Source organism: Ochlerotatus camptorhynchus, unplaced genomic scaffold (genome assembly GCF_037179485.1).
Source record: "Ochlerotatus camptorhynchus isolate MF236.1 unplaced genomic scaffold, CSIRO-AGI_Acam_v1.1 ptg000077l, whole genome shotgun sequence".
Classification (NCBI taxonomy): domain Eukaryota; kingdom Metazoa; phylum Arthropoda; class Insecta; order Diptera; family Culicidae; genus Ochlerotatus; species Ochlerotatus camptorhynchus.
In genome coordinates, this window is record NW_027040567.1 from 8,158,466 (window position 1) to 8,230,554 (window position 72,089).

At 39.3% G+C, this 72,089-nt stretch overlaps 1 protein-coding gene across 4 annotated transcripts; it reads right to left on the bottom strand.

Moving 5' to 3' along the window:
- Nucleotides 1–20,347: 20,347 nt before the first annotated feature.
- On the bottom strand, nt 20,348–55,208 carry LOC135697767 (keratin-associated protein 19-2-like). 4 transcript variants are annotated; one of them, XM_065217581.1, is made up of 5 exons: nt 54,952–55,208; nt 42,562–42,811; nt 42,341–42,492; nt 42,159–42,270; nt 20,348–20,422 (listed from the first exon to the last, which is right to left on the bottom strand). In XM_065217581.1, exons 1-5 carry the CDS (start codon nt 54,973–54,975, stop codon nt 20,409–20,411), a joined length of 552 nt encoding a protein of 183 aa, XP_065073653.1. In that variant the 5' UTR covers nt 54,976–55,208; the 3' UTR covers nt 20,348–20,408. The 4 variants fall into 4 exon arrangements, with proteins under 4 accessions (XP_065073653.1, XP_065073652.1, XP_065073651.1 ...); XM_065217580.1 differs by having other exon boundaries at nt 20,352–20,422; nt 42,129–42,270; XM_065217579.1 differs by lacking the exon at nt 20,348–20,422 and having other exon boundaries at nt 41,816–42,267; nt 54,952–55,194.
- Between the last annotated feature and the right edge of the window lie 16,881 nt (nt 55,209–72,089).

The following is a 72,089-nucleotide window of genomic DNA, read 5'->3' on the forward strand; positions in this document are numbered from 1 at the left end:
TAAGCGATTTGAAATAACCTTTACTCAACCTCTATACAAGCAAATCTGGCGAATGGCTGTTGGAACGGTTCTGGTAAGCTCTTATTGCATATCCATTTACGCTTCTATACAGCTGTTATTCTGCTGTTTAGTTGTGTGTGAGCTTAAACGGCGCTTATTTAAACTTTTCCCGATTATCCAATAGTCACTACACAGCTTGATCTTGAAGCCGGGTTTAATATTGTTTACTTTTTTGATGGAAGAATTTATTGAATTTATATAGCTGCAATTCAAATTACTCGAAATTACCTATAACCACACCACCAAATTATTACCCTTCACCGTTAGAACCTGGCATCATATATAAGTTGAAAAAGGAGAATTTCGAGTTGGAAAAAACAAATCATACGCCTGATTTCGTATTGAAAATTCTTGTTTAATTCAACTTTCAACTTACATTTTAACACTCTCAGTATTTGGTATGACCACCCTTTGCTTTCAACACTGCTTCCAACCGTCTTGGCATACTTTCGACGAGGGTTTGTAGATATATTGAATCAATAATCTCCCCCGCTGCTTCAAGTGCTTGAAAATAAACGTTTTTGTTGGAAACCGATGCTTTATCCACTTTATTGTCCTAGTAAGACCATAAATTCTCAATCGGGTTGAGATCGGGAGATTGGGGAGTCCATTCCAGCGTTTTGAGCCGATTTGATTTGAAAAATGCCGTTGTTTGCTTCGCTGTGTGCTTTGGGTCATTATCTTGTTGGAAAGTGTAATTGGATTCCAGGCCAGTTTTTAGTAGCGAAACTTCCAGATTTTCACTTAACAAGTCAATGTACACATCTGCAGTCATTATTCCCTTTATATGAGCCAAGCTTCCAACACCAGACCACGCAAATGCTCCCCATACCATGATATTTCCGCCTCCGTGTTTAACCGTCTTTTGAATGTATGGTTCCTTAAGAGCGTCACCGGAACCTCGCCAAACCCTTGATCGCCTTTTCTGTCCAAATAACTCAAATTTGCTCTCATCCGTCCACAGAACTCGTTTCCAGAAGTCCACAGTTATTCCGGCGTACTTTTTAGCAAATTCCAGTCGCTTCCGTTGGTTCCGCTTGTTGATAAAAGGACGCTTCTGTGCGGTATTGAGTATCCCCCGCATAGAGATGCTAGCCGCTCCCTACCTACTACCAACATAACCCAGCGCACACTACAGCAGACGTGACGGGAGACGACGAGAGCAAACAGCGATCGTCTCTCTTCCTCTTCCTCATCGAACCGTCATCGCGTGTGGACGCTTGCGTAAGTGGCTGGCAAAACCAGCAACCGGATTCCTCACTGAAAGGCCGAACTTTACATTGGCGATCCTGCCAGGTCATTCCTGCGACTATTACTAACGGTTTCACATTTTCATCCAGTTCGTCCGAAAACTAAAAAAAAAGAAAACAATTGAAATTTTGGTTGTGGTTAGGAACGCCACAAGGTGTGTCTGGAAGACCACCGGAGCTTTGATTGAAAGAATTGAGAATTCTGGAATGAAGCATTGTGCAGATTTTTTGGTTTGTGGTTAGGAACGCCACACGGTGTGTCTGGAAGACTACTGGAGCTTTGGTTGAAAGCATTTCGTATTAATTGTACAAATTTCTGGTTTGTGACTGAGAACGCAGCAAGGTGCGTCTGGAAGACCACCGGTGCATTGATTGAAATCGTTTTGTTGTCTGGCATGACACATTGCGCATCTGGAAGACCACTGAAGCATGTGCAGTATTATTGTTGATGTATGTGTCTCGAAAAGTATCGGAAATCGACATAACAAAAACAAAATGCAGGTGCGTCGGAAAGGCCATCTGAAAATTGATCGAACATGGTTAAATAATCCCCTCGGGCGGGTTGCAGGCATCACTTGACGTTACTGTTTGACCAGACTCCAATGTAGTTGTGAATTGCAGTACTACCATAGAGGTAACTCTAAGACTAGAAGGTCCCGAAGAAACGTGCTCAACTTTTTGGCTCAGCTCTGGTACTATCTTCGGTCCCAAGCTAATCGATGCACCCCTCGAAACATAGGAAAATTCACGAACCCCTCATTTTATCTGTCAAACTTTCATAGGGAATCAAAACAAACATTGTGTAGTACTAGAATTTTGACTAGAACGGGGTACGTTAATCGATTTGCTTGGGACCAATAGGCTAGTCAAGTAGTGAGCCAATTTAAAATCGTTAGTTTCGTATTGATTGTTGGTACTACTTTGTAAACAAATAAGGTCACGAAACCTAAGAGGAAGAGGTGACAATTGGCTTCTTCCTCGTTTATTTCTATCTCTATCTCTATCTTTATGTATCTCTATCTCTATCTTACGCACATGAAATCAACCAATCAGGTGCTGGTTCACGTTTGACAGAAAAGTGGTTCATTTTCGCCCCCGTGTTGTCAACTCTTCTCTTAGCACGAAACCACAAAAAAAAATTATTACTTTTGACAGATGCTTTCTGTGTACACGCTAAAAACAGTATACCCAGCTATGAGTAATGATTTAATTTCGAATAAATCCAGAATATGAGTAAATAGTATGTATTTGAAGCTCAACGAATCGCTGAACAAGAAGACGTCTAATTTTATGAAACTTATTTACATAAAGTTCAGTCAAATTCATTGGCGATATAATAACCAAGTGGTATGTCTGACAAAGTGGGATTAATTAAGCCCTTTAAAAAACCGTACAGAAGCAAATTTAAAATACGGGTTGAGCGGACAAGGAGGCTAGGTATCGTAAGCTGGACGCAAACAAAGTAAATAATCTAATTGACAAACATACCAGTGAAGAAAGATGATGGCATAACATCTGTGATTGGTTGGTCCCCGGTTCATGAGTTGATGGGTCGATAGGTAGGGTCCAGGTGTGGGATGTAGGAGCTGCCTCTCTGGTGTCGGTAGCATTGGTACTCAGTACGGAAAACAAGATCGACGTAAAACAAAGCAAAGAAAAACAAAAAGGAAAGCGATCATCCCAAGTAACCGATAAGCATTAAAACGTAGCCCTAATTCTACTTTAAATCCGAATATGAAGCAGCCATTTAATGCATATGAAGTGTTGTATGCTAATATTGAACTGATATAATGCTAAAGAGGCGAAATAGCGGGCCTTTATAATGCTAGTATGGTAGCCCGTTACTAGCACTGCTAATGCTTACTTAGGGCTGATGTGAGAAACGTCAAAAATTTGAGTAAACAAATACCACTCACCGCCCCGATGCCAAAAATAAGAAGGCTCGTAAACGGAACAAAAAATGATAACTAATGATTTCTTTATGTTCCGATACCTTTTGGATCAAGTAGCATCATTTGTGTTTCATATTTATGATTATGATATGGATATAGATGCTATGAAACTTACCTCTAATGAGACTCGAACCTGGACATTCTGGAACAACAATCATGTGCCTGTACTCCCTAAGCTATAGATCATGATGGTTATTGCTTTTTAAATTGGCTTCTTTAAGCACACGATTGGTAGAGGTCATCCATTTCGCGTTTTCATGGTCTCACATCTCAACATCAAGAAGCTGTGAAGATCTCATAAATTAATTCTATGCACACTTTCCTGATGCAAACACTGAGTTTTATTTTCAAATGCATACATTACGTAGATCTAGAGATTTAAGGATGAGGACATACGAAGTGGTTAAACAAATCGCGTGTGGACGCTTGGGATGGTCAGTCTCCATCCCGATAATGTGGAGCAGTCACTCCGATATATTTCTATCTCGTGGTTAAATGGCCAACCGGGCAGCATCGGGAATGGCCCATATGTCTAACAAAACAAAAACTTCAAGTGGAATCTTCCGCTTAAGGAGCTCTTCAAGATGGCTTGTACGTTAATTAAAGACTAATCCGTCAGAGCAATACATCTGAGGAACATAGATAATTTGGAGATGGTTGCATTGACTCAACTGATAGACCATTGGAGCCAAGTAAGACACTCCAGTTGGATATGTTTGATATTATTGACATTGATGGCACCGTCGAGAAATCGTCTCTTCTAGCAAATATTGACAGTTTCCTATGGGAATTTTCAGTGGAGTGAAAGGATAGTACCAACAATCAATACGAAACTAACGATTTTAAATTGGCTCACTACTTGACTAGCCTATTGGTCCCAAGTAAACGATTAACGTATCCCATTCTAGTCGAAATTCTGCTACTACACAATGTTTGTTTTGATTCGCTATGAAAGTTTGACAGCTAGAATGAGGGGCTCGTGGATTTTCCTATGTTTCGATGGGTGAATCGATTAGCTTGGGACCGAAGATAGTACCAGAGCTGAGACAAAAAGTTGTGCACATTTCTTCGGGACCTTCTTGTCTTAGAGTTACCTCTATGATAGTACCATGGCCGCTATGTTTTACGCACAGTCTGACGTTTACGTATGGATTTTACCATAGGAATAAAGAGCTACAGAGTCGCCGTCAACGCCCATTGGAAAGGATAAAGTGGTTGAGAAGGGAAAGGAGAAACTGGTAGAGATAAAGAGATTCGAAAATGAGAAGAACAGTGTAGATCCAGAGACGCCAGCAACTGCAAGTGCAAGTTTCTAACAATTATTTGAACGTGCTGAAGTCAATGGAAATGCAGCGAATGAGCAGCATTCCGGATTTAAAGTGAACCAGCCAATTTCAAAGAGAACAGTCAAGTGGATAGCGATGACGAGTCGGTAAAGTATGTTGTTGTGAAACGATGTGCGGTAAAAGAGGTGAGGAGAAAGGAAACTAGTGGACTCTTTCGTTCTCGCGTCTTCTTATGCAGCAACAGACGTGACGTCACGTCTGCTGTTGCATAAGAACACCGTCAGAATGAAAGAGTCCACTAGTTTCCTTTCTCCTCACCTCTTATACCCCACATCGGTTGTGAAACTGTTCAAGCTGGAAAGACGATGGTTACAACGTGCGACAACGTGCGTCTTTTCCGTGTGACTCATAGAGGGGAGATTTTGTTAATATATATAAATATAAAATAAAAAAGTATGACGTGGTGCAGCAAAGAAGAAAAAGAAATTACAACTAAAAAATGCTTATTCAGCTTCTAATCAGCTCAAATTGTTAGTTGGGAGCCTCTCCCAGGGCTACGGCAAACCGATATTGTTTTCTACATGACCCATTCAGGAAAGATTCGTCATACACATTTTCTGTGGTACTATTGGCGAATCAAAGCAAAGCCAAAATTGGTCATGCAACACCTAGATTTAAGATTCGCAATTACAAAAATGATGATGTGCTAAAAAATTGCAAAACTGCAATTTTACAGATATTATAGCGTCATTACCATTTTTATCGACTTGCCATCTGTGAGTCAATCGTCACTTTGATTCTTAAGACGACGTTTCACAGTTCAGATCAAGACATCAGATGGATCATTAATCCCCTAAGGGTGTGCGATCGATGTGTGCTATTCAAATGATCTAGTGAAAGAGTGAAGGTAACGAAAAAAAAGTTTTTCTTTCCTAGTTTTCCCGAGAAGCCATTCTTTTCAAGATCCTAATAACGTTTTCTTTTACTGTAGTGATGTTTTTTTTAATGGAGGAGGGGGATGTGCGGTATTGAGTACCACCCGCATAGAGATGCTAGCCGCTCCCTACCTACTACCAACATAACCCTGCGCACACCACAGCAGACGTGACGGGAGACGACGAGAGCACACAGCGATCGTCTCTCTTCCTCTTCCTCATCGAACCGTCATCGCATGTGGACGCTTGGGTAAGTGGCTGGCAAAACTGGCAACTGGATTCCTCAGTGAACGGCCGAACTTTACAGCTTCAATGCCAAACAGCTTTGCAAACCGCTCTCATTAGGTCGCCGGCGAACAGTACGTCGACTTACATTGAGATCCATCGATTCCACAATATGCCTCGACGAATACTTCGGATTCTGCTGAGCCATTCGAATAATTCTGATGTCATCACGATTACTTGTCGCACGATGACGTCCTTGTCCGGATAAATTCCTCACATTTCCTCGTGTTTCGTACTTTTTCCATTTGTGTTGAACAGCTCTAACTGAGATCGAGTACTTTTCGGCAATTTTCCGAAAAGAAATTCCGTTTTCACGATCGCGAATCACCAAATTTCTAACATCGAGCGAAATCTGCTTTCCCGACAATTTTCACTTTTCAAATGACGCAAACAAAACACAATGGTGTTACGCTTCCCGGAACAAGAACTGTTTAATATTACGCCGTGATGCCAAATCTTCAGATTTTGTTTTTATTCGATGGCTAAAAAATAAAATCTTAGGAGTGTATGATTTATTTTGCCCAAGCACAAAAGTGAGCATATATTTATTTAAATTTGTAACGACAATAGCAGAATATTAAACAATTTTCATTCAGCTAATAGAATGCATCATGAGAAATACATGAACTTTTCTGAATATACTGCTGAAATTGCGTGCAAAATAGCAAAAATATGATGTAATGTACTTTTTTGGGTTTGGCGTATGATTTATTTTGTCCAGTACTGTAGTTCAGCTCTGAAAAAAGCGGAGTAAAAGCTGTAAAACTATACCATTCTAAAAATAAACCAAGATGAAATTAAAAATGCTTCCAAAGTAGCGCTAACACTGTTTATTAACTGAGTACACGTTGTTTAGCAGTTGAAAAGGCACTTTTGATGTTTATGTTAAACAGCGCCGGTGGTGTAGTGGTAAGCGTGATTACCTCTCACCCCAGCAGGCCTGGGTTCAATCCCAGTCGGCGCCGCCGGGATGTTCTGAGACATAACATCTCTGATCACGCCTTCGGATGGGAAGTAAAGCCGTTGGTCCCCGGTTCATGAGTTGATGGGTCGATAGGTAGGGTCCAGGTGTGGGAGCTGCCTTCCTGGCACGTCGGTAGCATTGGTGCTCAGCACGGAAAACAAGATCGACGGAAAAAAACAAAACCAAAAGGATGGTTATGTTATTTAGCAAGAGTGGCTGGTTGTGTAGAAGCCATCAAATGAGTAATATATTCACTTTAGTAGCTTTGTTTTGCAGCAAAAAGTTGAAAGTTGATGACTATTTGCATAGAAGTGCAGATCAATGCAGCAACTTTATACTGATAACATCAGTAATGGTTTCGTGAATGTCAAAAAAATTGTAGGAACTTCAAGAAAATACCCGAGCCAGAGGTTCAGGGAAGTTAAAAGAACTACTGGAAGATAAGAGAACTTCAAGGCAGAACTTTACAAAAAATTAAGGAACTACAGCAATGACCCAATTTTGCATCTAGCTTTTATCTTTCAAAAATTTCACATAACCGTAAATCCAAATCTTTCTTATTCATCTCCAAAATGGATGTTTAAGGTATACTTTGGTGCAATAAGACCACTGAAAAGGCATATGGCCTGCGAAGAACATTAGAAAAGATTTTCAAAAAGAGGGATGGCAAAATCGGGTCATTACTGTATAATGAAGTTCCAAAAATGAAAGGAAATCTTAGCTTCAGGAAAACTGCTGCATCTTTAAAAAGTTCTGAGAACTTCAGTGATATTTGGAGAACCAGGAAGTCAAGAAAACATCAGAGACGTCCAGAGAACTTGAGGAAAATTGTAAAAACTTTAAAGAAGTTCCGGAAACCTCAGGGAAGCTAGGTTTAGAAATCTTCAGGGAAGCTCAGATCTTTTAAGAGCAGTTCCAATAACTTCAGGAATGTTCCTAGAACTTTATCCAACCCATTATTGGTAAGGTTCACTTCCAAAGAACCAAAATACATAATGTTAAAACTTTATCACACAAACGTTCATGTAAAGTTTCATAACCATTTCAGTTAAAGTTTAGTAGGGATTATAAACAATGTTTAACCATTTTCGGTAAGGTCAAGTTGAAGTTTGCGTTTATGCGAGCCGTGAAGTATGCAATATAGAAGATAATTTATTAAACATGCTGGATGGTATGGTATTGGATAACTTCATTGACATCGCTACGGAGGCTCCCACACCTGAACCCTCCAATCAGCCCATCAACTCATGGACCGGGGACCAACGGCTTTACTTCCCTACAGTGATCAGAGATTTGATGCCTCAGAAAATCCCGGTGGTGTCAACTGGGATTGAACCCAGGCCCTTTGGGCTGAGAGGAAATCACGCTTACCACTACACCACCGGCGCCGCTACAAACATAAATTTATCAATACTTCCGAAAACTTCAGGGAGGTTCAGAGATGGTTAAGGGTGATACTCTAAGTTAGCATCAAACTTTCGTATAATCCAGGAAAATCAGAGAACTTCAGAGATATACGTATGTCCTTATCCTATGTCCAACGCAATTTCAGATATTTTTCAGAAGTTCAGAGAGCTTCAGGATCCATTAACATAGGAAAATTGAGAAAACTTAAGAGAGGCTCAGGGATGTTTAGGCTTGCAGATTTAAAGGAAGTTTCGTGAGCATCAATCGTCCTCAAGTGAGCATCGGGGTCGTCCTCAAGAGGCTATCTATAAAATACGAAACCAGTCTAAGGAGGGGGAGGGTTGTTCATCGAGTGATTTTGCGGAGGAGGAAGGTCTAAAATATTACCAAAACTATCTCCGTAGTTTATGAATATAAAAGGATTCTGAGATTCTCTCAATATCATTTTTTATTTTTTATTTTGTGTTTACAGAACCAGTCTATTCCAGTCACCAATCATGAAAATCTACACCCAAAATTGGTGATGTTTTTTCTAGAACACTACATTCTATTGCATTGCTCCAGTGATTGATCGTTCTTCTCCGTCGAATGGATAGTTCTCCCGTTCTCCTTCACAGAAATTGATGTTCTGTGGCGTCAACTTGACCGGAACACAGGTAAAATGGAAACATCCAATCAAATTTCCTTGACAAAATCAAGTTAAATGTTCCAAAATAGCACATCGCCCATTTTGGGTGCAGTCTCTTTGGTTCATTACCAAGGCCCTCCCACAAATGTAAAGCCGTTCTGGCCGAATGAAAAACTAGCTTACATAAACAGCCAGTATGTTATCGTGTACGTTTATCAATTATTAATATGAGAACGGGTGGCGTGACTTGCATGAGTGCTACCAATACCCGAGTTGGGGTGAATAGCAAAACCAGAGCTAAATTAAATCGAATTTTACCATCAATATCATATAATTTTATTGGTAAGTTGGTAAGTCTGCTATCAAAGCAAGACTATTGTTATGATGTTGTGGTACATTTCATGAATTCAAGAGCTAATTTTCAACTGATAGCATAATAAGCTTAACATTTAAATTTATTAATTTAAACAACAACCAATTGCTTTGTGAGATATTATAATGAAATATAATATTAATATACTATGATTTTTGATATTCTTTAGATATGACAACAACTCATTTTGCTATTACTCAGTTATGGTCTATAGGTTTTGTGATATTATGTTTAATATTTTACCTCTCATATCAATCAAACTAATGTGATGTTCTCTTCCGCTCATGGCAAGCCCGTTCCATAGTTTGATTCGCTCCATTGCTTCTTATGTGATGATAGTTCTGCTGCTTCTCGAAAATTTCCTGAAACAAAGTTGTTGAGTTCATCCAGCATCCGAAAATAAGGGTGATGAGCTACCATTTCCATTGAAAATCTCAGTTTTGACAGACGTCTTGCGATGAGCGGCAGTTCTATTTCCCAGTAGTAAAATTTGATATTCTAATCTACTCGGGTAGTGCTGCTTTGTGGTGAAGAAGAGAGCACAAGAAGGGCTAATGTATTTCAAACTAATCAAACGCAAATTATATGGTTCTAATAAGGAACTGCACTGTGGTGAGGGGGAAAGAAATCGATACTCAATCGATATGAGGCCGTTGACTATAATAGGAGGATGATGGTGGAATCATTTTTCACACGGGAAAAAATCCTATCTCCGAAATGAGAAAAATGACTCATGATTTCATGAACAAAGCGTATTTTCATGTTATGAAAATACACCATGAATAATATTCATGATATCATGAACAACTTTTGCGTAACGCAGCAAACATTCCCAAAATCATGAATCATCCGAGTTGAAATCATGAGCTAAATTCATGGGTTTAACTTTTAATCAAAAAATGTAAAAAGAATAAAATAAAGCATGAAACTGGATTCGAACCAAGAACCTTGAGATTACTAAACTCATAATTTGACCACTTGACTATCAGTACTTCTATAAGATGGAAGGCAAAAGACGTATAATAGATACCTATGTAGTGCGGTTTATGAACACGGTTTGCAAAGTACGTGTAGTAACGCTTTTAGCGGTCTTGATTCCTCTGCATTATGAAATCATGATTTTCCATCCCGAAATCATGAATCATTGCTACGATTTCATGGGATGGCAAGTTTTTTCATTTCATGATTTTTTATTCATGAAAATGAAGTCGGATTTGTTACCGTGCATGAGATTGCCACGATTTCTCTACGATTTTCTATTGTCTATTGGGAAGTTCTTGAGAATCCGCAAGCGTTTTTTTTTATGCTTGCAGCACATGGCAAATGTGAAACAAATATAAAAGAGCCAGTATGACTGTGAGGTATGCAAAGAGAAAGAAGATTCAGCGAATTATCGAGCCAGCTTGGATACCAAGAATTCAAACAACGATTATGGAAAATAAGTTTGAATGATGAACAGTTGACTTCTCGGACCAAACGCTTCGAGTCAATTTCATAATTAATTAGATGCATATGATAGCAAATTTTAATTAGTTGCATATGATTTCAGTTGTCAGTTGTCAGTTGTGGAAGACCCTCGCAGTGAAAATCAAGAAAAAAGCATTTGTTGCGTATTTTTTCAAACAAAATGAAGTAATTCTGAGTGTTCCGTTAAAATACATTAAAAAAAATTTCCTTTGAGAGATCCCTAAAACTCGGTCCAGCGGTTCAGAAGTTATGATTTTAAGAAAAAAGGCCTTCATGAAAAAAAAATAAATAGATTTTTTGGACCAGCCTACCACGGAAATTGTCACCCTAATGGCGGAATAAAAAAATACGAGTGTAATCTGTTTTGATAAAGCTAAACTATACCAATTTTCATGAAAGTCTGAGGCTCACTGTAGCTTGCTTCTATGGAATTGCTGAAAAAGCAAAAAAAAAATTCGAATAGTTCTCATACTTCACATTTATCTGTCCATACAATTGATGTATTATTTGTGACCAACGTCAGTATTCTTTACGTGTTTCTTGTTAAGGGTGACATAGAGGAAATGGCTCTTATGTTGGCCTATGAATCTAAGATTGGGCCCATCGCTAAAAATCTGCTATTTTTCAATTTTATCTAGATGAACGCATCATTGGGACGGTACTAATGGATATTTTTTGTCGCTATTGAAAATTTAGTCGATTGCTGAATTTAAGTATGGGTCCAAATTAGGGGCATTTGGGCCAACATTTCATTCATTTCCGCTACTTGTTTTTAGTATGGTATTTTATTATTATTTTACAGACATTACAGACGATAGAGGTGGCTTCAAACACCTGTAAATTTTACGTTGAAGGCCTGGAAAAAACCTGGAAAACTCAGGGAATTATGCTTAGAATAATGAACCAGGGCCTCGTGGTAGCAATGCACACTGGGCCAGGAACCGAAATTAGCAAGACAAAACCTCTAGCGCATTGGGTTTGCATTATATTGAAATGGTGTCTTTGGCAAAGTTTCTCGGTTTAACATGCGCCTTCATCTGGTAAGGGGAATTAGTTCCAATTTTATCCGCATAGATGGTGCTGCGATACTAACTTTCTTATTTCGCATGCTAGAGGTTTTTTGTCTTCGGCAAAGTTGTAGAACATTAAAAAATATAAAAAATGGCGTAGAACTCAAAGTTCTAGGTCTTTAAACAACAAAGATATAGTGAATATTGTAAAATTTAACTGAAATTTACGTTTTCCATACAAACGACAAATCCTTCATTTTTTACGCCGTGTATCTTTTAAGTCGGATAATTTGCAAGTTTTAAGGAAGAGTTCCCAATGTTTTGGGTCGAAACAAGCGAAATATTACCCAAAATAGTGAACATTACCATGATTTTCTTAATCCGGTTTCTTGAAAAGTAGCAAGTTTAAGCAAAGAAGTCATTTACTTTTTGAAATGTACCATTTATCGTCAATCAAAGGTGAAAGCTTGCCGGACATATAATTTTATATATGTGAGATATCTGAATTCATAGACTACAATGTTTATTCAAGCAGCGTTCACCAACGCACGGCTTGCTGGCTGCATGCGATAGAAACGATGGAATATGTCTCTTATGCTTCGCTAGCTGCACGTTGGCGAACGCTGTACTAATGTATGCACAAAGTTTCTTCATGTTCATGTTCATTCTAGAACATGTGTGCGTGTGACAAAAGTCGATGATGATAGTTGATAGAGCAGTGCACGGTCCCTAACCTCGCTTCTTAGTTCCAAAAATTTTGTCTCTGAGTAAAAGAGATGGCAACGAATGGAAGCCAAAACTGTCAACATTTACGGATGAGAAAAAAGTGCAGCAAATCTTCGTGCCCTGATCTAATGTTGAAATGAGAATACACATGTACTACTTACTGATTGACTAACTGAAAATGTAAGTACGAAGACGGAAGCTCTGTTATTTCGAAGTAATGTTGACTCTTCCGGTGGATTATAATTTGTGTTATTTTGAAGTGTATAACTGATAATTATGGTAGAAGATAGGTTATTTTTAATTGTTCAGAAGGTATTTATTTCATTATTGAAAATAAAAGTATGCAGCGTGAGTGTTCGGGAAATCGTGACATTATTTTTCGAAAAAATATCGCTCGTTGATCTGGCATCGCATGTGAAAAAGAAAATTATTTGTCCCGAAAGTGAAGCCTTTGAACAGTCCTTTCACAAATCGCTTAAGTTTTTAAAAAGCAAACCTTGATCACGTTATGCCAAGCCCTGCCGCAACAAGCGTTTGTTTTTCCAAAAATATACAAACGGACTGGATTCCCACTTCAAAGTTCAGGACGATAGCCCAAAGAAAAATGTAGTTGGAAGACCAAAAAAATCTTTTTGTGAAGATAGCCAAAGAACAATCAAGTTCCAAACCAGAGATTGAACGATTTACTACTGACGATGCTTTGCGATTTTTTGTGCGAAATTGATCTTACAATAAAAGAAAAGTTCAAGAAAATAGGACTGAGAATAAGTGAACCGTTACCATCTGGAGGTAATTCCATTTTATCGTCTTGTTACCTTACATTACGAATACATTTTCATTTCATCAGGTAATAGTAATGATGGCAACTCCGCCAGAAGATTATTTCAGAATCCAAAAACAACGGCAAGAATTACAGGAATTGAGAAGGATATCCTTCGTTGATTTGTTACAATTCTGTGTGCGCTATCTAGCAAGCTTGAAATCGAAGTAAAGGCATTCGCAACCTACGCAGAAGAGACTAGAAGGTTGTTTGTCCATTATTATAGTTTTCACACTTTGTCACCTACGCACAGTGGTCCAAACGGCGAAAAACGTGGTCGTGTGAGATTACGCAAAATCCTTTGACTTTAGGTATATAGTGTCTTCAGAGAATTTTTAAGGCATAATTGCCGCCATCTTTTGACGGTAGCCATTTTGTGGTCAATCCCCCTAAAAGTGGGATCAAACATTCATTTTTTTAAGTTGAGATAGAAGGTTTGTATAATGAACAAAGTTGTAGATTATGTCAATACAAACAACTTTTCTCAAGACATGAACCTTCTATCTTTTTGCTCAATTGATCTATAAAGCGTTTTTTTGTGGACGTGCCTCTTAAATCATATTTTTACCATAACTTTTTCTATGTAATTTTTACAGGTTTGCAATGTTTTCAATGTTCTTCTTTGTATTGTTAAAATACATGTTATTGTAGAACATTGTTTCTCGCTATTTCCTATATACTTGGAGATATTTGGGATTTTTCAATAAAATTGGCCTATTTTTGAACTCAGATATTTCATAAGGTGGCAAATGGTGACAGATCAAACAACTTACATTTGAAATAACAACAAAAATGCTGCAAAATCATGCCAGAGTTGTCTACATCGGACTACATCCGAAAAAGTTACAGCTGTTTTAAGAAGGGATCAAAATCAAATGTCTTCTATTAAATATTTGATCTCATTCAAAAGGCGACAATCGAGATACTGTGACTATCTGTCTGGTATGTTTATAAAGATCCTAATTCTTCGTTAGATCATTTTCCAAAGCTTTATGAACCTTCTTGTATTAATATGTTGCGTTAATGACACTCTCTTTTGAAATAAAATAAAAAATAAAACCCACTTTTTATGTTGCTTTATTCGCTATCAGTATCGTCAGAATCAGACCCAGTACTTGAGTCGTCCATATCTAGTAGGAATCGAGCATCATTAGAAAATAACATATTTGGCTTGCACGTACTAATCCTATTCATTGTAATGAATGAATCAGACAACTCAAGCAATCGATGCAGCAGATCGGTATTCGTTGCCACCTGAGAAATTTTCCTTGAATGGAACGCTCGTGTCTGTCGGATGACTTTATTCATCGATTCATCGAGTCAGATAATGGAACTATTTCCGGAACTTTCGATGCTTTCCAGGATTTTAAAATTGTTGTCGCACGAGTTGGGGAAGTTTGTGTGGCTTCTTTGACAATAGAAGCAGCATTATTTTTCCCAGTTGAACGCAATGACATTTGTGCAGCATAGGTCAACTCATCAGCATTATGAGCTGAGCGAAGCACCGCTGTTCTTTTCACACAGTCGGAGGTTTCGACAAACGCTTTAATTATTTTGTGTGTAACATTGGACGTTGATGGAATGTTTTTAAGGATATGTTGCGGTAAACAAAATGGTTTGTCAAAATAAGCAACGTTATTTTCCAGAACTCTAGCCATTGTGCGGTTAAGCCTCTGCCACAGCTGGCTGAAATATTTGCAAATGTTATCCAAGTAATTTTCAATCTCTGACATAACATCAACAAGTTCTGCATCTATTTCAAGACATCTTTAACCAAAAAACCTTTCCGTCACCTTCCGCATTTTTCCAAAGCAGAAACACCTGACGATAATCCATTTCTTCTGCAGATACTGATAATCGTCAAATGGTTGCAATAGTAGGGCTTTAACCAAAATGATTCATTTGCTGCAATGTTGTTGCCTTGGTGGTTGAATTCAGCTGAAGTCACTTCAGATGGTGGTGATAGCACCGACAAACCGACATGAATGACCAATAAGAATCGCATTCTCCTTTCGCATGCACACTGCGTCGACAAGTACAAGGTTCAAACAGTGCGCATAGCAGTGAACAAACAGTATATTGCTCTTGATCAATCCAATCTTGATCAGTGGTGTTGAGTACTTGGCACTGATAAAGTCTGCCAATAGTAGACGAAATACGCGTATCTGTCAAAAGAAAATAATCCAACACACTCAAAGCTCTTCATAAAAGTATATTGCTGTTTTCGTCCTTGCACTTGGCTTGTACTCCAGCAGTGCTGCCAGCCTTTGGGTGGCACCGTCAAAATATACTGCCTACACCTGCTCCCAAGAAATCTGCATCTCTGTCAGGACCTCAGCAATAGTATTGAAGATGGTCGTCGCGTCTGTTTTCAACACCCGTCTCACACCCACGAATGTTTCCATCGGTCGATCATTATCAATATACCTGATGTATCAATGGCATCAATGCGTTAGGCTGAGTTTAGAATCCGTAGGCTGAGTTTCGGGGTCAATAAGCAGTGTTAGACTTTTGACAATATCTCAACGATTGGCTTCTCTTTATCAAATCTTACCGTACCGTGCGGAAAGGTAAATAAATTTGGAGGCCATTAGTAAAAATAACATTCCGTTTGGTGCTAAACTGCGCTAGATTAAGAAAGACTAAATGCGAAATTAGAATTCCTTGAAGAACCTCGAAATGTTTAGAACTCTATGAGTTTTTTTGAAAGTCTTCTCAGAAGTCCTCTGGAATTATTTTTAGAACTCTTCTTGACTTCTACTCAGAACACCTTGGAACTCAAATTCCCTTGGAGTTTCAGAAGAATTTCTTCAGTATTATCCAGAAGTTATTCTCGGAATGAGCTAGAAATTGGCGGTACTCTCTTGAAATTTTCCTCAAAATCCCTTCAGAATTTCCCTCAAAATTTAACTTTCTCGCTATTCTTTTCGGAATTATGTTGGAACTATCTGCAGAATTCACTAGAAATTATTCGCAGAGTTTTCTTGGAATACTCCCCAGAAATGCTTTGGAACTGTCCTTAGAATTCAATATCCTTGAGGTTCTTTGCGGATTTTTTTAGAACTCTCCCTTGAGCTCTTTTGATATTCTTCTCAGAAGTCACTGAAATTATGCTTAGAACTCTTCATGATTTTTTCATAAAACACCTTGGAACTCAAATTCCTTTAGAGTTTCACAATTTTTTCCCGGAATGAACTAGAAATTATCCTCGGAATTCGCTTTAAATTTTGTTTAAAATCCCTTTGGAATTTCACTCAAAATCTGATTTTCTCGGTATTCTTTTCGAAATTATCTTGGAACTATCTGCAGGATGCACTTGAAATTATCCGTAGAATTTTATTGGAAGTCTCCCCAGAAATATTTTGGAACAGTGCTAAGAATTCAATAAATTTTCCTGACATCCCTTTGGAATTTCATTCAAAATTTGATTCTCTCGGTATTCTTTTCGAAATTATTTTGGAACTATCTGCAGGATTTACTAGAAATTATTCGCAGTATTTTCATGAAATCATACCCAGCAATCTTTTCTTTTGGAACTGTCCTTAGAATTCAATACCCTTGAGGTTCTTCTCGGAAATCAAGTTCAATTTGTCCGTCCATTCACCAAAACGTTGTAGTTTTTCTACCAGAAATGTTCAATAAAGCTTGCCATTAACCAGAACTGTGCAATTTTTAGATCAGGAATTTTCAATTCAGCTTGCCCCTCCATGCAGCAGATTGTTGCAAATCATACACCAGAAATTTTCAATACAAACTTGCCCCCAGAAAATTTAACACCAGAAAATTTGAATTGACCAGAACGATGCAAATTTTCCACCGTTAACCTTTAATTAAAATTGCTTCTCCAATCTTCTGATTGGTGCCGATTTCCTTTTTCCATTTCCCACCCGACTTTTTTCAAATAAAGCTTGTCCCTATTTTCATATTTTTCATCATACATTTTCAGTAAAGCAGCTTCCCTACAATCATCAGAATGGTGCAAATTTTACACCAAAAATTATTATTAAAATTTGTTTCTCTATTCAGCAAATTTAAGACCTAAAATTTTCCGAAAGTTTGCCCATCCGTTCACCAGAACGGTGCAGATTTTCCACCAGAAATTTTAAATTTAGCTTAATTTTAAATAAATCTTGCGCCTTCATTTACCAGACTAGTGCAAGTGTTCCACCAGAAATTTTCTGTTCATTTCATTTATCAATGCGATGCAAACTTCGCACCAGAAATTTTCAATAGAGCATGCTCCTCCATTCACCAGAATGGTGCACCAAAAATTGTGAGTGAAGTTTGTTTCACCATGCACCTTTGTGGTACAATTTTCAGGCTTTGCCTCTTCATGCAGAATGGTGCAAATTTTCCACCATAAATTTTCAATGAAGCTTGCGGTCATCAGAACGATGCAAATTATGCACCAGAAAAAGTCGATTTAGGTTAGCGACTGAAAGTCAATTTTTATTTGTTATATGCGACAGTTAGAAGATACTGAGAGGTTAGCACATATCATCGGCAAGAGACGTGCGTGTGAGGAAATTTGCGAAAAAATCTAAGGGCACCGGTGGGATTCGAACCCACAATTCCCATTCAGTACACGGGTGCATTGCCAATTATACAACGGTGGACCTATGGTCTACGGATGTATTTGGCTAATGACATATGAGTTTCGAATCCGTTTCCCTCCCTCAGTCTTTTTGCGCAAGCGTTCTCAATACACAACAATCGTCTATTACCGACGATATGTGCTTGAACCGCAACCACTCAGTATCGGTCGATGTGAACAAACAATAGTAATAAACCTTGCTTTTACATTCACAACAGTGTTTCCACCAGAAATTTTCAGTTAAATGTGATTCACGATTCAATTTTAGAACTGGAGTTATTCATTTTGATTAGTCCCTCTTGATGATATTGTTACACCAGAAAAATTCAATAAAAAGCTTTTTCTTCGATTTACAACCACGAAGGTGAATTTTTTAACCTTATATTTACCCTTTTCTTTTAACCCTCCATGAACAACCTTGAAAATTTACACCAGAAATGTTTTGTATTCACCAATGTGGTGCAATTTTTTGACCAAAAAATTTAATTGAAGATTGTCCCCTCATGCACCTTTGTGGTGCAATTTTCAGGCACCATCTCAAAGGAATTGGCGCAATTAAAGGGTTTCTATTTTACCTGCAAATCAAGTTATCAAGAAATCTAGATATTTTTTATCCTTACTTTGTAAATGTGGAAATAACAACCTTATTTAAAAAAGGTGGGGCAATTGCCCCACCTTGCCCCACCCTGTGCACGCCAGTGCATGGCGGTTCGGTAATGAGCACTTTTTCCAGCTGGGAAATCTTCGCTCAGTTTTGTGATCATCTTAGAAACTGACAGACCGGCCAGAAAAAGTATGACGACATGCTTCTGTCATAGCTTTTTGTAATGGGTGCAGCAAACTCTATTTTACCTTTTGCAAACATGGCATCACTGTTGTGTGAAATGGTTGTACATTTGGTTTCGTATTTCATTAACTCATGTATTTTTCTTTTTTTTTGTATTCATGGCAATCCTTACGGGAAAGAAAATTGAATAGCTGAATGTTGCCATTCGAATGAGATCAAATATTTAATAGGAGACATTTGATTTTGATCCCTTCTTAAAACAGCTGTAACTTTTCCGGATGTAGTCCGATGTAGACAGCTCTGGCATGATTTTGCAGCATTTTTGTTGTACTTTCAAATGTAAGTTGTTTGGTTTGCCATCATCTGCTACCTTATGAAATATTTGAGTTCAAAAATAGGCCAATTTTCTTGAAAAATCCCAAATATCTCCAAGTATATAGGAAATAGCGAGAAACAATGTTCTACAATAACATGTATTTTAACAATACAAAGAAGTCCTTAGAACATTACAAACCTGTAAAAATTACATAGAAAAAGTTATGGTAAAAAATATGATTTAAGAGGCACGTCCACAAAAAAACGCTTTATAGATCAATTGAGCAAAAAGATAGAAGGTTCATGTCTTCAGAAAAGTTGTTTGTATTGACATAATCTACAACTTTGCTGAATACACAAACCTTCTATCTCAGTTTAAAAAAAATGAATGTTTGATCCCACTTTAAGGGGGATTGATCACAAAATGGCTACCATCAAAAGATGGCGCCAATTATGCCTTAAAACTTCTCTGAAGACACTATATACCTAAAGTCAAAGGATTTTGCGTAATCTCACACGATCACGTTTTTCGCCGTTTGGACCACTGTGCTACGGTACACAGGGTCTTGGTGCATGGCCCGACAATCATAAGCCATTGTGATATTCCGGTTGGTTTATTATCCGAAAAGGCGCAAGAGCGACGAAACAAATCCATCAGAACATATCGGGAGTACCATCCTCGACAATTCAGTCGTCTTGCAAAAATCGAGGACGTATTCCATCGACTTTTGATGACCTCTGACCCGGTGATGACAGTGCAGAAACAGTTTCCTCAAACATTGTAGTCTATGAATTCAGATATCTCAAATATATCAAATCATATGTCCGGCAAACTTTCACATTTGATTGATGATAAATGGTACATTTCAGAAAGTAAATGACTTTTTGCTAAAACTTGCTACTTTTCGAGAAACCGGACTATGAAAATCATGGTAATTTTCACTATTTTGGCTAATATTTCACTTGTATCGACCCAAGACATTGGGAACTCTTCCTTAAAACTTGCAAATTACAAAAAACGTAAATTTCAGTTAAATTTTACAATATTCACAATATCTTTGTTGTTTGAAGACCTAGAGCTTTGAGTGTTTCGGCATTTTTTTATATTTTTTTAATGTTCTACAACTTTGCCGAAGACACAAAACCTCTAGCGTGTGAAATAAGAAAGTTAGTATCGCAGCACTATCTATGTGGATAAAATTGGAACTAATTTCTATTACCAGATGAAGGCGCATGTTAAACCGAGAAACTTTGCCAAAAACACCATTTTAATATAATGCAAACCCAATGCGCTAGAGGTTTTGTCTTGCTAATTTCGGGTCCTGGCCCAGTGTGCAATGGAGTCTCAACAAGGAAATCAAGCAAGTCGACACGATGAAAGTCTTTCACATTGGGCCTTTGCACCGCCTAAGGTGTATTTCTTTCGGATGACTTTCTTTCGAAATAATAACACGATTTTCCCTTCGTAACATGTAATAGGTTGCCATTATTCGTTATCTTAGAGTAATTGTTTATGCGAGCGGATCTTGTAGCTTGTTGCTTCAAGCATTCAGTATGGAGCACCTGCAATACCGAAACAAAATAATTTTGTATTCATCGTTTTTATTGCCACAAAACCAAAACACGGAAAAGTTACCTATCCCCAACATATCAAACGTGAAAAAGTACAAAGCAAACAAATCGATAATGGAACGAACGACAAAGCACGCCAACCATGCACCAACATCATCATCATCATCATCATCATCGAAAAGATAAAGTTTCTAGGCCTGAAGGTGTTTGCGCCTCTTGATCACGACGGGTTAGATGTTTGATAACAACAACAATGTTCGGGTTAGCATCGTGAACTTCAACACACAAACACGCACATCACAGAAAACAATAACCAGATCCAAGTTTAAATTAGTTTTTAGTTGTCGGGACCGAACCCAAAAATTCCAAGCTATAAGAAAAGGATAACATGCCTCACCGTAAGAGAAAGTTTCACTAGCTTCGCGTTGAACACCTATGATTCAATTTGGGAATGGTTGAGTCGTTCTTTGGGTAAAGAATAATAAAGCATTTACAGTGTGCCAAATGTATATTCAAACGAAATTCATCGACAATGACAGAACAAATGAATGCCTGCTGTACGGGAAATGTACGGTACAGATTATTACTCTTTTCAGCAGGATTGAGCTCAAACCCACATAGCACATCTTATATAGAGGTGGATGAATTTAAGGCGATGATTAAATAGTTATGAGACGATAAACCTAAGTATATTGTACGTGACGACTTCTAAAAGTGGCTAAAGCTGGTTATACGGACAAAACATAATCGAGGGACGATTTTTTTTTCTATTCTACATACAATGACAATGCCCAATGTTTTGACAGTAAATAGCATGATTAAATAGACTGATGCAAAGACTTTAGTAAGAAACTGACTTGACACAAACCATTTCTATTTTATACGGGAATTACTATTAGAAAACTTATGTTTTTGTTCATATCTATCTAACAATTCACCACATCACTATGATTTTAAAAATGATAACAGTGATTGTAGAAAATTTTCTCAGCTACAACTTTGTTCAAAATCACTTTTTAATCAAATGTAAGAAACAAAAGTTATAAATGATTCAAGTCACTGATGTCTTATGACTATGCTCATTCAAATGTTCAGCAGGCAACATTGTTTCTGGTGCGAAGAATAGAGCATAAATATCATTTTTTTTTTTATCTAGTTCGTTTATTTGGAAGGCTCAATCGCGTTAGCTTTACGGAGCCGATAATTCATTGTTCACTGTGTGTAACAAGATTCACTTAATTCTATGTCTAGTAGGAGTTGGGCCGATTACTCGCGGCTTACTCGAGGTTAGAAGGGTACATTTTCGAAGGATAGGATCAGGGGAGGAGCTTGGGGTAGGGTTTCGTTGTCTCATCAGAGCGTTGTCGCCAGTATGAACGGTAGTGCTGTTCTAGCTTCGTCCGGAGTTCGACCGGCTATGGTGGGTGACCAGTGGGCGACGATGAGACTCATCGAGACGGAGGACAAGACAAACAAAAACTAATAAAGAGAGACAAAAGACAAAAGGAATTAAATTCTTATACTAGACATTTGAAGAAAGACATAAACGGACTGCATATAGCAGAGATCACGGGTTGCCAACACGTCTCTGATAGGAACATAGGGTTGTCTTCCTTGGGCCTCGAGGGTATTCAAAAGTCGCTCTCTGGCGGCGTCATTATCCGTACATTGCCAAACTGCGTGTTCGATGTCATCGTAACCGTTTCCACACCGACAGATGTTGCTGTCCACGAGGTTTATTCTATTGAGATGAGCATCTAGCGAGTAGTGGTTGGACATAAGTCTACTCATCACGCGAATGAAGTCACGACTTAAGCCCAAGCCTTTAAACCACGCTCTCGAAGAAACATTAGGAATAATTGAATGTAACCACCGTCCAAGATTTCCAGTGTCCCAATCGGTTTGCCAACTCGAAAAGGTACTCTGACGCACTAAATGGTAAAATTCATCGTGTGAAATTTGCCTGTCATACAATTCGCCTTCCTGCGCGCCCACCTTTGCGAAAGAGTCCGCCTTCTCATTGCCTGGGATTGAGCAATGTGAGGGGACCCATACAAAGGTAATCATATATGATCTTTCGACCAGTACACTCATCTGCTCCCTTACCTTTGAAAGGAAATAAGATGAGTGCCTACTTGGTTTCATCGACCGAATAGCTCAATCGAACTGAGACTATCCGAGAAGATGAAGTAATGGTCTGCGGGCATGTTGGAAATCATCCCCAATGCGAAGTTGATTGCTGCCAGCTCAGCAACATAAACAGAACAAGGTTCCTAAAGTTTGCGGAAGGTGCTAGAGTTTTCATTGAAGACACCGAAGCCAGTGGATCCATTGAGACGTGACCCGTCTGTAAAATATATTTTCACGCAATTGACGTGTTGGTACTTTTCAGTAAAAATACGCGGGATAATAATAGGTCGAAGTTGATCGGGAATCCCATGAATTGCTTGTTTCATGGTCAGATCATATTCAATTGAGGAACTGCGATTGGTGAAGTGAACACGGTCTGGAGTATAACAAGGAAGACACATATCTGATGATATGTAGTGGTGGTAGATTCTCATAAATCGAGATTGTGTGTTCAGCCCAAGAATTTCTTCAAAATTAGCAATTATAAGTGTGTTCGTCACTCCGCATTTGATTAGTATTCTGAGAGAGAGCTCCCAGAAACGGTTCTGGAGGGGTGTTACTCCTGCCAGAACCTCGAGACTCATGTTATGCGTTGAGTGCATACAGCCTAGAGCAATACGTAGACAACGATATTGAATTCGTTCCAATTTTATTAGGTGACTTTTTCTTGCCGAGAGAAAGCAGAAAGAGCCGTACTCTAAAACAGAGAGAATAGTTGTTTTATAAAGCGTTATGAGGTCTCCCGGATGAGCACCCCACCATGTGCCGCAAATTGAACGGAGAAAGTTGATCCTCTGCTGACATTTTTGCTTCAAATACGTAATATGGGCATTCCAAGTGCACTTTGAATCAAACCAGACCCCAAGGTACTTGAAAGACAACGATTGGGTAATGTTTCTGCCCAAAAGATTAAGCTGCATTTGGGCTGGGTACCGCTTTCGAGTAAACACTACCAGTTCAGTTTTCTGCGGCGAGAATTCGATCCCTAGATTCATAGCCCAAGAAGACAAGTTATCTAAGGAATTTTGCAATGGTCCTTGCAAGTCCACGGCATGTGGACCTCTTACGGAAACTACACCGTCATCTGCAAGTTGTCTTAGCGTGCATTGTTCTGCCAAACAGTTGTCGATATCTTTGACGTAAAAGTTATAAAGAAGAGGGCTGAGACATGAGCCTTGGGGCAGGCCCATGTAGCTAATTCTGGAAGTTGTCAGTTGTCCAAGGGAAAAGTTCATTTGCTTTTCTGACAACAAATTGTACAAGAAATTATTTAAAATTCCAGAAAGTCCACATCTGTGCAGATTGTCTGACAGAATTTCAATGGAAACTGAATCAAAAGCCCCCTTAATGTCCAAGAATACTGAAGCCAATTGCTCCTTGTGTGCAAAGGCCAGTTGAATATCTGTGGAAAGCAGCGCTAGACAATCGTTTGTTCCTTTGCTCTTGCGGAACCCAAACTGTGTATTTGATAGCAAGTTATTTGATTCGACCCAGTGATCGAGTCTCCGAAGGATCATTTTCTCCAACAATTTCCTAATGCACGAAAGCATAGCAATCGGACGGTATGAGTTATGGTCAGACGCTGATTTGCCAGGTTTTTTAATGGCTATTACTTTGACCTGTCTCCATTCAGGCGGTACAATGTTGTTTTCTAGCAAGGAATTGAATAAATCTAGCAAGCGTCTTTTAGCGATATCTGGGAGATTTTTCAGAAGATTGAATTTAATCATATCGCTTCCCGGTGAGGAGTTGTTCGATGAAAGAAGAGCCATAGAGAAATCCAGCATTGAGAATGGTCTATCCAGAGAGCCGCCGCTAGGAGACGCTTCTCGAAGAATATTTTGTGCTGGAACTGAGTCCGGACAGACCTTTTTAGCGAAATCGAATATCCATCGGTTGGAGTATTCTTCACTCTCATTGAAAGATGAGCGGTTATGCATGTTGCGAGCCACCCTCCACAAGGTGTTCATTGAGGTTTCTCGTGAGAGTCCCTCGACGAAATTGCGCCAATAACCGCGTTTTTTTGCTTTGATTAATTGTTTCAGCTTTGTCTCAAGCTTTGAATATTCCTCGAAGTATGTGGAGGTTTTGTGTCTACGAAAAGCTTTGAAAGCATCAGATTTTTCTACATACAATTTTGTGCATTCTTCGTCCCAACCAGGTGTGGCTGGTCTCCTTTTAAAGGGTGCACTTGGAACTTTTCTTTTTTGTGCTTCCAGTGAGCTTTTGTAAATCAAATCGGCTAGGAATCGATATTCTTCCAATGGTGGAAGCGCATCTATTGATTCGACACCGATTGTCACCGCCGTTGCATATTTCTGCCAGTCGATGTTCCTTGTAAGATCAAATGGAACCCGAGATGGTTCTGCAGAGTGAGGGCCACACTTTATTGAAATGATGATTGGCAAATGATCGCTACCATGGGGATCATTGATAACCTTCCACTGACAATCCAATGATAGCGATCTTGAACACAAAGATAGGTCGAGTCGGCTTTCTCGAGCCGGAGGTTTTGCTATACGTGTCGCTTCACCAGTGTTCAAAATAGTCAAATTGAAATCGTCACATAAATCGTAAAAAATAGCCGCTCTATTGTCGTCATATAGATCGCCCCACCCAGTACCATGGGAGTTCATATCACCCAGAATTAATACTGGGGATGGAAGAATCGAAACTAGATTCCAGAGTTGACTACGGCTAATGGAGGTTCTTGGTGGAACGTATACTGAAGCTATGCAAAGATCTTTGTTCTTCACATTTATTTGGCAAGCAACGATTTCGACGCCGGATAGAGCAGGAAGGGAAATTTTGTAGAAAGGGTAGCACTTTTTGATCCCTAAAAGTACTCCTCCATAAGAATCGTCTCTATCCAGGCGTATAATGTTAAAATCGTGGAAGTTGAGTTCTTTATCGGAAGAAAGCCATGTTTCACAGAGAGCAAATATATCACAATCAGAATTGTGAAGTAAAAATTTGAACGAGTCTAGTTTAGGCACTAGACTACGGCAGTTCCACTGTAGCACAGTGATCATATCTTCAACCTCGTTCGACGAATTATCCATCGAAAGATATGATTGATGCAAGGAGGGGCCATGAAACAGTCAATTGCTTAAGATATGATTCTAACGTTGGAAGCAAGGCAGAAACTAAGCTTCTTAGAGGGTCTTGTATGTTGAACATGTTTAATATGAATTCCACAATGTCCGAAAAAGCTAGCAAACCTCGTTCGGACTTGGATTTCTTTTGAGAAGTTTGAGGAGCAGCTTTTTTATTTTTTTATCTTTGTTGGGCAATGGCGGAAAATTCTTGCTGCATCCAGGGATTGGATCAACAGGAGCCTTCGGTTTTGTTTTTTCATCCCCATTACCCTGGGAATTTGGCAATCGTCTGGAGGTGACTTTAGTTTTCTTACGGCGCACTTTCGGGGAGGGGCATTTTCTTTTTGAGGAACCGTCTATTTTTGAAGGTGCGTGTACCACCGTAGAATCACCTTCATCGGATGAGTCAGAGTCCGAACATAAATATCATGGCTACTATGCCACACTGCAGAATACAGTGTTGCCCACAAAACAGCTGCTTGATCATGCCATAAGATTATCAATCTCTTAAACAATTAATAACAATTTAATTTGACATTTGGCTGAAAAACAATATTGCGCAAAGTTGTAGCTTAGAAAATTTCCCGTAAGAATAGTTATAGAAATTTTCGAAAAAGCAATATGGAAAATGGGTAGAAGACAATGAACAAAAAGTTTGGTTTTCCCATAATAATGTACATATAAACTTCGAATAAAGACTGGACTCGGAAATAATGAGACACACAAAAATGATCACTAAAAATTCATTTTAAATCGGATACTTCTCAAATTTTCAGGGATTAAATAACTAGATATTAGCTATGTTTTGGCATAGTTTATTTATTGAATTTCCTCCCCCAAGCTGAATGCTCGTACATTTCTCTTAACACTGCTCATGAGATCTTGGGCGAGGCTTTGCCCATCTTCCTTACACAATTTCTCCCAGTTTTTCTTCAAAGCTTCATCGGTTTTGAATGTTTTTCCGCTTTTCTTCAACTTCTTCTTCATTATCGCCCAAAACTTTTCGTTCGGACGAAGTTCTGGTGTATTTGGCGGGTTCGCCTCCTTCGGGACCACATTAACGCCCTTCGCTTCGTACCAATCAATTACAGGCTTGGCGTAAAGGCACTAAGCGAGTTCCGGCCAGAACCGCGTAGGACCACGGTGAGAGCGGAGGAAGGGTAGCAAGCGCTTCTGCAAGCATTCCTCTCGATAAATCTGCCCGTTTATGGTGCCAGTTGTAACGAATGGCTTGCTGTACCGTCCGCACTCGCAGATCGCCTGCCACAACAGGTACATCTTCGCGAATTTGTCCATCTTTCTCTTCCGAAACTTTTCCGGAACCTCCATGCGGGCGTACCGACAAAAAACTCAGGCCGGGGATTTGTTTGGTGTCCGCCTTGATGTATGTCTCGTCGTCCATGACGAGACAGCCTGGCTTGACCAGCCACTCACGGCACAGCTTCCGCGCACGCAATTTGGCCACCGTGTTTTGCTTGTCAGTCCGGTTTGGCGTCTTCCTGACCTTAAAAACACGTAGCCCAGCCAGCTTCATGGTCTGCTGGACGAACCACTTCGACGAATTGACCTTTTTGGCCACGTCTCGGGTGGAAAGGTTCAGGTTATTCTTAAAGTATTGCCTTATCTTCCGGGCCTTCTCTGGGTATTCCGTTTTCGGTTTTTGGCCGCTTCCAGCGTGCCGCTCGATGGTCATCGTCTCCTGGAACATCTGCACAACGCGGGACACGGTGGAATGGTGGATTCCAAGCCTTTTGCCGATCCTTCTGTGCGACTGACCAGGATTATCGATCACCGCGCCCAAGATTTGCTGGCGTAGCTCTTCTTGTTTCGAATGCATCTTGAAAACTACTTAACAGATGTGATACAATTTTGCACACATATACATAACATTCTAAACTAGTATTTCCCAAAATTTCATTAATTTTTACCCACGCGATAAAAAGTTACACCCAAAACAAAGTGTCGCATTTTTTCCGAGTCCAGTCTTTAGTTTGTGCCAAGTCAGTTTCTTACCAAATGAGTCTAAATTTTGGGAGACTAATCAGGACATGATTTGAAACCGTTTAAGCACTGTGGAGCGAAAATTTCAAATTTTGCATCAGTCTAATGGTTAAAATAACCATGATAATCATCGAATTTACATTGTTTTTTTTTACAGGATGTTCTATCTTTCAGAAATTTGGATAGAACTGGAATTAGGGCATAACACCCTTTGTAAACAATGACTTCTTTTGCTAATTTCTAGGAACTCAAGGCACGCCCACGGAAACCAGCATAACCTTCGGGTAGGGGAAGTCTTGCCCTACCCGATGGTGCTGTTTATTTGCGTTGACGAGTCTTAACTTTCTAGAAATCATCCAAAGAATTCATTGTTTACAAAAGCTGTCACGCCTATGATTAAGAAATGTATGATTTTGTTTTTGTTTGAATACGTATGTGTCACACTGTAAACTATCAACTGTGGAGGGCACGGTTATTTACTTATAGGGTAGAACAGGCCAAAATGCACCCCGGGGTAAAAGGCCCACTGTGATTTTTCATAGCATTTTCATTACTAATTCTAGGATTTTTTGGGAAGAAATGCGACTCGAAGTAATGAGCTAGCAATGATGCTTATCAAATTCATGAATTAAAAACGGGAGACCTATGATAAACCGCATCGAGCATTTTGCCCCGGGGTACAGAACAACTTCATCACAACATGAATTTCCAACGGGGGAAATCACTTCTGTAAACTTGACATTAAGGTGATTCCTTGTAGCGTCCTTTTTCGCATTACACTTTGCAACTTCAGAAGTCAAAACATTTATATAGAATTATATTGAACCTAGCTAGAAATACTACTTTTTGTTAGCAGCGGAGAGCCAACCCACATAAACTCGAACCATAACTTGACCTTATCGGAAATGGATAAAACTTGTTTATAATCCCTCCTAAACCTAAACTGAAATGGTTATGAAACTTTACATGAACGTTTGTGTGATAAAGTTTTAACCTTATGTATTTTTTTTTTTTTCAAGTGGACCTTACAAGTAATGAGTTGTTAAGAACCATTACCATTCAAAATGCTTGTTTTCTTCATACATATTCAGAAAAGGAATTATATTAGAACCTTATTCTTTATGATTTGAGAACTTTTATGGTAATGGTTACGGTAGTCAGTAAAGTCCATGAATAGATCAACTTTATGTGGAATACATCGGAATACATTGGTTGTCTGTAAATAACCGACTACAAACTCGCAATATATTCCACGTGAAGTTGACCAATAGTACAAAACCATCCATGGACCTTACTGACTACCATAACCATTACCATTAAAGTTCTGAAACCATAAGTTAAAAGGTTCTAATATAGTTCTCTTTCCCAAAACGTATGGAGAAAACAACTTTTTTGAATGGTAATGCCAACCCATTATTTGTTAGGTCCACTTCCAAAAAACCATAATACATAAGGCTAAAACTTTATCACACAAACGTTCATGTAAAGTTCCATAACTATTTCAGGTAAAGTTTAGTAGGGATTATAAACAATTTTTAACCATTTTCGGTAACGTCAAGTTATGGTTCGCGTTTATGCGGGAAGCAATGTGTGAATTTTAAAGATTTACTATCCCCGTAAATCATGAGATTTATGCTCTTAAAATTTCGAAGCGTAATAAGAATAAATCTCGAAATGTTCAGCCACGCAATACCCGCACCACAAAACAGAAAGCCTTGGTTTATTATTCCGGGAGTATCCCTTTTGTGATGAATCTCTGTGGCATTCACAAATTAATGAAAGTTATTCCATGGAGCAGACTCGTTACACAACCAGTTGGCCTGTTGCTTAACTTTAGATCGGTACCTCCATACTGTTTTGTGGAGAAATGTGCAATGACTCTACTTTACGCTTCAGTGGACACTTCGACGAGTCAAAGGTGCTGCTGCTATGACTTGCAGCGTAATCAAACGTACTCAGACAGGTGGGTGGGTAGGAGAGCAAGAAACTGTGGAATGACTCGTGTCGCTGTCTTTTAGTAAGAGGAGCTCTTTCATTGATTGGGTGGTAAGAATGAAAGAGTTAACTTTACTTGCCCCATAAGACAAGCTAAATTCATACGGCCCCATTGACACATTGCTTCCATGTTTGAAGAAACAAAAATGAGCATTGAATGGAAATGTGTTATAAATGTTATTCAATCAATTGAGTTCTCCCTCGATAAACTGTTCCTATTGGAAGTATAAATAAAAACAGTTTGTCGCTGGTGAGTTCAATTGATTGAATTCATTTTATTGAATAAATTGAGTTTTCCATCGACAAGCTTTATTGGAAGTATAAATGATAGTAATACACTGGGGAAAATAATGCACGTGTTTTGCTCAAGTGGAATTGAAAGGATAATATTTGAGCACTCCATCTCATAACATTCATTATGAAGGCTATCAATTATTGAGTATTTTACTGTTGAAATGTCATAAGGAGCCGATTATGTACATTGTTGTTACATTGTTTCAACTTATTTAATCTTATTTTCGATAGTACATCCCATCTGGAACATTGCACCTGCCTCTGTTCTTTCATCTATTTTAATGTTTTTAGTATTGCTGGGACTATCCGGGTATATAAACGGCAGGCAGAAAACGTCTGGATGAACCGGATAAAAAAGACTGGTTATCTGGATCACCGGATTTAAATCCCTACAGACATGCAATTTAATGAGATTAAAAAAGTTGTTGAGCACAACTTTTACAAACATGTTGAAATAAAAGACCATTCCATATTTGTTTTTATTGGCAATGGCATCCTATCTTAAAACCTTGACAGATAAGTATTTCCACTGTCATGGATACCAAAATTCATTAAGTGAAATTAAATGGAAAATAATATTTTTTGCTATTTTACATAAAAAAAATATTTGAGATTTATGTAACAAGAAACAACTCGTTTCAATATTGATTGAAAATTGAAAAGCTTATGAAGAATATTGCCTTCTTTTCAAATTTCAAGGCCACATAAACATTAATTTGAATCCTTTGCACTTTGTGAAAACCAAAAATTGAACATGTAACGAAATAATGAAAGATTTTGAACGTTTATAACTCAGCTGCCCCTGAACCAATTTCAATAATTTTATCACCAATGGATCAGAAATATTTTAACGCATCGATAAAAATGCCTCCGACTGTTGATTGTCAACAAGAAACTATTGAAAAAGTGGTAAATGTCAAGCATTGTCCAAAAGTGTCGAAATAACTGACAAATCCACCAATTACGTACATGCATATGCTGCTTCCCCAACACAGTCATCAGAGAATTGTTTCTAGACGAAACATGTCGATGTTGCATTGCTGCTTCCCCAACACTGTCAACAGAAAGTCGTTAGTAGACGAAACAAGTCGAAGTGGCATTTGCCTCCGATCTTCGGGCGTGCACACGCATCGTCATATTCAGAACCACACGACCCCAACGTCCTCACTTGGAAGCAGGGGTGCATGTGATTTTGATCGATTCATTCATCGACTTTGTAACCCGTCGCGTAGTGAAGCGTTGGGAGGGTTTCAAAAGCCAAATTGAAACGCTTTTCAATTCAGCCACCACTAAATTAGGCGTTACTATACATAACGCCTTCTTTAGTCCGACTGCTTTTTCTAGCCCGGACAGGAACCAACGCCACGCGCATCGTTCGTCGCTCTTTTGAATACAGAACACCTTTCTCAAATTCTCTCAAATTGATCATCCGACTTAGCCAATTAGGAGGCGACACATGTTGGCGTAATATCGCGTGATTCTACCGAGGACTACTGGAACCTCGCACGCGAAGAAAGTAGATCATTCGCAAATCGACGTTTAATTTAGTGAGACGAATATTGTACAAAAGTGTAGTGAGGTAAACATTTAGTTTATAATTTTGCTGGCCTTGTGTAATTTCGCGTTTCGGTTCGAAGGACAAAAATTTTTTATTCCGGATAGGTCAAACCACACGTTTTGTGACCACTCCGGTGAGCCGTCGTCGTCAGCTTGTCCTACGAGCCATTATTCACCCAACAACACGTGATTACGGTTGCGAAGCTTCACCGGCGCCATCGCGCTAGCCCGCTGCAAACCAATTCCCCGTGCAGTGTGAAGCGTGAAGGCACACGTTATCGGCAACCAACGCAGCGCTGTCGTATGAGATCGACAATTTGGTCGCGTTCTAGACGCGCAGTGAGCGCGCTAGCTATAGGCAGTAAATCGGCCATCCGGCCAAACGTAGCCTCGGCAGCAAGGTTGCGGCCATTCTCACCGATCACTCTAGTCGCTCAGTGGGCGTTCTAGCCACTATTCACCGATCGGCCATCCGGCCGAAAGCAAGCTCGCGAGCGAGGCCGCGGGCGTCCCGGTCGATCGGTCCTCCGGCCGAAAGCAAGTTCGGCAGCGCTGTGAGCGTCTACGTAGATCGGCCACATGGCCGTACTCCATCAGCGACCGTCAACACCAACCACCGACAACACCAAGGTCAGATTAGAACATTAGATTAACGAGAAGCCTTTATATGTACTCACTACTAAGCCTCTAACTCAAAACCACCCATGTGTAACCTAGAAAGATACACGGCAAAGCCAATGAATACAAGTCGATTTCATCTTGCGAAAACCCTAGTTACCTATTGTTAACTCTATTAAGCTTTTGGTGACGTTAGTTGTTTGGTTTGAGAGTTTTTTTAGTTTGGCCCCGCGATTGTTAGACCCGCACTGAGTGAGTTAGCTCGGTAGACTTTACAACGCGCATTACCGCATCACGCTGATAGGCGTGTTGGCGCTTAAGCGGATTGGTTATATATTAGATTGGGGCAGTCGGGCAGTGGTTGCATCTGTCCGTACCAGAAAGGCAGTCTCATTTTTTCAGTTGAGTTCCGTTTCTGTTGCGTGGTTGAGCTCTGTTCCACTTCTGTTACCGATCCCGATGTGCAGGATATCCACGGCACAGGCGTTCCAGAAAACAAAGGTGACGTATCGTTTCGTTTAGCCTGCACGGTATTTGAGCCTGCCGCGGAAACATCTTGTTACAACTTTCTGTTTCGAGTAATTAATCGACGGCAAACACATTCATTGATACGTTTGTTGTTCTGGATGAGAGAAGAGCATAGCAGAAATAGTGCGAAATAGGTAAGTGAAGCCATGATCATCAAAAGTGGAAATCGGTAAGGAGAATTGACTTTCACCCCTCTGCTTCTAAGCCCCTTAATTCAGTCGTCGGCATAGCAATGAAAACTAGCATCGCACTGCTTTTGGTTCTTGGGTTACACTTGCTGGTTGCAATTCTGCTGTTCGACATTTCCGAAGGACCACCAAAAAAACATGAAATTACACTATTTTCTAGGGATGCCTGAAAGTCCAATTGTTCGATTGACGATTAATCGTGTAACCGACATCCCTTCTTGTTTATACTCTTTTGATTTAGCGCAATAGAGAAAATAAATAAAAGTTATAATTTATCTGAACTGACATAGAGAAAAACTATGACGTGAAACAGGATCATAAATTCGCAGAAAAAAGTGTTAAACGTGTTTCTGCTAATGGCTAAGATTTACCAACTTGCTAAGAGAAGGAGTTTTTTTTTCCTCTGTTCAGGACCTAACACCACTACGACCAGTAATTTGATCTATTGTAGTATATCCCGTGTCCTTAGTATAGTGCATGTCGTATTACTCCATCACTATCGAGAAATTATGAAGTAGGATAGAGAACTACTTCGGCCTACTCACTCATTTTGGGCCTATCGAGCAGAAAACTTCAAATAAATCCATGATTTCAGAGTTAACAAGTCAATTATACGTTTGGTACTATAGTTTAGTTAATAAGCTACCGAACGAAGTCAATTAGAATGCGTGGTATGAAGGTTTGCACCCATTTTTCCCGAAAAAAAAAGAAGCGCTCCGACCGAATTATGTTTTATCTTCATCCGATAGGCCGAAGTGAATTCTTTGGCGTTTCAATGGCGTTATTCACTATTGAGCGTTAGGCTGAGTTGAGAATCCGTAGGCCGAGTTTGGCGTCAAGAAGCAGTGTTTTTTTTTTCCTGTGTTGGGGACATAATACCACCGCGACCATAACCTTGATCTATTGTGGTGTATCCTCTTTTGATTTTGCCGTAACGCAATGGCAAGATGCTATTTATATGAGCAACCACCACTACTGTTGTTGGCAATTATCCCAAACAGGTAATGCATTCCTTATGAAATGTATAACTTGATTGGGAGAAGCAGCCCAGATTTGCCAGGGTTCCATAAGCCCCTTATCTAGATATATACGTCGTTTGTGAAATAGTGCAACGCAGTCACACAGCAAATGTTTAGAGCTCTCACTCTCTAGTTTACAAAAACGGCATCTGTCTTCATCAACTTTTCCGATAAGTTTAAGGTGATTTTTACTAGGACAGTGTCCTGTAATCAAACCAGTATATGTACTCAAATCGTGTTTCGATAAGGTCAGCAGTTTTTGTGTGTGCAAAGCGTTGGGCTCTATGAAACGTTTTGATTGCCGGGCATTTAAGGTATTATTCCAGTTGCATTGTACCTTTATTCTTTCCCAGTTATTGAACTCCATTTTAAGAGCACAAAAAGATAATCCTAAAAATGGTTCAGGTCCAATAAATTGCATTGATGATCCCACTTTAGCCAATTGATCAGCTTTTTCGTTCCCTTCGATTCCGCAATGACCAGGAACCCAGTATAGGTTAACCTTATTACAGTAGGACAAATGCTGCAATAGCTTAGTGCATTCCCAAACCAGTTTTGAAGTGCAAGTTTTGGACTTTAGAGCATTCAACGCTGCTTGGCTATCTGAACAAATACATATGTTTGCATTTTTATAATTTCTTTTTAAGCAAATCGTGGCACATTCTAGGATGGCATATATTTCAGCTTGAAATACTGTTGGCCATTTTCCCATCGGCACCGATAGGCTGATCCCAGGACCACTTATTCCAGCCCCAACCATATTATCTTGTTTCGATCCATCCGTATAGAATACTATTGACCCAGGACGAAAAGATGGCCCTCCTGTATTCCAATCATAACGAGTCACTTCAGGAACTTTGAATTGGTGATTGAAGTTGTTACGCTTTAACATCCAGTCTTCATTCATTAAAATTAGTGGAATTATTTGAAACTCTTTTAAAATGCTCAGATGTCCAATAAGATCTCCATCAAAGAAATTCATGGACCGTTTGAGCCTCAGAGCACTTTTTATTGCATCCATTTGAATAAATTGATGTAAAGGAAGAATATTGAGTAGAGCATCTAATGCCTTCGAAGGAGTACTACGCATTGATCCAGTAATGGAAAGAGTAGCAAGTCTTTCTAACTTGTTCAATTTAACTTGTGCCGTTTGTTGTCTGGTTTTTGGCCACCAGATTAGTGATGCATAAGTGATTCTGGGTTTAACAATAGCCGAGTAGATCCAATGTATCATCTTCGGCTTTAGACCCCATTTTCTACCAAATGATCTTTTACATACCCAAAAAGCATTTGTTGTTTTTTTTTTCTATTTGTTGTTTCATATGTCTGTACCAGCAGAGTTTACTATCTAGGATTACTCCCAAATACTTAACTTCTGACGACAGTGATAATTTAACATCTCCTAGTTTAAGATCAGTGGTAGAGACTCTACGTCTTTTGGTAAAGGGTACAATTGATGTTTTCGTAGGATTTATGTTCAGTCCTTCTTGTGTGCACCATGATAGTGTGAATTTTAATGCTTTTTGCATTCTATCAAATACAATTTTATCAAATTTTCCGCGAACTATAATAACAATGTCGTCAGCAAATCCAAATACTTCAAATCCTTGATGCTTTAACTTTAAAAGAAGATCATCAACTACCAGAGACCACAGAAGTGGAGAAAGAACTCCTCCTTGAGGACAGCCTTTTACAGCTGTTACTTTTACTAGTGCATCTCCAAGATTAGCTGATATTTCTCTTTTGGATAGCATCTCCACAATCCATTTAATTATGTTTTCATTAAAGCCACGATTTCTCATGGCGTTTATCATTGACGAAAAAGACGCATTGTCAAATGCACCTTCAATATCCAGAAACGCTGCTAATAGAATTTCCTTTGCCGTGAAGGTTTTTTCTATTTTAGTAACTAGCATATGAAGAGCTGTTATGGTGGATTTGTCTGACTGATAGGTGAATTGGGCTCTACATAGTGGGTTACCATGAAGAGCATCTGATTTGACATATTCATCTATAAGTTTTTCTATTAACTTCAAAAATATTGATGAAAGACTTATTGGTCTAAATGATTTCGGTGAAGTTTTGTCTTTTTTGTTTGCCTTAGGTATGAACACCACCCGGACTTGCCTCCATATTTTTGGTATGTACCCTAGAAGAAAGCTCGATTTGAAGAGCTTGATTAAAATAGGAATTATTAAAGTTTTGCACTTTTGGATATGTGCTGAAAAAATTCCATCTACACCTGGGGATTTGAATGGGCTGAAAGAGTCTATTGCCCATTCAATTCTAGAGTCTGTAAATAGAATATTTGCTAGATTGACAGCCTCCTTGTTGAACACTACTAATTCACAAGTGTTATTCATTCTAGTAGTACCATTTTGTTCTTCACATCTTAGAGATGTATCTTGTATGCAGTCAGTAGTAGGTCTAGACCCTGGAAAATGAGAATGCATCATCATTTCCAAAGTTTCTGTTGCATTTATAGTAAAAGAGCCATCAGCTTTTTTAAGAGCTCCCAGGCCGTTAGAATGGTCCTTTGAGAGAACTTTATGAAGCCTTGCAGTTTCAGGAGTGCTTTCTATGTTTTCTCACATGTGCCTCCAGTCTTTTCGCTTGGATCTTCTTATTTCTCTGTTATACTCACTTAGAGCCTCTTTATACTGAGACCAGTTTGCTGTGCATTTGGCAGAATTGAATAGTTTCCTAGCCCTTTTCCTTAGTTTTTCTAATCTATCATTCCACCATGGCACATTTCTGTTTTTTTTTTTTCTTCTGTTCGGGACATTACACCACTGCGACCAGTAATTTGATCTATTGTAGTATATCCCGTGTCCTTAGTTTAGTGCATGTCGTTTTACTCCATCACTATTGAGAAATGATGAAGTATTCGGTTTTGATACAGTTGTCATTCTTGCCTTCATCGCACGGAATCGATTCTAACTGAAAGGTTCCGCTATTTATACCCTTCGGAGTGTTGAAACACCCTCCAAAGGCGCGCCCCTTTGTCAGTCAATATTGGATTCCTTAACAACAAAAACAAGCTATGAAACCGATAATGACCATGCATCAGAACCCTAGTATTAACCACTTCAAACTAGGGAACAACGAATAGAAGATTAGGAATCACATACATAGGTGAATACTAACTAACTCATTTTTTCCTTGTTTCAAGATCATCCTCGGTCCAGGCAACCCGAGGATTTATCACTATCAACAAGGCATAAAAAGTAACAAGGACTAAGATGTGTTCCTTTGATTACTGAAAAAAACCTGTTCCCCTAGTTTGAAGAAGTCAGGACTAGGAATCGGTGGTAGATCTTACATCCCGTAACGTACCACGAAAAGGTGATCTACCCACGTTACGGGGCAAATTCTGTTAGTCGTGCGCACCTTTGCAGGGCAACTAATATTATAAGCCTGATTTATATTGCTTATTAAGCAATTAGCAGCTTTTTCTAGCTTAGAAATTGAATCAAAATCTTGTAAAATAGGCTCATTTTGACTCTGAAGACTGAAGCTGTATAGCTCCCAATTTGTTTTACGAGGATCTACAATGTAACCGTTCACGAATTTTCGTTGAGGTTTTCGTAAAACTCAGTGACTTAAGCGCAACTCTCGATTAGGAGAGACCACTGGTCATCTTCGAATTTTGCCCGATTTATGAGACCTTATCTCAGAGAACCTCTTGAACGGTTTCCGATTACTAAACGCCAAGTCCCGTAGAACCGCAGATATTATCGGAACGAAAGAATTACTCTGACTTACCCAGAATATGAACGAAACGGAAAGAGAAAGAAGGAATTCTTACTCAACTGTGCGGTAATCGAAGGAAAAACTGAACGTAAGATAGCGAGTGTCTTTTATTCCAGGGAAAAAACATACTAAAGCATAAAAAAACTAATCTTCAATTTTCATTAAACACTATTATTGAGTTCGTTTATTCGGGTTGGACTTCTGGATGAGTGTACGGAAAAAGGGCAAATCATGGCCATGAATAAAAACATGCTCTAACATACCTGCGCAGGTTTTTCGACGCGAAGAACGACGGCTCGATGATGGCTGACGGTGGGGACTCGACGACTCGATGATGGCGACGGAAGGCGACCTTCCAGTTAGCGTGGCGATGGTGGCGAGGCGTGATGGCGCCGCACATGAGCTGCAGTATGGCGAGCAGCGATGAAGGTGACCCGTGCGCAGTATGACCGAACTAGAGTTGCGGAGAGAGTGGCGGCTGGACGGAAGGCTTCCGATTTAATACGTCGAGAGCTGAGCATCGACCGTAGTCGTGCTTTCCCGGGAGATTCGCCCCTCAGAGAAAAGAGGGCGAACTTACCGCCGCACGGCTTCGCGTACTAAGCTTCCGCTATGACCGCCCGGGATGGAATGAAACCCACCCTTCTCCTTGGATTGAATCCGGACCGTAGTACGCTCTTGGCTACGCACTCAAACGGCGCTCTCGGAAAGAATGGTCCACAAGGGTTTGTAGCGGAAAAAGGACATCGTCGACGGTTGATTTGCGACCGTCGGAAAAGTTTCGCTCCGTGGAATAGCGAACTTCACTAATCTCCGTTTGGCTACTTTTGAACAGGCGGGCCTTCGCTTGGCGCACGAGTCTGATGGTCCGTTTCACACGGACGACGGAATAGATGCCACTTAACAGGACCCCTTGTCCGGCCTTGCGATAGCCGAACTGAAGATAAATATCCAGCCCGTACAAAAAAAGCGCAAAGCGCTTTTTTGTACAAAATTCACTGAAACAAAACGAACAGACTACGCGGAATTTAAAACTACCTTAGCTACAATTTTAAGGCAATTCTAAATGCACAAACGACTTTTAACGAGAGCTTAATTCGCGCACTTCTGTTCACCAGCCGAGCCGAGAAGCAGTGTTAAACTTTTGACAATATCTCAACGATTGGTTTCTCTTTATCAAATCATAAGGTATATACGGAAAGGTAAATAAACTTGAAAGCCATCAATAATAATAAAACTCCGTTTGGTGCTAAACTGCGCTAGATTAAGAAAGAGTAAGTGCAGGTTGTGATTAATAGGCCGGAAATTGGGTAGTTAACCCTATTCGATTTTTGGACAGTTGTCATTATCGCATTTATCGCAATGATCCGACTCTAATTGAAAGGTCCCGCTCTTTTTACCCTTCGGAGTGTTGAAACACCCTCCAAAGGCGTGCCCCTTTGTCAGTCAAAATTGGATTTCTTAGCAACAACATTAAGGAATGACACCGATAATGACCATGCATCAGAACCCTAGTCTTAACCACTTCAAACTAGGGAACAATGAATTGAAGATTAGGAGTCACATAGATGAAGACTAACTAACTCATTTTTTTCTTGTTTCAAGATCATCCTCGGTGGACAAAGCCGAATCTTGTCACTATCAACAAGGCATAAAAAGTAACAAGGACTAAGATGTGTTTCTTGGATTACTGAAAAATCATGTTCCCCTAGTTTGAAGTAGTCAGGACTAGGAATCGGTGGTAGATCTTACATCCCGTAACGTACCACGAAAAGGTGATCTACCCACGTTACGGGGCATAAGAGAAGGAGTTTAACGAGGAAAACTTAAAAGAGGAGGAGCTTTAGCTGGGACACTGATATTCTGCGGCCTTCCAACCTGTCGCGGACACCAGTTCAACCCCTTTCCAGCAGCAGACGGGCCGAGAATCTTACGAGTGCCCAATCATTGGGCCGAAGAATATGGGGCCTGTACTACCATCGGTTCTTTTCAGGGGAACCAAGATTTTCCAAAAGAGTTAAATTTCTGTACATGTCCCAAATTAAATTCATATTAAAAGGTTCTTTTCAGGGCAATCATATCATAAAAAGTGCAAACAGAGAGAATCCCGCTCAAACTCCTATTCCTACACAAATCATAAGCTCCTGCTGCAGTTAAACATTTACAATAAATTTCATAATAAAATTGTTTGAACAAAAGCTCAAAAACATTTCCAAACGTTGATGATCATAGATTTTCATGTCACTGAAGTTATCCAGTACCATACCATCCAGCATGTACTAATTTGTAGTACAGGAAGCCATCCAGTACCATACCATCCAGAATGCATCATAAATCAACTATTGCATACTTCACGGCGTAAATGGAGCAATTGTGCTAAATTAACTTTTAAATCAAAATTTACAACCATTAATGATATTACATATAATTTAACAATGTATGGTGGGAAAACCAGTGATAAACCATTCCAGTTCTTCACCTAGAATATTCTAGAATATCTAAACAAGACATTTAAACATTAAGAAATCTTGGCTAATTGTTTTTAAATTGTTTGATTGATTTTTTTACTTCAAAGAGGAGTTCTTCAAAGAAATTTGAAAAATTTTCTATAAACACTTGCTGGATGGGAATACTGAGTCAAATATAAGTAAAGTGATTTATTCAGAATATTCAGTAATATCGTAAGAAGACATTTGCATACTTAAACATCATGGCTAATTGTTTTGAAATTGTCTGATTGATTTATTTTTACTTCAAAGAGGAGTTCTTCAAAGAAATTAAAAAAAAAATTCTACTAATACTTGCTGGATGGGAATACTGAGTCAAATATAAGTAAAGTTATTTATTCAGAGTATTCAGCAATATCTTAAGAAGACATTTGCATACTTAAACATCATGGCTAATTGTTTTGAAATTGTCTGATTGATTTATTTTTACTTCAAAGAGAAGTTCTTCACAGAAATTTGAAAATTTTTCTGCAAATACTTGCTGGATGGGAATACTGAGTAAAAAAAAACAATCAGACAATTTCAAAACAATTAGCCATGATGTTTAAGTATGCAAATGTCTTCTTAAGATATTGCTGAATACTCTGAATAAATCACTTTACTTATATTTGACTCAGTATTCCCATCCAGCAAGTATTTGTGGAATTTATTTTTTAATTTCCTTGAAGAACTCCTCTTTGAAGTAAAAAAATCAATTAAACAATTTAAAAACAATTAGCCAAGATGTCTTAATGTTTAAATGTCTTGTTTAGATATTCTAGAATATTCTAGGTGAAGAACTGGAATGGTTTATCACTGGTTTTCCCACCATACATTGTTAAATTATATGTAATATCATTAATGGTTGTAAATTTTGATTTAAAAGTTAATTTAGCACAATTGCTCCATTTACGCCGTGAAGTATGCAATAGTTGATTTATGATGCATTCTGGATGGTATGGTACTGGATGGCTTCCTGTGTACTACAAATTAGTACATGATGGATGGTATGGTACTGGATAACTTCAGTGACATTAGATTTTGTTAATTTGAAAGTGTCAAACTTGAAATTAGTAAAAAAGGTAGCATTTTTGCTTAACATACTAAAAAAATATTGCATAGTTTAATTTTATGTTAATATAATTTTAAACACTTTGAATTTTACCCAAAATTATTGTAAATGTTTTACAGTGTTTATTATTTTTAAAGCAATTTTTTCCATTTTTTTTTTCATTTTGATTGGAAGTGCGGTTTTTGAGTAAGGATTTGCTGAAAATCTCGAATACACAATTTTGATTTTTTTTTCGGGATTGGAAATGACTGGATTTTATCGATAATGTAAAAAATTGATCATAACAATCAATTATGCAAAGATTCAAGCAAATTGGAGATTGTTGCATTTGATTGATTCGTCATTTGGTGTGGAACTTCGCTGCTAGTAAAGATGCTGTGATGCCAACTCCCTGACTGGTAATAAAATAAAAATATAAAAATCAACAGTGAATAAACAAAAATCAAGTAATTAGATACGACATACGCTCAAGAAGCCTAGGAAAGGTGCACAAAAGTATGACTGGGCATGAAATAAAAATTAATGTAACATGCTCAGTTCATGGAACTTACCACTCTTGTTCAATGAATAGATCGCTAGAACTTTCTCAAATGATTCATCGGATAAAATAAATTGCTACACAAGCCGCAATAGCCTTCGCCATGCTTTGGGTAAAATGAAGCACAATAAATTATTTCTTTGGAACTGAATCCAAGCCGCTTTGGTGTTGGTGGTGTTACATACATAGGAGTTATCACATTTAGCACACGTTTTCAACGATGGTTCACGTTCACAAAAGCACATAGTATTCACACGAAACGTCACAGAGCAGTTCAGTTGTAACCTCGGTAGCCGCTCACCAGACTCGCGCTCGATATTCCGGCCGGATTAGTACCGGAGTAGTAGCCGTAGCCCAGATTACGTGTACCGAAATAATTACCACTGTTGTAGCCAAGATACGACTGTAGTCCTCCATTACCTCCGTAACCGCCGTAGCCGCCGTACCCACCGTAGCTTCCGTATCCACCGTAAACGGTGCCTCCGCCGACACCACCGCCTACATAAGGATTACCACCTCCGAGGGTGTTCGTTCCAGGATAGTAGCCCGGATTGCTGCTCTGCTAAAATGAAACAAACGCATAATCGAAATTGTTATCACAGCGCTAGTTCACCACACCGTTATTTACTTACTGGATAGAAGCCTCCTTGTGGGTAGTACCCTCCCTGTGGATAATACCCTCCGGTTTGTGGATAGTAGCCTCCGGTTTGTGGATAATAACCTCCACTCGGGTAATAGCCCCTGTTGCCATAGTACGGTTTTCCGAGCAACCCAAAGTCGAAAACTAGAACAGAGTTAATTAATCAGAGCTTCAAACAACATGGCATCGTTAAAAAATAACCATTCAACTTACGTCTCTCGTTGGGCGAACCGGAATAATAGCTGCTTCTCAGGGACCGTCCCGCTTCAGCGGAACGTCCGCCATCACTTGTCTGTGATCCACCCGGTTCAGGACCACGCTCATCGACAGCCACTGCCGCCTGAGCCTGGCCTGCTGGTTGGAACAATCGAGCCTGGTTTCCAGCGCTACCAGTGCCACCCGTCGTACGCTGACTGCTGATCACATCCAGGGACACCAGCACCGTGAATAGGAAAAACTGACACTGCGGGGAGAGAGAGAGCGAGAAGGCAATGAAATATAATTAAAATATGCTCAACATTATGGTGCTGTTATCGTTTGACTGTCGTGGAACCTGTGGTGCGCGTGGGATAATGCAATTCTCTTTGTTCGGTTAATGGTCTGGCGTTCAACACATTGAGTGGGGCAAAGATGTTATTTTTTGTAATGAATATCTACAGTGTGACGAGTATTTTTCCGTCCTGCTTCGTGAAGAAATTATGGGCAGTGACATTAGGAAAAATTCCATATTCCAGATATCATTCGCATGTTTGAATGATGGAAGCCAATAATCGAGACGGCTTAACAACTGCTAAACAGGGGGAATGGCTCTAATGCCTATGGATCTAAGATTGTTTCTAAGAATCTATTTATCAATTTTATCTAGATGAATGCGTCATTGGAACGGTACTAACGGATATTTTTGGTCGCTTTTGAAAATTTAGTCTGTTGCTGTATTTATGTATGGGTACAAATTATGGCCTAAGGCCGACAAAAAAATCATAACACAAAAACTATTGATTTGATAAAGATGACATCTGAAAAGAAATTGTGGGTAGGGGAATTTACGTATTCTCGTCAATCTAAGCAGCGTCTGCACTTCTACTAGCATTTTCTCAGCGTCACGCACATATATGATGCGTCTGTTTGTTTACATTCATCTGCTGCTTGCTTCTCTATCCATTCCAATCGACAGAATTTTTCAAAACGTTTTGAAAGCGTTTTTACAACGCTCCAAACTTCTCAGGTGAGTGTGACTATTGTCGGCAGCCTCTTTTTCTTCGGCAACCTTCCCATTAGAACTGCGTGTTAACCAGCTGTTCTATTATCGGCAACTCGAAATCAACCCCATTTTGTAGTGCGTATGCTTTATTTGAAGAAAAATGTAGCATTACTGGATTGCTCGATCGTTCACATATAATCAGATTGAAGCTGAAAGGCTAAACAATCGTTTGGACACATTCAGGGAAGTGCGTTGATGGGAAAACATAGTGAAATTAACGTTTAAATTTAGGTTGCCGAAAACAGTCAATGGGTGCCGAAGCCAACATTTACCCTAGGTAAATTATCTTTAAGGAAAAAATACACATAAATTAAAAACTTCGTAAATTAATATAAAAAGAATGTAAAACGTTGATTATCTCAAAACACCCCCATCTATCATAATACAATTTTCACTTCTTTTCAAATGTTATTTTGATCAGATCAATAGTTTTCATGCAATGATTTTTTGAAAAAAAATATATGCAATTTTTTTAAACGCACTTTTTAAAAGTTACTGTGTAGAGAAAAAAAAAAACATATTAAAATGAAAAATGCAACCACTGATAGCAGCAATCATGTGAGCAATGTTTCATTCAAATTGGACGGGATCGAGAGAAAATTTAAATAATTTTAAGCGTTTTGCGCTGGAAATGTTCTACATTATTTGGAAATTAATATTAAGAAATGAGACAAACGTCGAGCATCCTGTGCAAGTCTACTACAAATTATTGTTTGAAGTAATACTTAAAAAAGTACCCATAAGGAAAAACAAAAAGTTCATGTAATAGTTAATATCCTGACTGGTACAGGGTGCGTGACGAATTTTTGCAGTAAACTACATATTTGAGAAAAATTACACCAGTTAGTTATTCTAGCAATGAATGTTTTGTGATTTATTTTCTTTCACAACATATGGAAGTTGTTACTAATTTTATTCAAAAAAAATCGCCTTCCCTTTCGACGACTGTAGTTAGACGCTTCCGGAAACTGCCGCATGCACGTTTTACAATGTTTCGATCCATAGATGTCATCACTGCCTTGATTTTAGCTTTTAGCGACTTAAGTGTGGTGTGAGGGGTTCTATTGGTATCCCGTTCGACGAAGCCCCATACAAAATAATCCAACGGATTGATATCGGGACTGCTTGGGGGCCAAATTTCTTTCTCCCAAAATTCCGAAATATTTTCCGCAAGCCATTTCTGTATTTTATTAGCAGTATGAGTAGATGCTCCGTCTTGTTGGAAGATGAAATGACGGCCAGTAGCAACTTTCTTCATCCACGGTACAACAACATCCTTAAGAACCTTCAAGTATACATCGGCTGTTACCTTTAGTCCTTGATCAAAGAAATAAGGGGGCATTACATCCCCCACGCTGGAGACTACGCCTAGAACCATCACATGAGTCGGAAACTTGGTTGACATTTCGATAGGAACCTGACTGCGGTCTGGTGCAAGCCACCTGTCATTCCTTCGATTCACCTTTTGATCCTGGTTAAAGTTTTTTTCATCAGAGAAAAAGATTGATATGACGTGGGTGCTTCAACCGACTCAGGAGTTTTTTAGCTTTTTCCAATCGCCGGGATTTGGTCTCAGCATTCATGAATTGGCGCATATGATTTATAACCGAGGTTCTTAGCCATTACTCGCCGGATTGAGAAGTCCGAACACCCGATTTCCCGTGCCATAGACCTCATTGACCTTGCTGGATTCTTTTTAATCATTTTTTTTCTACTCTATTAGGGGGTGACCCCGACGTAGTGGTAAACATCCAGACCTCTTACGCCTAAGTCACGAGTTCAAATCTCACCCCCGGACAAGTCACGAATGACTATAATAAAAAAAAATAAATAACATTTTTTCTACTTTTTTGACCCGGTTCCGTTCATCCGCATTGGAGCGGCACTTATATTTCTTCCGGGTAGGTGTGTGTGACACTTTATCACTTCCCAAGCTTTTTTTTATGTTATACACTGTTCTTTCAGACACATTTACCGACCGAGCTATTTCTTTTACGCTTACTCCGGCGCGCAACAAAGCGACAACGGCTGACCGATTGCTCTCTTGTTTCGACATCTTTACGTTTACTCAACACTGTTTGTTTACATCTGACACCTAACAGTATAAGCTATCCAGTGCTGCCAAATATTTCTAAATCATGCTCCACAAGCATGAGAAATTACTATTTGAAATTTACTGCAAAAATTCGTCACGCACCCTGTATAATAAGGAAATAAGAATCCTATAAACTCGTAAACAGAAGGCACATAAAATTTACAAATCGATCAATATCAATGTGGCGCAGAGACGAACCAGCGTTCGGCTGAAAGTCTCCTTTATAAAGATAACTAACTAACTAACTAACTAACACCACTGTAGATTTACTAAAATACTTTGATACCTGCGATGAACTGAATATGTCTATCAGAATAGCTTTTGAAGAGTTTTATTCGACAACAGAGCTGGAAATAAAATCCAATAAAAAATAAATTCCAACATTGTAAGGACAAAACTTAAATCTGATGGTTTTCCGTTGTTGTTACATTTATATGAAACTGAAAGTAGTAAAACTGAAGCAATTAGCAAACTGTTTTCAACTTTTTTTAAAGAAATTTACACAACTTTTCAGATAATGATCGTGATAGGGAATATTTTTCCTTCTTCATAGATTTTTTATGCGACGTCAGACGACGAATTTCACGCTAACTCGACAAATGTTTGGCAGTACCCTCTCAGATTTCAAAGAAACTTTGTGAGTGTATAGATTTCATCTACTTAAGCAACTTTGCACACATATTTTCTTTAAAAAAAATCTAGACGTAGACATTTGGAAAGGGCAGAACTTTTTTGTCATAATTATCTCAAAAAAAAATAGCTCAATAATGTTAAGTCCTACAAAAATGTTGCCAAAGGATGATTTGAAGAGAAAAAATAACTTTCATTAAGAAATATAAAAAAAGAAGTATTTTTTCTACACTGAAAACAAAAATGTTTAAAATGTTATTAATCTACATTCTTTGATGCATCCCAAAATGGGCACATATCTATGCGAACAAGACATTTCAAAATTTAGAAAGACTTGCTTCACGTCTTCTTTTAAACAGGATTGTGTTCAACTCCAATTGAAAAATAAAATGATCTTTTATGAAGTTTTTGAATATTAAGGAAGGGTCAACTCGTTTCGGAGATATGGACGGAACATGTTATGGTAAATACGGGTGTCGATCATGTCGTCTGGCATGACAAATAATTATCAATGAAAAACTAATTGTTCAAATTAAAAACAGAGTAACTTGCATGCAACACGGTTTTTTCAAGTGCCGAACAACCACAACAAACTTGAGTTCGTTGAATATTCTTTAAAGGTAATTTACCGATTTCAGCAAAGCATTTGATCGTTTTGACAAACCGTTGTTTTTGCATAAATTGCACGGGCTTCTCAAATGGATCGAATCATTACTAACAAATTGCTACCAAATTTTCAAATTCAACTGAACACTCCGAATACGGTGGCCACGGTGGGTAAAATACTTTACGCCGACTACGAAGCCTCCGAAAAACGTGTAACAGCAAGTTTGCAATAGGATAACTTAGCCATTTCTTAATGAATTTCAAAAATTGTGATACCTCTAGAATTCCTAGGGTCTGTAAATTATTTTGATTGTAAAAATATTAAAAATAGGGTAGTCTATTTTATTCAAAAGCGAAAAGAATCGTTACACGTTTTTTTAAAGGAGTGTTTATGGGTTTTGCAAGTGGCCTAAGATCCATAAATTAGATTAATGGGCACAAATGTTCATAATTAGCCAGAATACAGTCATGGTTCCTATATATGGAACCTGGAGATAACGGAACGGGCCTCAAAAGATTCGTAACATCCGTAAAAGTGGTATCCATAAACCCCTGATTCTAGAACTCCGTGGTTTTTTCGAAAACATTAGGAACTGTGAAATAAAAATATAATTTGGGTTCATGACATAAACATGGACCCGGATGGCCATCGGACCATCCTCCGGAAGATCCGGAACATCCCTAAAAGTGTTCAATCTATGAAACTAATCTTAGAGCCCCACGGTTTTTTTCGAAAACACGTGGAAGTGTCATATATAAATTAATTAAGGGTCATGACATAAACATGTACCTAGAAGGCCATGGACAATCCATGAAACTGATCCTCGAACTCCGTGGTTTTTTTTTCGAAGCATTAGAAACTGTAATATAAGAAAGAATTTGGGGTCATAACATAAACATGGACCCGAATGGCCATGGGGCCATCTTCTGGTAGGTCCAAAACATCCGGAAAAGAGGTCAACCAATGAAACTGATCCTAGAGCTCCGCAGTTTTTTCAAAAACATTAGGAACTGTGATATAAGAATTTTAGGTCATGATATCAACATGTACCTGCATGGCCATGGGATCGTTGTCTGGAAGATCAGGAACATCCGTGAAATGGTCAATCCATAAAACTGATCCATTAGTTTCACGGTTTTTTTTTTGAAAACACGTGGAACTGTGATATAAGAATTAATTTGGGGTCGTTACATAAACATGAGCCCTGATGGCCATGAAACTGTCTTCTGGAAGATCCGTAAAAGTGGTGCATCGATGATACTGATTCTAGAACTTCGCGGTTTTCTCGAGAACACTTCAAACTGTGGAGTTTTTCAAGTATGTTTCATGTATGAAACACTTTTACGGATGTTCCGAATGACGGTCCAATGGCCATCCAGGCTCATGTTTATGTCACGGCCCCAAATTTATTCTTATAACACAGTTCCTAATATTTTTTGTAATAAACTGTGGAGCTCTAGCATTAGTTTCATGGATTTACCACTCTTAAGGATGTTCCAGATCTTCCAGAGGACGGTCTTTCTTATATCACAGTTCCAAGAGATTTAAAAAAAAAAACTGCTGAGCTCTAGAATCAGTTTCATGGATGAACCAATTTTACCGATGCTCCGAATCTTTCGAAGGACGGTTCCATAACCATCCGGGTTCATGTTTATCTCGTGACCCCAAATTCTTTCTTATATTACAGTTCCAGGTGTTTTCGAAAAAACTGCCGAGCTCTAGGATCAGTTTCATGGATGGACCACTTTTATGGATGTTTCGGATTTTCCGGAGGATGGTTCTATGGCCAGCCAGGTCCAGGTTTATGTCATGATCCCAAATTCTTTCTTATATCACAGTTACTAATGTTTTTGAAAAAAAACCCGGAGCTCTAGGATCAGTTTCATCGATGCACTACTTTTAAGGATCTTTCGGATCTTCCTATAATATTTCTTATATCACAGTTACTAGTGTTTTCGAAAAAAAAAAACGCGGAGCTCTAGAATCAGTTTCATGGATGAATCACTTTTACGGATGTTCCGGATCTTTATGAGGATGATCCCATGGCTATCCTGGTCGATTTTTATGTGACGACCCCAAACTCTTTCTTATATCACAGTTCCAAGTGTTTTCGAAAAAAAACCGCGGAGCTCTAGGATCAGTTTCATGGATTGACTACTTTGACAGATGTTTCGGATCTTCCTGGTCACGCTCCTATGGCCATCCAGGTCCGTGGTTATGTGCTGATGTCAAAACTGCTGCTCGATTGAAAAACTATTACATATAATATACAAACTCAAATTTTAGGCTTAAGCGCTGTCCAGACTGAGCAGTTATAACATGTTATAACGGTTGTCAACTAATTGCAACACAGAAACCACCATCAAGATAGCGCTATAACATGTTATAACTCTGTAGTCTGAACGTACTATTACTGTTGGAAACAGTTGGAGCTGGAGTATGACGAAATAAATCTCCACATCAAGCAAATACATTCTTAGTACAGTGTCGAGAGAATAATATCCCTGAACTATTCATTGTACCGAATTTATCAAGCCAACCGTGCGAGACAGCATTCAGAGAGCTATGATCTATGACGAGCATGAATCACACTGTCGTTAATTTCACCATGAAGGAGGTAGAACAGAGAATGCAGAAGGTGCAAATGAAAAAGTTCATTGTACATCGTAATGAAACAGCGCTGAAGTTTCCAAGTCTGCTAAGACGTCTGAACTACCAAATTATGATGATATCCCAAGAACAATTGAACGAGCGGAGGAAAACGCACGGGATTTACTCGATTATGCTGGATGTGCAGTACAAGATATTGACTTTACTAACAGCGTTATGATTCGAAATTCTAAAGGACACACTGAATTTGAATTTGTTGCTCTTAATAATGACAGCGATGTTTGTAGCAATAACTTGAACCATGGTATTTTTTCCTTTGGTTTGTTTTTTCCGTCGATCTTGTTTTCCGTGCTGAGCACCAATGCTACCGACGTGCCAGGAAGGCAGCTCTCCCACACCTGGACCCTACCTATCGACCCATCAACTCATGAACCGGGGACCAACGGCTTTACTTCCCATCCGAAGGAAGGCGTGATCAGAGATGTTATGCCTCAGAACATCCCGGCGGCGCCGACTGGGATTGAACCCAAGCCTGCTGGGGTGAGAGGTAATCACGCTTACCACTACACCACCGGCGCCTTTCTTGAACCATGGTAGGTATTCTTAACATTGAATTGAATAACCTAATATTGCTCCACAATATTAGGTGCCCTTCAGGAAAGTTTTCTGCACAACATAAGCCATAGTACATCTACGCACCAAATTTAAATCGCTGAAAATCAGCAAAATTTTGCAAATTTTAGACTTGATAAAAATTAGCAAACGTATCATTTGTTAAATAGGACATTAACTGCCTATAATCGCATATCAGTCCCATATGGATTTTCGTCAATTTTTAGATACCAACGCTATCCACTATCAATTGGCATCTACTTTCATATTATGTGATAAAACTATGGACTTTGATCATGAAAAATGTGAAAACAACATCAGGTCAGTTTGTCACATCAAGCAAAATAATCGCATATCAGTCCCATCCTGAAATTAAATTGCCCATAGTTCAAGTTAAAGGTCTGCTTTTTGAATTGCTATATTTTTCCTTGATATAACAAAACATGCAAGCTTCATTGCAACAGATTTTAACCTGAAAAAATGTTCAATTAATTTACTATCATTTATCACATATTTACATGGGAATTGCACATTGTAACTTCGACTGCCATTTTCTCAATGCCTACTTTTTCCATATGGGACTGATATGGGATTATAGGCAGTTAATATAATATTAAATATATAGTTGTAAGCAAACATTCTCAAAAGTCATAACTCATGGTATACTGAGACTGACACCTTGATTGCGGCACTTCGGCACGTTCGGCACAACGCTTGGCACAGCTTGTGGCACAGATAAAGTACTCAGCACAGATTGAGAAGTGCAGTGTCGAATACCCAACATATGTTTTCCACCAAATGCTGTAAATCATTATATACATATACTGCCGTTCTACGCATATCTATCCCATGTTACTCTCAGACGTTTTTCACTTTTGTTCATAAAACAATACTTTTTTAGGTAAACTTTCGAATGAAAATAGAAAAGAAACATGTAAGTTGTTTTTGGCTTATTTAAAACAACATCAAGTCTAATTGTCACATGTTGAAATTCTACGCATAACTGTCCCACAAAGATTTTTTTTACTTAATCTTTTATTAACGAATCGATTTGAGTGCACGAATGATTGAAACAGGTTTTATATGATCCAAAGAAACGCAATGATTCATTTCGGGAAGTAGAAGCATTATTTTAGGATGAAAAATAGAAGTAAAAGCTTTATTTTATGATGAAAAATATTAAGAGAAACGGGAATTCATATTAAGACACCAGATTATAGTTCAGATTTCAAACTATGCATTATTAGAGTAATAATAATCAAATGATAAGAAGCATTGTAATGATCTTAAAATAAACCAAAGACAAAATAACAATTGTGTGTAGCAGCGATGTATAAACATCTTCCAATATTTGCATGATTCAAAAAGTACGTATTATTGTCTAAAACAACTCGAAGCAACGCAGTTAATAATGATGGCACTTTCTGTCACTTGATGTGTTCATTCATCTAGTTGATAGCTGGTACCATATTTTGTAGTTAAAATAAGGTTCCTGTAGATTGATTCCGAATATCCGTCGTCGTATAGTCATTTCGTAAATTTAGTCGTTAGAATGTTCTCAATATACTACCGTGGTTGCATTTGGTTGAATAACGGGTGTTCAATAAAAAAATGAGAATGATTTCAGTGCCATCCAGCGCTCTTGTGAGAGCATAGCGACTAGGTTGCGTTGTACGGCTGACCAGGGTCCCTTCTGCAATATTCATTGACGTGTTTTTGAAGAATAAACATTATGTTTTTATTAAAAAATATACTGAATTCGTTGAAAAAAAAAAATTTCATTTTTTATTGAACACCCGTTATAATGAAATCCTTTTTTTTTCCTCTGTTCGAGACCTAACACCACGGCGACCAGTAATTTGATCTATTGTAGTATATCCCGTGTCCTTAGTATAGTGCATGTCATATTATTTCATCACTATTGAGAAATGATGAAGTATTCGATTTTTACAGATGTCAAGCTTGCATTTATCGCAAGGATCCGACTCTAATTGAACGGTCCCGCTCTTTTTACCCTTCAGAGTGTTGAAACACCCTCCAAAGGCGCGCCCCTTTGTCAGTCAAAATTCGATTCCTTAGCAACAAAATTAAGAAATGACACCGATAATGACCATGCATCAGAACCCTAGTCTTAACCACTTCAAACTAGGAAACAATGAATTGAAGATTAGGAATCACATAGATGAAGACTAACCAACTCATTGTTTCCTTGTTTCAAGATCATCCTCGGTGGACAAAGCCAAGTTTTGCCACTATCAACAAGTCATAAAAAGTAACAAGGACTAAGATGTGTTCTTTTGATTACTGAAAAATCCTGTTCCCCTAGTTTGAAGTAGTCGGGACAAGGAATTGGTGGTAGATCTTACATCCCGTAACGTACCACGAAAAGGTGATCTACCCACGTTACGGGGCATCCTTACTCTTGAAATCCTTACTGTGTATGTTAATTTTTCCAAAGTTTGGAGGCGAACCAGCCCAAGACTGAAAGCCTCCCTAATAAAGATAAATTAATTAATTTCCAAAGTCTTCCTTGAAATCATCGATCGACAATCTTATTGTGTTCTGCACAGAGCATTCACCATTTGTTTCTCAAGATTCCCATAATTATAGGCTTTATAGATGTAACAAACGACGATTGCAGCAATGTCAACTCACTTATTGTTGATTTCAGTTAATGATGCAAACCTATGCAAACTATCCACTTTCAAAACTTCACTGAGAACTTAAGCACGCTCATGTAAACACAACCACAAGAGAAAAGACGTCAAACGGAACGTGGCCATCAAAGCAACACGGAAAGGAATAGTTCTTAGTGGGACTGATATACGTAGAATTTCCTACTTCATAGCAAATTTCTCGGCATAACAGTCCCACTGAATTGTTTTCGTATAAAAATAGGCTTGACTAATTTCATTGAAGGTAATTTCAGTAGTTTTCACTAAAACAAATTGATTCTGTTGAAATGTGAACAATACACTAACTTATTTTAACTTCTATGTCTTCCAATGAGCAGAAATGATTCGAAACATTATTCGCGATTTTCTAAGATGTTACTTTTAGAACATGGAACAGATGTTTATTTGTATATTGAAAAATTCAACTGACAATTATTGTCCAAATGAATAAAACTTAAACTAAATAGTTACGGTCAACGGTACAGAAAAGGCCAAGTAGCCGATGATGAAACACGTCAGCTGATACATTGAAATCGATCATATAAAATCAGTTGTTGAATTGCCGGCTGATTGCTCGAATTGGCTCGTGTTGTGTATAATTTCGGTGCCGTGGTTCCAAAAACAGAAAGTCGCGTTAACGAAGAGGCCTCTCAAGTGCATACATATTTAGCTGGACCAGCAGTGTTGGACAGTGAATGTCACAAGCAGCTTTCCAGCGAACATAGCTTTAGCGACCGTCCGTCTCACCACTAATGGATCGATTCCCAGGAGACGGCAACGCTCCTCGTACGGTGGCAAGTTTATTGGGTTACGCCAGTTGAGGAAACGAAGATCATATCTCACAAACTTGCGTTGAACGAATTCAATTCTAGTGATCCAGCTAGCATGGAAAGGGCACCAAACAACTAAACTTGACTCCAATAAGGATCGCACAAGCGAGCAGTAGAGTGACCTGAGGCATAGATATGCGTAGAATGGCAGTAAAGGATAATTTAAGACAAACCATGTAACTTAAAAGTGGTCTGCGGAATAATTGACGCATTAAATAAATAATTAAATAAATAAATATTGTCAAAGTTGCATGCTATGCTGTAAAGCTATGAGAAATGTATCGAACACATTCCATCGTTCACAGATAGCTAATTATCGGCCTACAAAAAAAATGCCCAAAAGCGTTTCGCCATTTTTTGACCTACAGAGGTGCATCATCAAAGCACGGGAAACCCAATTATCAGTTTTATTTTTTCTCGAGAACCACCTTCACTGACGATACAGAGTAATCAAAATCCTCTTTAGTGATAAATCCATCATTAAAGGTTACAATCTCGAAAGGTTTCCTATTGAAAGCAAAGGTTACTATGACAAAAAGGACAAGGGACAAGGGTCCACGACGTTCCATCCTTTCTGTGAAGTTTGTGTCAAATTGATGATATAATTAATTACATGCTATTTAAAAGCTACCCCAGACGAGACAATCACATCCCCGATGGTGCTTGCTGATGCTGGAAAAAAAATATCCGATTCATCTTCTTGGGGCCGGAGAAAAAGTTTCGAGTTTGCCGGAAAAGCTCCTCCGATTTGAAGAATGAGGTGATTTTCGGATCGGATCAAATTATTAACTTACTTGAAATGTAAAATGAAAGAGAAGGACATTTTTTTCCTCCCTTTGAATGACGTAGAATGGCCTTTTTAAACTCTCTATTTGATCTTTATTCGAGTAAAACTTTGTGCCATGATGATATAGAAAACATGTTTTTACTCGTACATTTTATTTTAAAAAATAGAAAAAAAAAACTGGTTGTTTTAGATTTTGTACAGCTTTAAGAAAAAAATTCAATCGAACCGACTTTTTCCAGTGCAGTAAGCTTTCCTTTAAGGTTTACAACTCAAATCTTCTGCATGAAGTGGTCGAGACTTCAATTAGAAGAAAATGTTTCAGTTGCTCGCTCATGAACTAAACCTCACTTTTTTTCATCCGATTGCCAAAACAACTTTTTATTGCACGTTCCAAGTTGAAGAGGAAAAACCGATTGCTCTCGCAGGAAAAAAAAAACTTGTTTAACTTTACCAACAAAATAATCTAAAAAATTAAATAAAGAGAGAAAACTCTTACCTTCATCGATCGTTCCGCTATCATCGTTATTTTCCACAAACTTAAACCAGCCGTGTTTTTTTGTTTCACTGCAAAAATGTTTCAATATTGTCCAACGATTGTTTTATATTCACCGGTATTTACAATAACACAAAAACTTTTTTTTTTTATTTACCCTTAATCAAAAATTGATTCACAAGATAAATTCAATCCTAGCTGAAAACTGAAACAAAACAACCAACTCTTCAAACTCGCATTGTTTGCATGTTCACTTCTTACGACACATCGCACTTCTAAACCCTTTCCTCCGAGTGCCCGGAAGAGGGAAAATTGCTGCTCAAGCACTTTCCTTTTTTACGTTTGAATCTTTCCGCACTGTCTTACTACACCATTTAATCACCGAAAAAAAAAAGAAAATCAAGACACTGTTCAAACAATGGCAAATTCGTCGTTAACTTTTCCGCCAGTCTCAAAAATAATAATGACACAGCAGAGATTCGAGAAGTAAAAAAAAAACAGTTTCTTAGTGTTGGCACAAAACTGATGCTAATGATGATGACGACGAACGGTGGGTGATGGCTGATTTTGCACCCAGCTACATTTTCCACTTGGGTGACTTTCAACTCCAAATTGTATGCAATCAGTTAGAGTAGCAACAGCAATTTTCCCACCCCGACAACAGCCAACGAGATCCGCGCGAAAACAGAAAATGTAAAACGGGTACGATTGGCTTGGGTGAACGAAAGAAACGTAAAAAATAACCTAATAAAAAACAAAAAGAACGAAGCGAATCACTAAAAATACAAAATCGCGGATGCTTAAACACAATAAATGCAGCGGCAAAGTAAAGAAACGCGAAACGCGCGAAGGAGACGACTTATCTCTGGCGTTACCTGCTTGAGACGGTGCGCGGCTGGAAATAAACGACCTGTGCCGGGAAACAATGAATTTATAGAGACGATTTTTTCGGCAGAAAAGTGCGATCTTCGAGTAACCTGCGTTTGCGTTTCGTTTGATGAGCACTGCTATTTGCTCTCTTGGGAGGTGTCGTACGGTACGCGAACTTTGGCGGCTTCGGTTCAGCGAAACGTCACCTGGGCTTATGACGCGACACCACCAACATACTCACTTCCCATTAGCTATTGGGAGGGGGTGGTAGAACGGTGCTCGGTCCATTCATGCTCAATTGAGATGAGTTTGAACATGATGATCGCTTTAGGCACAGCGGGAGCAATCGTTTAGCGAAATGGCAAACTTTCACTAAGCGGTGGATTTATGATAAAAAAAAATGTAGATCAGCCTTTGCATAGCCTGTGAAAGCTTGGTAATAATTACAAATGTATTTATTTATCATTTCTTCTCCTGAATAACGAGACACCAATTCAAGACTTTACTCGAAAAAAATGGAACAAACAAAATGATCACCAAAAATTCATTTTCAGTTGGATATTTTTGAAACTCTCAGGGAATAATTAAACATATATTAACAATAATGTTGGCAAAGTTTGTTTGTTCAACCTCCTCTCCTAGGATAAATGCCCGCACCTTGGACTTAACGCTACCCCTCAAATCCTGTGCAACACTTGCGCCATCTTTCTTACACACTTTCATCCACTCAGTCTTCAAATCCTTGTCGTTTTTGAAGACCTTCACTGTTTCCGGAGCTTGCCCTACATAATTGCCAAGAATTTTACTATTGGGCGAAGTTCTGGCAAGTTTGACGGATTTACCTCCTTCGGCACAAAAACAACATCGTTACCATTCCATCACTATTTTCGCGTAATGGCACGATGCCAGATCCGGCCAAAACAGAGTGTCACCTTAGTGAGACCGGAGGATGGACAGCAGGCGCTTCTGGAGGTATTCTTCTTTATATATTTGGCCGTTGATGGTGCAGGTCCTTACGTACGGCTTGCTGAATTTGCCACACCCACAGATCGCATGCCATACTAAGTACTTCTTGGCAAATTTGTCGACCTTCTTCTTCCGGAACTTCTGCGGAACATCCAGACGGGACTTGTCTCCAGACCGGGGATCCGCTTGGCGTTCACTTTAATGTTCGTCTCGTCGTCCAATACGATGCAGTTCGGCTGCACCAATCTCTCGCGGTACAGCTTCCTGGCGCGGGATTTGGCCGCCGTATTCTGTTTATCGGTTCGGTTTGGTGCCTTTCTAACCTTGAAGACATGAATTCCGGTCCGTTTAATTTTCTGCTGGACGAACCAGACGGAAAAATTGACCTTCTTGGCCACGTCCCGAATCGAATGGTTCGGATTGCGCTTGAAGTAATTCCTCACCTTCTTTGCGTTCACGGGTCGGTCGTCTTCGTTTTTCTTCCACTGCCATCTCGCCGCCGGGTCATCTGGGTCTCCTTGAACGATTTTACCACACGGGACACTATCGAATTTTCGATTCCAAACTAATTCGCGATTCACCTGGTAGGACTGGCCTGGATTTTCCTCGACTGCTCCCATATTTTTTGTCAAAACACTTCTTGCTTGGAAGCCATCTCGATAACCACTTGCCAGAATGTGACGAGATTTTTCATATGTAAATGTTACACTCTATACTAGTTTTACTTAAAATTTCATCAAATTTTATGTTTACCCATGCAATAAAAAGTTATACACAAAAGAAAGTGTTGCATTTTTTTCTTGTACAATCTTTAAGTGCCACAACTTAGTTAAAATTGCACCTGGGTTCTAAATAAGTCAAAGATAGCATCACTTAGTTATGGGGCAAGATGACATTGGGGGACTACTACTCACAATTACTATGAATTAAGAAGGATCGCTCAATAAATGTTTACTAAAAAGACCAAGGAAATTTGTTTATTTCATTTACTTGGGGTAATTGGAAATACCTATACAAGGGCTCGTGCTCTAATTACATAGGGGACGTTTGCAATTTTTCTTCTGAGGAAATGAATACATCTGGTAGTGATGGATCAGCCACCAATAAGTCTTGGGATGAAGTTCCAGTGAAATGAAAGGCTAAGAGTTTTATGTAAAACAGTAAATTAGATCTATTCTCTTTAACGATGCGCTCACAACGAGTACACTTTGTTGATTGAATAAAATGGCACATCTTGCTCAGCGGCCGGTAGACAGCTATAGACTGGTACGGCTACGTTATTAGTACGATCGTTGCACCTCGAACACTCCTCCTCAACGAACATGTTCTGCTCACGATGATAGACCTAGCATTCTAGCCAGCTTATGGTGCTTGATGGTAACCAATGGCTTAGTCAAAATTTCAGCCACCATATTTTCCCTTGAACAGTACTCTAGATCCAGCACCTTGTCTTCGAACAGCTGCTTTACGTAGTATTACCTTGTTTCGATATGCTGGGATCGACGAGTAGACCTTTCTGCACCGACAAACTTGATACAACTTTGGTTGTCCTCACGAATAGTTCCCGGACCACCTAGTTGCACACCAAGACTCAGACTCAGCAACCATACCAGCGCCTGGCTTGCTTAAGTCAGTGACACATATTCCGACTCCATTGATGAAAGCGTGACACAATTCTGTCTTTGGCTAACCCAAGAAACTGCTCCGCCGGCATAGTGGAAGGCGAAACCAGTTGTAGACTTGCGTGTTTCAATATCACCAGCTTAATCGGCATCGGAATGGCCAGTTAGACCCTCATCGGTATTAAAATTCAACCTCCAGTCCTCATCGGTATTAAAATTCAAACTCCAGTCCTTCGTAGTTTTCAGGTAACGGACCACTCTTTTGGCCGCGACGCAGTCCGCTTCTGTCGGCGCACTCACCTTTCAGCCAAGTATCGCAACGCATGCCGCATCCGGTCTTGCGCACACCGCTATAAAAAGAAGCGCGCCGACCAAAGTTCTGTACATCGTATCATCTCTACAAGGTATCTGTTCTTGTGCTCTACCACACCGTTCTGTTGTGATGAATACAGTGCCGTTTGCTGTACCACGATCCCTTCGCCACCCCCATCAGAACGAATACATTTTGGGTATCGACCAAACTGATTTTCCAATAATGCGCAATACTCACGGATTTTCTCCCCAGCATCGGACTTCCTCTGGAGCGGGTATACGACGGAGTAACGGCTGTAGTCATCCACCAAAGCAATGTAGAAACAATTGCCTCTTGGTGTTGCTACTTCCATCGGACCTCCCAGGTTGACATGAATCAGGTCTCCAACAGCAATCGAACTTGTCGTACACGCCTTTGGAAAAGAACCTTTCAACATTTTCCCCTCACAGCAGCAACCACAAATCGATTGCACTTCACAAGAGCCTATCTTCAACCCATGTCCCAGGTCCTCACGCACTATCTTCAGCACCGCTTGTGCATCTCTGTGTCCGAACCTACGATGCCACAAGTGCGGACACCGTTCACCGTGCTTTGGGTCTGCCAAGAACGCCCGCTCTGACAATTGCTTCAGATGGTACATACCACCTTTCCGTTGACCCACCAATAGCAGATTTCCCGCAAGCGACGGAACGTGGAACACATTCTACAGCTTCACGTTCATTCGACCGTCTTTTCCATTCACAGAAACAAGCCGTCCAGAACCAACACCGACCGACATGATTGAGTAACCATCGGCCAAACTAATGGTCGTCGCTTTCGAATCATCCAGCTCTTCCAGAATGTCAGAGTTGTTCGTCATGTGGGAAGTGGCACCTGAGTAAAGGTACCACACACCAGCTTCTCCAGCTACTCCAGCAGCAACACACAGACTCCAGACTCCGATTTAACAGCGATATTTGCTAACTGAGAATTCTCCTTCTGCGCACGATCACAATCACGCCGGAAGTACCCCTCTTGCAATAATGGCATACTTTCTCTTTCTTCACTAATTGCTTCTCCGCATGTTTCTTCTTCCAGGAAACTGTCGCTAGCGCTTTCTTACTGAGTGAAGCGTTCTCCACACGACGTCTTACTTCGTCCAGCAACTTTCCCTTCACAAAATCGACCATCAGATCCGCATCTGGTCGACTTTCGAGCGCCATTATCAATCCGTCGTATGATTCCAGGAGACTGGACAGCATCAAAACCACGAACCAGGGGTCCTTCACTTCCTCTCTGAAACCCTTTATTTGTTGGACCCCGGGAGATTATGCGCCGTCCCAGAAGGGGACGTGCCTAGACCCCTAGCTGCTGGTCTAAGCCTGTCGGCAGCCACTGGGATGGGCACCAAAGACCTCTTTTGTTCCTGGGTCCCAGGATTTGTCAGTGAGGGGGAATTTTTGGTGTAAGCTGTCCTAAATATCGCAATGGTGATGTTTATTGGGTGGATCTATCTGTTCTAGTGTGCGAGTCGGTGTGGGCTGTCCCGATGGCGGAGTGAAACAGCCAGAGAGCAGTGGCTGGATGGTGGTGGCCGAATGGTGGTGGCCAGATGGTGGTGGCCGGATGGTGGTGGCCGGATGGCGGTGGCCGGATGGCGGTGGCCGGATAGTGTTGACCGGATTGCGGTTGCCGGATTGTGGTGACCGGATTTCGGCGGCCAGATTGCAGCGGCCGGATTGCGACGGCCGGATTGCGAAGGCCGGATTGCGACGGCCGGATTACGACGGCCGTGTTGCGGTTGCCGGATTGCGGTGGCTGGATTGCGGCTACCGGATTGCGGTTGCCGGATTGTAGTGACAGGATTTCGGCAGCCGGATTGCAGCGGCCGGATTGCGACGGCCGGATTGCAGTTGCCGGATTGCAGTTGCCGGATTGCGGTTTCCGGATTGCGGTTGCTGGATTGCGGTTGCCGGATTGCGGTTGCTAGATTGCGGTTGCCGGATTGCGGTTGCTAGATTGCGGTTGCCGGATTGCGGATGCCGGATGGTAGTGACAGGAGTTCGGCGGCCGGATTTCGGCTATCAGATTGCAGCGGCGAGATTGCGACGGCGAGATTTCAACACGAGGCCAACAATGGAGCACCGCGATGGCCGAAGGGTGATAGCCGAAGCGCGATGGCCAAATCTCGATGGCCAAATCTCGATGGCCGGATAGGGTTGGCTAGATGGCGTCGGCCAGATGATGACGGCCGGATCCTGATCGGTTAAGTCATCTAACACCGTGATCGACGCACTTTCATCTCTTTTCCGAGCACGTTTTTTTCCCAGTCTCTCAACACTCCTCGTGTATCTCCAACTATCTCGTACCACAGTCAGCAACACACTGCCTATCCTCTCTCTTTCTCGGCCGAACCATCTTTCACCTCCTCATCGACTCTCAGCTTCACCGTAGCTAGTTTCCGTCTCTCACTACGCTATGACAGGTCGGTGGTGGTTCAAAGGACAGTGGCCGCTTCGCCCATGCAGCAAAACACCTCCATCATCGCCCTACCTTATCGATCACTTTAGAAGTGACGTTATGGAGCTATCTCTCTTAACAACACTGACCCTACTCTTACACCAATTGAATCCAATGGTACCAACCGGTAACATCTCCCAGCGCAGACAAACGAATGCGCAACGCGGTCATCTGCTTGAGGTGTTCCGCCATTTCACCGTTATCTGGCCTCCGCATCGCAATAAGCTGACGCACAACATGAATTATGCTCGAAAGGGAGGAACGCTCGTGGTATTCCTTAAGCACATCCTACATCCCCTTCGCGGTTGTCTTCTGCATCACGTGAATCAGCTGACTGTCTTCCAGTGCGAGGGGGGTGACACATCTAAATCTCAAGTTTAGATGCTCAACAAATCTCACCCTACCGAATCCATCTTCGAAAAATCTTCTTTCATTTGTCGCATCCACTTGCATCGCTCATAATCTTTTTGCAGGAAATCTTCAGAATCGTCATCAATCTTCGTTCTATCTACTCAGCGTGCGCGCAGCTAGCACAATCTTTTTTGCATCGTAGATAGAGTCGCCCCCACGTTCCAGTGCCAAACCGATCAACGCCTGCGCCTTAACATCTTTAATGACCCAGGCCGCATCAGCGTTTTCTGGCTTCGGTTTTGTCACAACATCCAACACACTTTCACGCGTCAACAGAAGCCGCATCTTAAACTTCCATATTGCGTAGTTCTGGTCGTTCAACTTGTCCATCATCGGTACTTTCGTGTCCGCCATCTTGTCTTTCCAACACGATTTCACACGATTACCGAACCAAAAAAATAAATCCACATAATTCACTCGCAACCACAAAACTCAAGCACTTTCTGTGACCACTGGGCCCATAACCTCTTGGGATGAGGTTCCAGTGAAATGAAAGCCTAAAGGCCCACGCACATTAGATCCGGATCGGACGCGTTGCGGCAAAGTGACAGCTAAATCTATTGTCTAACTGTCAAATTTACGTCAACGCAACGCAAACGGATCTAATGTGGGTGGCCCTTGAGAGTTTTATGAAAAACAGTAAATTAGATTTATTCTCTTTAACGATGCGCTCACAACGAGTACACTTTGTTGTTTGAATAAAATGGCGCATCTTGTTTAGTGGCTGGTAGACAGCTATAGACTGGTACGCATATTAAACTGGTACGTTATTAGAACTATCGTTGCACCTTTAACAATAAGTACACAGGATCGTATACAAATATTAAACAATCTCCACAGTCCCGTTCTCTACCAGTTTTTTTTCATTTCTCCCTGTTCCTACCGTCCCCCGAAAACATCACCTGTCCCCCGCTCTAAGGCTTTCCCCGAAGGCTCGAAGGTCCGTGGGCTGTCTTTTTCCAACGTAAACAAAAGGCTTTAAATGTATAACCGATTTCAAAGGATCTGATTAAACACTATTCAGCCGTGACCGAGATTTTGAAGGTAAGACCGAATAAACTGTGCGTTACCGTTAGCGATCGCGCGCAGGCAATCAAGATTGTTGCCTTTGAGCTATCGAGTGTATATTCCAAGTCACGAAGTTGAAATCGAGGGAGTTGTTACCGAAGCGAGTATGACTTGCGATGATTTTCTGAAAGGCAGGGATGCTGTCTTCAAGAACCCTAACTTCCCTTAAATTAAAATACAGTCTTTAAAATGCATTTAGTGTTCCTCGCTTTCGGACTCGTTTCGTGTGAACTTCGCTGGGTTGTGCCATAGAGGTAACTCTAAGACTAGAAGCTCAAGAAATAACGTGCTCAACTTTTTGGCTCAGCTCTGGTACTCTCTTCGGTCCCAAGCTAATCGATTCATCTCTCGAAACATAGGAAAAACCAAAACCAATAACAATATCGGTCAAACTTTCATAGCGAATCAAAACAAACATTGCGTAGTACTAGAATTTCGACTAGAATGGGATACGTTAATCGTTTGCTTGGGACCAATGGGCTAGTCAAGTAGTGAGCCAATTTAAAATCGCTTGTTTCGTATTGATTGTTGGTTGTGCGTTTTTTTGTACCAAGGGTAATGAACTGCACAAAATTTAAGCGATTAGGGCGCATTGTGATCTTCTGTGGTAACAAGCCGGGGTGTGATCAATGTGGAAAGAAACATACATAGGATTCTTGCCTGACCAAAATGTCCTTATTGTGTGGAAATTCCGCATGCTCTCGCTGATTGTCCAAAGTACAAACAGCAGGGAGAAAACCTCCAGCGGGCTGTGAAGGCTCGCACGCAGCGTTCTTTCGCGGAAATCCTAAGATCAGTTACTCTATCTTCCAGAGCTAACCCGGATTACTGTAATCTCCTTGACCTTCTCTCAGTTTATGACCAGACCTCTTTTGTTAGTTTCTGTTCTCTCATCGTTTTCCCTTCCAAAGCCCTTCTTTTTTATGTTTCATTGCAGTTGTAAACAACCATCAGTCATCTCGAGAGAGATCAAGAACACTTTTCCATCACCGTACTGCATCTCGAATGGTCAATCGTTGAAAAACAGGCATTGAACGGCGGTGGAAATAAATTTATCAATCGCATCCTTGTGTACCTTTTCCATTTTGATCCATTCCCTACATGTTCATATGAAATAAAAATGAATTTCTATGGTAATTCCATGGGAATCGCAGGAGAAAACTAAATGGATGCTAAGAACTCCAAGTGATTTTTTCCAGGAGCATTTTTCGGGGAATTGCAAGAGTTATAAATAATATGAAGAGCATTCACTGTTCAAATAGTATTCTGCAGAAGATTTACAAGAGTATTATGGAGGAAATTATAAAATAATTAATTTTTTCGATAAATAATTTCTAGATCCTGGATTTGGGAAGATGGAAATTCTTAGGCTTCGATTTTTCAAGATTTCTTGCTTAGAAAATAACATCATGCTAGATTGAAACAAATCCTCACGGTTCAGGGTGATTTATTTAAAATTAAATAATCCGGCATGGAAGGATTAGGGAGAAAATAAGGGAACGTGAGAAGTTTTCAATGTGATAATGATAATTGTCAACCACTCATTGAAGCACGGAAGCTAAGTCCTCACTGTTTGATTTGATCAAGCCTAATAACTCTGCTTGTCGTTAATATGTCACTGAATTAAGGACCAATCCCGGATTGATAGGTAAATTCACCTATACGCCTCCACGAGATGGTAGAGAATCTCCTTCCAGAATGATCATATAATTGGTCAAAAAAGGATACCCCAATGAGTGTGGAGAAGATCCCGCTCTTTTTCCACGAGATGTTACAACAGGGAGCTGACAATGATCCAAATCGATTCCCTGCCCTGATGGTCCCTCCCAATACCAGCATTGTATTGTATATATGAGCAATAATAAAAATAAAAAATTTAAAACGATCTCCCCAACTTTCGTTGTTTCTTCACCCTCTGTCCAATTTTCACGCCTATGTGTGATCTCGTTGTCCTTCTCTGCATCACTGCTAGTTGCTACTAGCCCCGTTATTTCTGATGTGTTCTACGATATTTCGACGTTCATTGTCTTTGTATGATGATTTTGAGTTCCTAGTTGCGTCTTATAAAACCCTAACATCAATGCGGAAATTTTCTTAATGAGCATCACTTCATTTTCGTATCGCATGTGCTCCATTTTGCAGCTCTTCTTTCACTTTACTTTGTTGACTCCATGGTACCGGAAAACATATATCTTTAGCATTATTAGCAATGATGTGATGTAACCACAACGGGATGGCCGTTCAGAATGGCTCAACGGATGTGAAATGAGAAAACATTTAAATTTAACACGATTTAAAGCATTTCAATGCAATATTACGTTTGTTCACTAACAGTTAACACATTTTTCACATGTTTTATACAATAAGTATTAATGCTACGTCATATTATATCATCAAGTGATCATCGCAACCGCCACATTTCAATCAGGCTCTTTGGAAGTACAAGTGTTGAAATATGAAACGCACCTTCTAAAGTGAATTGCACATAACAATGTTCGTTACTTACTCACACATGAAATCTCCCTCGACCAACCAGGGGGGAACGAGGGAAGTTTTCACGTTCCAAAACTAGAAAAAAATATTTGAAATGCTGGGCTTTTTAATTTAAGGTTGCGAACTTGAAATTGATCACATGCCTGAGACTTCATTCTTCTAATACTGGGGTTCTGAGTATGAGTATGAGAGAGTTGTTATAACAGTCAAGCAGATATAACAATTTTAAAAATGTTAATCGAAATCGCTTTTAACGTTAAATTTATGTGCTTCTTAGTTGGTAGTCAATTCACTTGTGTTTGACGTTTACACACTACAGTCATCTGTTGAGTGTATACGTTAGATGGTGGTAATGTTTACAATGTGAAATGTTCAAGATCCAGTGGAGGCGCCAAGCAAAGGCATTATATCCTAGACAAATGGAAAGTTCCAAGTTACTGTTTTCGTCGTGGTAGTCACCGTTGGCAGCCATTACAGTATATTCTTTTATTTTACATATTTTTATATAAACATATACATTCATTGGGTAGGGACGGGACCATCAGAGCTCTTGGCTGAAGCGATTTGTATGGGGAGAGTTAAACTGACAACTCCCTGTTGTTAAAATTTCGTGAATTGAAGGTGGGCTCTTTTCTCCACTCATTGGGGCATCCTCTTGTATGATGACTTGTTCTGTATCGGGTTGGTACATTTTTATCGTTGGAAGGAGATTTTTTTTGATCCCGTGGATCACGCGTAAGTGTCTCTGCTTACGGGTCCATTGTCCGTTTTTGGCCCTTCATTCTATGGTAAATTGAATACAACCAGGTATCGAAGTAGGTCGTGTTTTTCCGAGTCGTCATTTGGTGTTGAACTGCTCTATCAAAAGCTTTCTGAAAATATATAGGATGCCGACAACAGACCTGAGAAGTAAACAAACCAATCCCACCAAGGTGGTCATACTGTAAAACAGGCCTGATAGGACTAGGAACTGTAAATAAGAATTAAAATTTCAAATGTACTTAAGTTGAAAAGACAAATCTGTGTCACTTGAGAATCCATACCTGTAAACCAAACAAATACAATAAATAAAGATCATTAAAAGTAAAAAAAAAAGACCTGGAGGTCTGGAGCGTTGTAAAAGCATTCCAAGAGATATTTGGAGATGCTATACGTCAATTTTAGACATAGAGTGAACATTCTATACGATAGATGAGGAGAGGAAAGCACAGAATTGATTGTTCCGTTATAGCACGACAGTGTGAAAATTGTATATAGAAAGTAAAAAGTGAGCAAAGACCAATTTTGAGGAAGGTAGGAATCGGATCGAGCATTACCAAACTCATCCGTTGATAAAGGATAGTGAAATATCTAATGATTTCTTAATTCTGAAAAACATGTCTTCCGGTGAAATAAGTTTCATCAAGCCTGCTTCTCGGATCTTTGCTTAGATCAAATCTTCTACTTAATTCATATATACTACAAAGTTGTACGAACAAATCTGTAAACGGGACCACTTCTGGATCTTCCAGAATATGCTGAAATTAATGTTATTGAACTTTGGGTGCCTTAAAAATTCTAGTAATTCTAACAACTGATGATAGTTCTAATCCGTTTTGTTGATCTGCGTTAACGTCTTCAGAGCATATTAACCATTTCAGACGTTAAAGCTGATGCTATCGATGGATATTGATTAACAACCCTGGTCCCAACGGACCAAATATATTTCTAGTAACTTCCAGAACTTCATAAATTGAAACTCTGGATACTTCCAGAGTAATTGAGGCTATCATAGTTCCAGTGAGTTCCAGTAGTTCCAGAAGTTCTGGGGATCTGTGGAACCATTTCAAATTTATAGCTGCCTATTTGCCATTCCCATGCGCAGAATTTTCTTAAGGTCATGACCTTCAGAAACTTACCCGTCATAAGTCTAAATTCTTCATTGTTGGTCATTTGAATGCACCGCTCATGGAATAATGCTCAAAGCAGTTCCAATGGTAATATTATGTTTGATGATTGTTCCGCAGGTTACTACATTATTCAATATTCAAACAGCCAACATGCTTTTCTTCAGCAAAAAATCCCTCAACTATTGATTTGGTCTTAACTTATTCCTGTCAACCTTGTAGCCAATTGGTTACCCATGCTGACTTCGGTTCTGAACACCTTCCTGTAACTTATGAAATATCACAAGAAATAATTTCTAATCCTAACAGCCCTACTTTCAATTACTATACACACTTAGAAATAACTAATTTTACACGTGACGGAATCCATCTTTGACATAAAGGATCAGACGTAAACAAATATTCATGTAAAATTAGGTGCTCCGGGACTGAAAAGTGCGTTACTCGACGAAGAGTACGTTTGATTGAGTTGAATTTTGCGTTTATTATGACTCAATTCTATGTAAAAATTTACGCTCGTATATGTTAGCCTCAGAGCACCTACATTTACATGATTTTTTCCAAGTGTGTAGAGTTGATTGGGAGCAATATCGATCATTTATGGAATATAACTTCGATCCAAACATTCCTTTGCAAACCAAAGATGAAATTAATTATGATCTTGAATCTTTGACCACTTCTATATGAAGTTGAAGCAAAAGCTGCCTCAGTACCCAAATGCGAAGTTAAATTCGATTCAATTATAATAGACGACGATATTGAGCTCTTGATCTGTCTGAAAAATGTCCGTAGGAGGCAATATCAAAGAACTCGCGATCCTGCCACAAAAGTTATCTGGCCCCGTTTTCAAAAAAAAAAAAAAAATAAAAAGCGATTCTCTGCCCTGAGGAGCAAAACTTTTGAAAATGAAGTTTCTAAATTAGATCCAAATTCTAAACCCACAAAAATTTTGAAAAAAAAAACAAACCCTCAAGGGCCTATTCCAGCGCTTGAAGAAGGTGGTTCAATGTTGATCTCAAATTCGGAAAAAGCTCAGAACTTGCTCAGCAATTCGAGAATTCCGATATTTTCAGTTTGGGTCTTACAAGTCCTATTGAGAATCAGGTTGCTCGGGATTATCTGAATATTATCTCTCGGGAATAAATGTTTGATGATTCCTGGGACTATACGATCTATAAAAAAAACGTTTAATAATATGAAGGCTCCAGGTTATGATAGAAGTTCCTATATCCTCATAAAAAAAATCCCAGAGAGAAACTTGTATTTCTTGGTAAAATAATGTAACAGATGACATTCTTTCCTGATAAATGGAAAAATGCAAAAGTTGTTCCAATTTTGAAACCGGATAAAAATCCAGCTGAAGCTTCTAGCTACCATCCAATAAGTTTGATTTCTTCAATAAGTAAACTTCAATAAGATAATTTTAAATAGAATGATGCTTCGCATCAATACGAACTCAATTTTTTCAGATGAGCAGTTTGGATTCCGCCATGGGCATTCAACAACTCATCAACTCTCAAGAGTTATTAATTTAATTCGTTTAATCAAATCTGAAGACTCCTCAACTGGAGGTGCTCTTCTAGACATAGAAAAAGCACTCAACAGTGTTTGGCAGGAAGGTTTGACTGCTAAAATGAAAAAAAGTTTAATTTTTCACTCTATGTTATGAAATTATTTCAAAATTATTTAACTGACAGAACTCTGCAGGTACATTATCAAAATTCCAAATCTGAACGACTACCTGTTGGAGCAGGAGTTCATCAGGGTAGCATTCTTGGGCCTATATTGCATATAATTTTCACTTCGGACCTTCCTGCTTTGTCTCATAGTTGCCGCTAAAGGAAGAAGTCTTCGTGTTATTTGCAGCAGACTGTAGAAAAGTTTGGATATTTTCTCTACTTATTTACAAAAATGAAAGATTTCTCCCAACGCTTCCAAACATCAACTTATAATATGTCCACATAAGCCTAGAGCTTCCGTTTTGAAACCTAGTAGTAGTCACATAATCACTATAAACGGAGTTCCAATTTCCTGGTCAATCCAAGTGAAATATCTTGGATTAGTACTTGAACAAAAATTGTCTTTTAAAGATCACATTGAACGCATTCAAGCCAAATGTAACACATATTTAAAATGATTGTATTCTCCTATAAACAGGAAATCCAAACTATGCCTGAAAAATAAACTTCTAACAATTAAACAAGTTTTTAGGCCGGTTATGCTTTATTCTGTGCCAAAATGGTCTAGTTACAAAAACTAAATCAAAAAATAAATGGTCTAGTGCCAAATAACTACAAAATAATTCATAATTTCAGGCAATCTTCAATGACCAACGATTAATTCCCTTTATTCTTAGATTAAGATTTTAGTGTTAAGATATCAATTGATATACTGACATGCAGCTTTAGAAAACTTGTTGAAAACAGGCTTCCGGAAATCTCACGCGTACACAAATGCGACAGCGAGCTGTGAGACGGAGCGTCGCATGACTCTCAAATCCATGGTGTGCTACATTATTGTACAAAAGAGAGACCAGAACGATGCGCGCGACAAGCTACACGCTCTCAACAAATTCGAGCGTTTCAATTTTTGTTTGTCTCATCGCATTGCTCTCTCAATGCGACGCATGTATTCAATCACATGCGACTGTTTCATTGAAACATCTCAATGCGCTCTCTCAGGGCGCCATCGCCGTGCGCTGTTTCGCATGCTTTGACTGTCGCGGTCCCATCATAAGTGATGTTGTCGGGTGACGAGATAAGGGACTGCAAGGGTTTGTTCACAGAAGACTTGTGTGCCCTTTTCGTATGTGTCTTTTGAAATGGGGTGAAGTTTTTAGATGGTTCCAGAAATATCTTCTAGTATAGATTCAAGCAGATATTGCGCATTTGCACCAAATTAATCTCAGAATCCCTCAGAATACTTTTACTCAGACCAGTAAAAATATAAATGGACGATTTTGAATGTAAAACAGCACTATACTATACAAGATCATATGGTCGGCCTTAAGTCAGAAGGGACTAAGTTGCAAAATAAAAACAAAAAATGAGTTAATGATATCATAAGATCAAGAATTCCCTCAGCTACATTTCAATTTTTCAGCCAGATTTGAAAAATTAGAGTAGCACGAGAAAACGGTCAAATGATTTTTCCCATTACATAAGACACAATATTGAACAGCCAACTTTAAATTCGTTTTTCTCAAAATCAAATAAAAAATTCACATTTCGGTCTGACTTGACCGATCATATCAACACGCTAGTAATGATAGAACTCGGAAGATTAATATTTTTATTTGTCTGATTTGAGTGAACACTATTTTAAGGGATTATTTTCAACGCAGAAGTGTACTTTGCTGCAAAAACGTTGGTGGTGACTTCTCATTGTATACACACAAGTCTGCACTTAAAAATTAACCAAGTTTAACTTGTTGTAAATGTGTTCTGTCAGATCAATTGAGTTGAAATTTTTGACACAAAACTTGCTTTTCCATTGACCTTTGTCCGATCAGCTATGCACAAATTTTATTTTTATTGTCACCTTCCAGCAGGTGCTTCAAAAAATTTGGTATTTCTTACGCGTGAAATTAAACATATTTGTAGTTTTGCGTCAAAATTTCAGCCCAATTGATCATAACAGAACACATTTATAACATGTTAAACTTGGCTAGTTTGTATGAAAACGACCTTTGTCCGATCAACTTTGCACCACAGTGTACGTAGGTAATGCTGGATTAAGGTTAAAGTAATAATATTAAGGAACAATTTGTGTCATATCTGTATTACGGATTGTTGCTAAGCTTCTTGCTTCAGGAATTGTATTGAATACCTGACAATCAACAAAACTTATTACGGCAGCAACTGAATTCTTCAGATGTGTTAGCGCTCACAGGATAGTTCATATCAGCCACCATGATGCTGAATTTAAACAATCAATTTGCGACGACAGATTTCTAAATAGTCCTAGTGTTAGTACCGTGGACCCTCGGTGAAATTTAAAAAAAGCATATTAACGAGCAAATAAACCACAACTTGATTGTACATTTCGCTTACCAAAGCCACATCTCTTACTTCGTTCGTTATGAATGGGCTATTTTTCAAGTTAATCCTTTAATCAACGAAAATTGCCGCTAGGAAAACTTTGTTGGTCATAACCATCCGACACGTCTTCTCCATGTTCGATAAGAGTGTAGTAGCTAGGTCGCTTTCCATCGTTTCCAAAACAAAACAACACTTTCCCCACATCAAGAACACGAGTTGGTCTTCCAGTTGAGTTTGTTATTTCATTTCGATGTCGCATTGAAACGTCGCTTAGCGACGTCTCATTGCGAAAAGCGCATGAGCTTCGGCTCACGCGACGTCGCATGATACTCGTTCTCATGAAACGCATACATCCGGAAATGTGCTGTGCTTACAAAACAGTGCGACACACAGACATTATGAGAATGTGAGATGCGACAAAACTGAAGAGAGAGAAACAGAGTGCTACAAATCTCTTGCGCATGAGACTGCTATGATTATGAGACTATTCGTTTTGCTTCTCACATACGGTAGCGCGCGCACTGGAAGCCTGGTTGAAAATACTGAATTGGCAAGGCAGGATCAATAAAAATATTTAAATATATATCATAAAAATTAAAGCTGGAGAATCTACGTTATAATGAAATGTAATTTAATTTGAATTTGGAACAAATAAAGAGTTAAAAAGCAAATTGAATTTGGAAAAAAATCTGTCGTAATTCGTTATAATCTCCATACAAGATGCTTGAACTTCGGCAGATAGAATGTTGACCGGATATGCTATCCTGTTCAAACTCCTGAATAGACAGCTCTAGAGAACTGGTAATCGAAAAAAAAATCGTTGGATCACTATTTTCTATCAACCCTGATGGAACTTCCCAAACCCAAAACGAAACTTCCGGCAAATTATGACGATATCAGCAACCAGCTCGCTCCCACTATCCAATAGAAATGGCTGGCGGGTGTGTTCCGCCGTTTAAAGCTTCAAAACGAA

Coding starts and splice junctions, on each gene's coding strand:
- LOC135697767 (XM_065217578.1), bottom strand. CDS start 54,975: ATGATAGCGGAACGATCGATGAAG. Junction 42,812..54,951: donor TAGCGGAACGATCGATGAAG/GTAAGAGTTTTC, acceptor CTCTCCCCGCAG/TGTCAGTTTTTCCTATTCAC. Junction 42,493..42,561: donor CGGTTCGCCCAACGAGAGAC/GTAAGTTGAATG, acceptor ACTCTGTTCTAG/TTTTCGACTTTGGGTTGCTC.